This window comes from Lygodium microphyllum, chromosome 23 (assembly GCF_053477565.2).
Source record: "Lygodium microphyllum isolate KBCC chromosome 23, Lygodium_microphyllum_v1.1.10, whole genome shotgun sequence".
Classification (NCBI taxonomy): Eukaryota; Viridiplantae; Streptophyta; class Polypodiopsida; order Schizaeales; family Lygodiaceae; genus Lygodium; species Lygodium microphyllum.
The window spans coordinates 107,018,722-107,090,810 of NC_141157.1; the positions used below are offsets into that span (position 1 = coordinate 107,018,722).

General features: G+C 40.8%; 1 protein-coding gene across 3 annotated transcripts; it reads left to right on the plus strand.

Annotated features, from left to right (window-relative positions):
* Positions 1–716: 716 nt before the first annotated feature.
* On the plus strand, positions 717–57,825 carry LOC148016594 (NEDD8-activating enzyme E1 regulatory subunit AXL-like). 3 transcript variants are annotated; one of them, XM_087664727.1, is made up of 15 exons: positions 717–1,116; positions 1,750–1,922; positions 2,010–2,173; positions 2,281–2,391; positions 2,510–2,589; positions 31,451–31,601; positions 31,729–31,822; positions 32,068–32,156; positions 32,231–32,304; positions 32,396–32,558; positions 32,674–32,759; positions 55,308–55,415; positions 55,758–55,838; positions 56,846–57,026; positions 57,119–57,825. In XM_087664727.1, the coding sequence occupies exons 1-15, from the start codon at positions 1,079–1,081 to the stop codon at positions 57,200–57,202; spliced, it is 1,677 nt and encodes a 558-aa protein (XP_087520853.1). In that variant the 5' UTR covers positions 717–1,078; the 3' UTR covers positions 57,203–57,825. The 3 variants fall into 3 exon arrangements, with proteins under 3 accessions (XP_087520853.1, XP_087520854.1, XP_087520855.1); XM_087664728.1 differs by having other exon boundaries at positions 720–1,116; positions 55,308–55,391; XM_087664729.1 differs by lacking the exon at positions 55,308–55,415 and having other exon boundaries at positions 724–1,116.
* Positions 57,826–72,089: the final 14,264 nt, after the last annotated feature.

Sequence of the window (72,089 nt, forward strand, 5' to 3'; positions counted from 1 at the left end):
CGGTTGTGGGCTGGAAAGCAAGTTCCCATCTATAGCCATGTACTATAAGGAAATAGCTCTTTGCACATTCATATGTTTCTATATAAAAAGTGGTGTCTTTTGGCCTTAAAGGTATCCTCAAAATAGCTTGCATCTAAGAGCACACATCATAGGCCATGCATTGTCCAAGCAAGCTTGTGCTCCATAACAATCGCCCTTCCATCCCTATAGATTGTCCATTTCCCATCCTTTCATGCTTTAAGCACTCTAGCCATATGTTCCTTGTTGCAATATGCTACTTGGATGGATGTGAGATCCTCATCAAGGTATATTTTCAAGCCTTCAAGAGCCCCTAATCAAGATCTTTCCCTACTCTCCAAGTACCCATTGCAGGTGTCTCAAATTCACAGACTCTCATGCTTCTACTTCACACTTCACACATAGTTTAGAACCAACTCAACTAAACTATCTCCCCTCGCCCTCCCCCCCCCCCCCGGCCCCTTGCCCCTTGCGTTGGAAAAAAAAGAAGAAAAAAAAAAACCTAATTGAAGGAAGTTAATTGGAAACTATTTTAGAATGTGGAGAGGAGATAGTGCAAAGAGAGAGGATCTCCTTCACTGGCACCCATTGAAGCCGATTTCTTGATGATTTCTTTGTGAACTTAATAATGACACATGAGTAAAGCACACCTGCTTTTGTTTGCAAGGTAGCTATACTATTTCAGACCGATCAAATAGTGCACGAAATATGCCTACCTTCGTTTTATGAGCAGAGGGCTCATCAAAGATGTCTGAGAGATGCGCAATAATGCACGAAGCATGGCTAATGTTAATGTGTTAGTAATAGATAGATAACACATCAAATTTATCGTCTTTGTCACATCGAAATTTTAAGCATTTATTTTTTGAAGTTTGGAGGTTTTCATATACAAAGTTATTGGCATAAACCTTGGTTTTGCGAGAACCCCGGTACTGTATCCAGAGGAAAAGGGCCCCAAGAGCAGGGGGCTCGTCAGGGTGGGCATAATGTGCAGTACTCAATCACTCACAGAATTCGGACAATTATAGCAAGCTGGTCTGCAGAGGGTTTGCTTTTGGCGATGGCTGCTCGCAACCACAAATACGATCGCCAGCTCAGGTGCTCTTCTTCTTCTTTTCCTTCTTCTTCTTCTCGTCTTCCTGTCAAACCAAATCGATTATGATGGTAACATTGCCAGGGCTCTAGAGTACTGCCTCGCTTGGATTCAGGAATCCCCTTCTATTTGTATCAGTTTTGTTTTTTCAAATGGAAGTCTCTATGTCATGTGGGAACTCTCTGATTGTATCTTTGGAGCTAATATTGGCTAAGTCAATTCGGACAAGAGGCCGATGAAACTATGCTACGAAAGGATCTTGAAAGCGTCAATTGGTTTGATCTGACATAACAAACATTTGCATTTTGCTGCCTGCTCTGCACCTTGAAGAGCCAATTGTTTTAGGGGATGAAAAATGCAGGAATATATGAAATTTCATTCAAGGACATAGCTGGGTTAGTGGCAAATAGAAAGTTTAAAAATTTGATTTCATTTCAAGCGATCCATATGGAGAATTGGGTGGCTGGTTAGCATGACTTTCTATTGTTCTAACCACCGGTTGCATTGGCATAATTTCACACACTATGCATAAACAGCATTGCTGATCAAGGTCTGATATCAATCAACTCGTTGATGCTGAATATGTGGTGATGGCATTTTCTTGGTTTAATTTTGGAATGGGCTTCTATTCTGTGTAGGATTTGGGGTGACCAGGGCCAGTCAGCACTAGAACAAGCCAATGTGTGTCTGCTCAACTGTGGACCAACAGGAGCTGAAGCTTTGAAAAATCTTGTGTTAGGTGGCATTGGAAGGTTCACAATAGTTGACGCTTCTGAAGTCCAAGCGAACGATCTTGGGAATAACTTTTTCGGCATGTTATTTTGGTTCTCTCTTCCAAAACATAACATTTCTAAGATTGTGCAGAAATTGATAACCTATTGTATGCTTGGTTGTGCAGTTGACTGGGAAAGCAAAGGGCTGTCAAAAGCAAGGACTGTCTCTGCATTACTACAAGAACTCAACGATACTGTGCAGGCAGAGTTTCTTGAGGTCACAGCAGAATCATTGCTGGAAACAAATCCTTCCTTTTTCTCTCAATTCACTCTTGTCATAGCTACTCAGGTATGCAGAGTGTCCCTTAATGCTGTGCTAATCCAATAAATTGGCATTCCTGAATACCTGCTACTTAGATGTAGATGAAGCTTTTCTAATGGAACTTTTCTTCACAGATGAATGAATCCTCCTTGTTGAAGCTTGATGCAATTTGTAGGCAACAAAATGTGATGCTGTTGATCGCACGATCGTATGGTCTCACAGGCCTTGTACGAATTAGTGTGAAGGTATAGTAATTATACAACTCCACATTACATTTGCATCTGTTTTAAGTTGCTAACAACCATGTTCCCATTTGTTTTTTTGTGTTTTGTCTTCTTTCCCTTTGAATTTCCTATGTTGCAGGAACATTGTGTCATTGAATCAAAGCCAGATAATGTTTTAGATGATCTAAGGTTGCATAAACCATGGGAGGAGCTTAAAAGGTACTGTTTCTTTTCTGTTATCCAGGTTATAATATTGACAGATCTTCTTTAAGAAGGGGTGACTTTTGGAGTTTTTGTAAAGAGAACATGCACACTTTAACACCATGACTGAAGCTTTTGTATTATCATGTGGCCACATAGCTTTAGCATCAATGCGAAATTTTTTACATCAACATAATTGTTAAGTGGCATAAGTTTAAATTTCGTCCCAGAAGTTCGAGTTAAAAGACCTAAGGGCCAAATTAAGATACTTGAAACCTTTCACCTTTGAAACTTAGATGCTTGTTTTGGCTCTGTTTTTTTGGCTGAATTTTTTTTGTTTTTGCCCGGGGGGGGGGGGGGGGTGTGGGGGAGAGGAGGGAATGTTGGGTCAAGATATTGACTGCATTACCTATGCCATGGTATGGTTAATTTTGTTTTTTCTGTGCTGTTAGTTCTTTGGACTCTTAATTTTGAGACATATTGTGGCTATAAATTAAGCCAAGTTGACGGTTAATGTCTTTTTCCTATCAATTGTGGCAACGATTTCTTCATTGGAGAGCAATTTGGACAGCTTGCCTTGTGGCCAAGCTCATATTTTCACTTGGAATTTCAAGCTTGGTTGGTATTGTCAAATGTGCAATGATGCCTAAATAAAAATTTGTCTTTAGGCATAGTCGTTTATATAGTGACGTTATTGAAGTAGATACACAACTTCTTAGTGACGACAATACCTCATTGACTTCATGTCAATCTGATTTATAAGGTTTCTTCTTTTGAGAGCCTCATTCAATATTTCTTGGTGAAAAAGCTCAAGCTCAATATGACTTGGGTCAATAGATCCGTTGTAATCAATCAAGCTTCCAAGACAAATCAAACAAAGATTGACTTTAAATGATCTATGCTAGGAGGTGGATAGGATTGATATCTCCTTTGTGTGGGGACATTTTCTTGGGCAGCTTATAGGCTAGATTGGGCCACAGAATGCCTAGGAGTGAGTTGAAATTTGCTTATCTATGGTTTTTGAAATTCACTCATATAGTGACTCCAGGAACTTGATTGTTTGGACATCATTTTCCAAGAGGTACAACTTCTTGTTGACTTTTGACATGTAGGGGGAATCCTTCTCCTTCTTATCATACCTTGATGATTTTTCATAGAGCTTCCTCTGTCTAGAGTGAAGATTTCTATTGACCTTATTCTTAGAGACGAGTTGTCTTCTAGAGCTTTGTGCAAGATGAGCAAGAAATACCTCAAACAAAGGGGCGATTGGAGAGAGCCCTTCTTCCTTTATACATTGGTATTTTTCGTGAGGAAGAAGGATGACAACTTGCATATGTGCGTGGATTGCCAGGCACATAAGGAGTCAATGATCAAGAGTTGGGATTCTTCGCCTTGGAGCAACTTGGATATACGAGTTATTGATACATGTGACCATTTTCTTAAGGTTGACTCAAAGTTAGGTTATCGAAAAATCCATAGTTCTTTGAGGCATAACAAGGGGTTTTGGGCATTGTTTGGCTTGTTAAGTTTTCGTCTTTGTGATAATTCAATGGAAAAAGTGCTTTCCATTTATACTCTTCATATTGCAAAGGATAGCAATTTATATGTGTGTGAGTATATGCGCATTTATAGGTCTTTCGTGATCTATTACAATGACTTTTCAAACTTTCTTTGCTCAACTCTAAGGGATTCTTATTGGAGCAAAATGTTAGAGATTAGTCATCCCCTGGACTAGCATTCTCAGGCTGCTACAGTTGGTGCAGTCAGTTCTCTCGAGTGGAGGTATGCATTTTTCGTGTCAGTTTTGGGCACTTTCAGTAGTCACTAGATGGAGTCACCATTTTCCGGGCAGGTTGGACATTTGTCAGCAGGCAGGTGATTATCTCAGATGGCAGCTAGGATGAGTATTGCTGATTACTTTAGTGTTTCATGATCAGTCGGCAACATTTATGATCAGATCGGGGCCAGTTTGCTGGCTGCCTGCATTATTTTATTGCTTTGTTTCATGCTATTTATGCCCACCAGGCAGCTTGCCTTTCTCACTTGTCTTTTCAGGTGTTGGAGAGAGAGATTGGCTCGAGGAGATACTTTGACAGCCCCTTGTATATATGCCCTCTTCATTTCAGCATTCAATGACTGCTGATTATTGACAAATCCATAGTTCTTCGAGGCATAACATGACGTTTTGGACGTTGTTAGGCTTGTTAAGTTTTGGTCTTTGTGATAATTTAATGGAAAAAGTACTTTCCATTCATACTCTTTATATTGCAAAGCATAGTAATTTATATGCATGTGAGTATATGTGCATTAATACATCTTTCATGATCTATTACAGTGACTTTTTAAACTTTCTTTGCTCAACCCTAAGGGATTCTTATTGGAGTAAAATGTTAGAGATTAGTCATCTAATGGACTAGCATTCTCTAGCTACTACAGTTGGTGCAGTCAATTCTCTTGGGTGGAGTTACACACATTTTTCGTGTCAATTTTGGGTGCTTTTGTCACAAGACTGTGACAACTAGTACCTTTTTGTTGATTTCTTTATTACATATTTTATTTGGTTTTTCTTTTTGGAATGATCCCTCTTGAAATCTAAATGCCTGAGTTGCATGGCCAGTTTGTGAAACGGACAGGAATGTCTAGTGAGTCAAGACTGGATAGTTAAGGTCCAGTATAAGTCTGGAAGAGACTGATGGCAATGTAGATTGACAAGCCTGGAAGAGACTTGTGAAAGTGTATATGGACAGTGTGTTGAAGAACTAGCCTGGAAGAGACTAGTTCAAAGTGAAGATGGACAAATCTTCAAGAGATTAGTCCATATGGGGTCATCAGTGGAAATTCACTTTCAGTTGAGTTACATTACAGATTTGGATGTAGCCATAGTCTGCAAAGATGGTCAGAAGACTAGTGGGATGCAATGGAAGCAACTCCTAAAATTTAGGGAGTTACTATTTTTGGACCCCAGAATCTGTTCGCGTCATTATCTTCGTTTTTGTAAAAGGATTAATCCTCTGGTCTGTGCCAAGGTCAAATTTTGTACCGAGGATGGAGAATTTTAGACCGAAAGGTTTAAACAGGAAAATTGTTACATGTATGCCATGTGTCACAATTTGGGCATAAATTCCCAAAAGAGAGAGAGAGGGCAGCACAAAAAAACGAGTTTCAATGCATGGGGGGCTCATTTTGTGAAAGGGAGATGGATTGCTGCAGATGGAGAGCTCTTGAGAGCTGGTCTACCTTGTCTATGATGCACAAGAGGGCTGGGCTTGCTTTCTACTCTCTCTCTTTCTCTCCCTGACAGTACGGTTATGCTGCAGAATCAAGGGCTTTTCTTCTGATTCAGGTACAGCTGTGTGGAATATGCTATTTTTGCATGAGGCAAGAGCCTCCTTTCTTTAGGAACAGGAGCAGTTGTATGCTGTCCCAGCAGGGACAGGTGAGGGTGGTAACCTCACCAAGCAAGTGCCTGAAACAACACTAAACCAGAACTGATTCTGGACTGTTCAGAGGGTATTTCAGAACCCAACTGATGTCAGAATCAAGGGGCACTTGGCCCAGATGATGCAGGACAGTGTAGGGAACAATATGTGCTGAAAACAGGTGTCAGAACAGGTCTGAACCAGTAATTACAGTGGGCTGAACAGTACAGGGAACAGTATGAGTTGTAAACAGGTGTCAGAAAAGGTCTGAACCAGTAAATACAGCAGGCTGAAATGGTCAATTCTGCACTCCAACCAGAAGATTCAGACTTGGGCAGAGTTTCTCCTCCTGGTCAACTTGATTTGGGTCAGTAATTGTATTGTTATGCTGTCAAATTTCACCTAGAATAGGTGAAAGACAGTCCATTGTACTTTCTCTTTTTAAAAATAAAGAAATACTGCAAGGGGCGCCTAACTTAGGGGCCAACAGGGTGTATGTGTTGCAACAGGAGCATTCTAGCTTCCTGTATGTCTTCTTGATTCTGTGTCTTTAAGTTCAGGTAAAGTGGGCGACTGTGAATTGGGTGAAAGCATTTATTTATTTTGGTTGTACACTACCGCCCTTCCCAGTGAACAGGCTGGTTTCAGCTTTCAATAGTCACCAGATGGAGTCATCATTTTTCGAGTAGGTAGTGTGAAGAAATACCCTAACACAGAACCACAAATTAACACCGTACGACAAAGCTCAGATTAATAGAAGAACACAGTTAGGGTTAGGTTAACTTAGAGACAATGAACACAGAGAATGAATAAAATGATATGACTATTGAATATACAATCCTCATGTAGCAAACACACTATGTAGTGAACGAATACTGTACTTCGAAACTCCTGTATCTCAAGGATCAGGGTAGGTCTAATGAGTTAGAGAGTGTGTCGTACTTTGAACGGATCCCGAATCGTAGCAAGGCAGCCTCCAGATGTCAAACACCAGCAAATGCAGCCAAGGAAGGTTGGATCTGATGCAGACGGCAGTGCAGGAGAGAGAAAAAAATGCAGACTGCAAGAGAGAAAGACTAAAAACATAGGAAAAACTAGCAACATTAGTCAACATGCTGAAATCAGCTTCGAACAGTGTGTGGTAGGTTGGAAACGGGCGCTAGACTGTTGTAGATAGTGATGGCCAGCTTGGACCACGATGTCCTTTGTGCCCAGGGTGTGGGCAATAAGCTGAAATACTTGAAGTGTGCAAAACCGAGAGTAAGGTTGAATGGAGGGTAGCATAACCAAGTGGGTTTGTGCTTATGGGATACAGATACTCTCCAGGAACGCATTTCTTTTTAAATAAACAAGGTTTCTTCCTTAATTAAGCTGTTTTGGAGTTGTTTAAGAGAAGCTAATGCATTTTTAGTGCAACACCCCCTCTCAGGCCCAACAATGGTGCCATGAGAAGTAGGCTAGCCAAGCCTTTTTTTTCCCCTTTATTGTTTACCCTAAGGCATCCCGCCCTAATGCAGTCAGAGCATCGGACAAAGGGTGCATGTTGGCTGCCTAGTGGCCTACGAAGACTACAAAGGCAATGGCTATTTTACCAAGGGAGCCCAAGTGATCACCCCAAAGAGATCAGGGCATTGAACAAAGGGTGCACGTCAGCTGCCTAGTGGCCTACCAAGTCCTGCACAGGGGGATGAAATTAGCTATGGACTTTTTTTTTTTGTTGGTGGAGGGCTTTGTAGTTTTGATAGATTTAACATTGAGTGAGGGTTTCAAATCAGTTTTCGTCCTATTGAGTATATGTGTCCCAAGCGGGAGAGTGATAAGGGTTGGTCAGACCCAAGACTTTCACAAAATAGGCATATTTCCCTACCAGTACTGGGTGTCGGTGAAGAAGGAAAATGACTAAGGTATGGGTGACACAAATATAGCAAAGATATGAAGCAAGCAAGACAAGCGAAGTAAGCAAGCAAGCTAGGGAGAACTGCCTTGGAAATTGCTATGTGCAATGCCACGAATATGGTGGATCCAGAGTCGACTACTCTAAAAGATCGAAAAGGGATAAATGCGCACAGATGCATGTTTACATGAACAAAATGCTAATGTATGGGGTAATGCAAAGGGAGATGCAACATGTCATGCTTACGCAAAATGCAATGCAAGGGTGCTACTTGGACAGTGCTTTTGCAGAGGAATTGTTCACTTGCCCAAGTGCCCTTTTATAATCATATCATCTTGACAGTGCGGATGAAGTTACAAATGTCCATAAGTACAATACAAAAGAATAAATGAATGAATGAATGTCTAAAAATTGTAAGCATTATCATTATCACTATTAAGAGAAGTAGCTTTTTCCTCTTAAACTGGAAGGGAAAGCAAGAGGGAAGCATCCTCTTCTTGTTAATTTGAAGAACTAGGGGAGGGTGTGTCCAAGCCGACGATCTTGGGTCAAAGGTACCGAAGAACCGGCCAATTGTCCGCTTTGGCCAAAATGTCTGCAAAATTGTTTGATGAAGGCACAAACTCTAGGTGGATAGTGCCTAGCTCAACTTGCCCTATAGAAAAGTGGAAGTGGACTCCCACATGCTGCGTCCGTGGTGCAATGATCAGATTGCCCGCAAGGGAAATGACACTCTGGTTGTCGCAATAGACAATGGTGGGAGAGTCACAAGGGAAGTGAAGTGTCGACAGTAAGCTCCTTAGATAGATGGCCAGCCCTATTCTCAGCCTCGGCGGTGGAAGCCACCACTCTCTTGCTTACGGCGGGACCAAGAAATGGGAGCTGTGCCTAAGGTGAAGAGGTAGCTGCCATGGAAACACCAGGTATAAGGATCTCCTGTCCAATTAGAATTAGTGTACCCCTGTAAAAATAAACTAGAACCATAAGTGAGACCATAAGAATAAGTAAACCATAAATAACGCAACACATGAAGTCATACAAGCCAATGTGACATCCTAGGTGTTGTGAAATACTGATTGAGAATGTTGATTGAGTAAGCTAAGTCTGGCCTAGTATGAATTAACCAAAGAAGTTTCCCTACAATAGACCTATAGGCATGTGCATCGAAGGGCTAACCTAGGGTATCCTTTGACAAGTGGATAGTAGGATTGAGAGGTGTGGCCACTGGGCGTGTTTGATCTGTAGTGAACTGTTCCACGAGCTGAAGTACGTACTTTTGTTGCAACACAAAAATACAACTCCTAGATTGAACTATTGCCATCCCCAAGAAGTAAGACAACAAACTGAGGTCTGTCATCTCAAATGTAGCACTAAGCTTTGCCTTGACTTCCGCTATGGCAGTAGAATCTGAGCGTGTGATGAGTAAGTCATCAACGCACCGCAGGATGTAGTTGATCCCGTTTGCAGTAGATCGAACATATAAGTTCAGGTCGTAAGAGGTAGAATGGTATCGGTGAGTCTGTAAGAACTCGTCTATCCTATTGAACCAAGACCGCAATGCTTGCTTCAGCCCATAAAGAGCTTTCTGCAAGTGGAATACCTTATTCCTCAGGTTCGCAAAAGGGAATCCTGGTGGCCGCGCAGTAGGTGCGAAGGTCTCTTTATAATCAATATCATGCTTCTGTCGAAACCCTTGCATGAGAAGGTGAGTCTTATACTTGTCTAAAGTTCCATCAGCCTTTAGCTTGGTTCTAAAAATCCACTTCGTCCCGATGACTTTCTTGTGGCTTGGACGATTCACCAATGTCAAAGTCTCATTTCGGTCAATACTCTCTAGCTTTTTCTCCATTGCATCTCGCCATTGAGGGTGTTGAAGAGCCTCCTGCCATGTAGCTGGCTTAGAATGCGCTATGTAGTTAGCTTTAAATAGCGGCGCAAATGATGCCTAAGGTGCAAGCCGGGTAGATATTCTAGGTCCCTCCGGAGTGGAATGTGGTAGTAAGATCCCTGAATCTTGCATGGTCTGTTGGTACCAGCGAGGTAACGGGTCTCGTGGAGGGAGGCTTGGGAGCTGAAGAATCCGTAGGGGGTCAAGAGCGGGTAGTAGACCAGGCTTAGTAGACATGATCTCCAATGATGTGGAAGAAGGAATCGAATTGGAATCCGGTGTAGAGGACTGTACGATATCTCTCTTGTCAAAAATGACGTCTCTCCTAAACACCTTGTTCGTCTGAGGATCAAACAAACGGTAGGCTTTCGCTTTGGAGGAATATCCAACAAAGATAAGGAGATCAGCTTGGGGAGTGAGCTTTCCTATTTTATCATCAGGTGTGTGTGTGTGTATTCACGACACCCGAAGACTCTGAAGTGAGATATGAGAGGCCGAGAGCCAAATAATGCCTCGTATGGGGTCTTCTGAGGAAGAGCCGTAGTCAGGCATTGGTTGAGGGTGTACATTGCAATGTTAGCAGTCTCAACCCAAAGGCACTTAGAGAGCTCTGCTGCGAACAGCATAGAGTGTGCCATTTTCATGATTGCCGGGTTCCTATGCTCTAAAGACTCCATTCTGAGAGGAGGAGTTGGCAGAGGTGAGTTGGCGAAGATGCCATGCTGTTGTAGAAACTTAGAAAACTTGTGGGAGATGAACTCACCACAAGTTATGAGACAATACAAATCCAATGTGAGTCATTGGCTGTCAAAGCACTAGCACCGACTCCCTGACAATGATTGAGGAGGAGGAGCCCCAATATATAGACATAAAATATGCCTCAAATAAAGGCTGGTCAGCCAGCATTAATGCTGGTCAATTGACATCATTAATGCCAAATTGCTTGAAATGTCCACAAAAAAAAAAGCCTAAAATAACTACAATGTGCCCAGCCCTAGATGGCATGCACAGACTCACACATGAATTCACATATCCGCTAACAAGTTCTTCTAGACATGCATACCATAGTGCTTATCCACAAGTGTGGAGATCCTTCAGATCTAGGGAATTATAGGATCATCATGGTGGGCCCCAAGTTGGCCAAGTCATATGGAGTAGTGCTGGAGGGAGAGCTTAATGCCTATGTTGAGAGAGGGACTTTGAGAGCAATATGACATTTTGGATTTTGATGAGGGTTCTCCACACTTGATCACATCTTCACCTTGAGAGCCATGATTGAGGAGACAAAGGCTACGAAGAAAAGACTACTACTGCTTTGTGGATTTTTGCAAAGCCTTTGATATAGTCCCATGAGATAGATTACTAGAGAGGTTGTAGATGTTGGGGATCCCATTGGACATGAGTTGGGGTATCTATGCACTATATGAGAGTGGTGGGTTGAGTTAGATGTCGAGGAGGATTCTCAAATAGGATCTCTAGCACCATTGGAGTGAACCAGGGATACCCCCTCTCCCTACACTCTTCAGATTCTACATTGATGAGATAGAGGACCACATCACATGGGGAGGAGGAGATGGGGTGGACATTGTAGGTACATCAGTCTGTATTATGCTTTGCGTTGGTGATATTGTCTTGGTCTTTGAGTCATTGGAGGGTCTACAATGATATCTCCATGCCCTTTGTACACAACGTGGATTGACAATTAATCTTGGGATAACCAAGATCCTCATTTTCCACACATCAGCCCTAGTGAGAAGGAGATCAATCTTCTAGCTAGGAACTAGATAGGTGGAGGTCGAGGTCGTGGACTCAAATATATCTACCTAGGGGTCACTTTCATTGCATCTGTCAAGAGATTTACCATAGCATAGGCAGCAAGAGACCGACTTGCATGAGGATATGTAGCATTGGCCATGCTAGACAGACAGTGCCATTAGGCATACTTCCATGAGCCCTGACACATTGGTTACATCAGCCTTGATGCGGGACACCCATTTGGACCCCAAGTTTGGCTACATATCTATGGACACATTTTTGGACCCCAAGCTTGGCTACGTATCTATGGACATAGATCATCATGCTCTCATAGATAATATGCGACAAACCATTAGTACCCAGTGAGATTATTGAAGTAGAGTCCATTGCACCTCCCATGATGGTAGAGAGCCTCTTTCATAGGAAGCAGGACACAATACCTCATGGTATGCATAGGTCGAGTAGTGGCTCACAGGATATGGGATTGACATGGATCACCTCTACCCCCTTTTAGTATAATCTAGATTTCCCTCTATACACACCTCTCACACGGAGAGGAACCTACTCATGTGATAGGATCTATGCTAGCTACACATATAGCATACATGGATCTCACCCCAACAACCCCTTTCCTTGAAGATGTGGCCCACTTTATGAGGACTACAACATATAGCTTCATTGTAAGACCTATATACTTAGACATATACATGTCAACGAGATACGTGTAGCCATTGGCCAGCTTAGAGTCTCCTCTTACGAGCTTGAGATTGAGATTGGGAGAGCAGCCTACATCCCTAGAGATGAGTAGATCTGCAGACTATGCTAGGAGGAGATACAAAGTGAGGAGCACAAAATTTGCAGATGTAGGGCATATAGTCCCGAGCCAAATACCCCACATTATTTAGAGGGGATGCCTTTGTTAGAGTTTGGACTAGTAGACAGACACTCTCAGGGAGGGGGGGAGAGAAGAGTCATAGCTCATTGACTTCTTCTAGATGGTCACCACACACACAACACCTACATAGAGATAGGTGACAGTCTAGAGAGCTGAGGAAATCAAAGCTGCATGCCAACCTCGAGTGCAGGGGTTTGAGACATCAAGGCTACACAATATACTAGAGAAAGATGAGGGAGATCAGTCAATGACATGAGCAATTCTTGATAGAGCTGAGGGATCAGTCTAGATGCTATCCTTATACTCTCTCATCAAGGATGTTTAATATACTCCACTCAATGATACTGATTGGATGGAACTATGTATTAGTGTATTAGCTAGCCATGTATTGTCCCACATGTATGCTTCACCATCTTTTTATTGTATCCCCATGTGGACTTTGCATTGTATATCTCTTTAGCTTCTTTGTGCAGCATATTTGCACCATCCTTTTATTGTACCCCTACATACACATTGCACTATATATCACTTTAGCTTCTTTGCAGGACACTGTTTATTAGCTTTAGTATACCACATTTCAATATCCATTGATAGTTATCTTTGTATATAGTTCTTTCTCATAGGTTGTTTTCAGTCTCAAAATATGTCAACCTCTCTCTCACACACACCCCCACTCACCCATCCACACACCCCCCACCCACACCACCAACCAACGACACCCACTCCACACACAACCCACCCCCACCACTACCTACACACCACCCAGCCACCCGTACATACCTTCTCTCCCTCTCCCCCTCATTTTCCATTGTCATGAGGATGCGGAATTTTGAGATGCTTTAATCTTATTGATAACATTTGATTAAGTTATTAATTAAATGTTCAAGGTTGCTTAGCACATGGCAGTTATTTCATGGTAACAGGCCAAGGACCTCGGGGATGGAGTGGGTGTCAAAGGCAAAAGTTGTGATAAGTTATGATAGTTGGGCTTTGGGGGTTAGTTGGTGTCAGTTTGGACCCTAGGATAGTTTTTGGCCAATAAGTGTCGGTGATGACACTAGGGACTAGCATTAATTAATTAATTAATGCCAGTCTAAGGGTCAAGAGAGGTTGGGGACCACTCTAGGTTGCAAATGTTGTAGCTAATTTTATTATGGATGGATACATTTAATTCTGAGCACTTTGTTAGGATATGCATAGCAAAAGATGCTGGGTTTGTTGTAGCCCTTGTTTGTTCCAGATAAGCTTTGGCAGAGCATTGCAATGGACTTTATTTTTGAGCTTCCTAGAACACCTACAGGGAATGATGGGATATGGACTATCATTTGTAGGCTTAGCAAATACGCCCATTTCGTTTCGGTGAGGAAGAAAATAAAGGCTGATCATATGACACACTTGTTTTTGTAGCATATCTTTAAGTATCATGGTATGCTAGAGTCAATCATCAATGATTAAGACCCTTAGATAACCAATTTATTTTGGAAGGGATTTTTTGAGAGCACGTATACCACGTTGAAATTGTCATCATCCTTCCATCCGCAAATAGATGATGAGTTCGAGGAAGCAAATTCCATAGCGTTAGATCTTTTGAGGTGCTATGTCTTAGACCACAAGACACAGTGGGAGCAGTATTTGCCCTTGGTTGACTTTCCTTACAACAACACAATACATAGTTTCAAGTTTCATTGGTAAAGCTCCATTTGAGGCGGTTGAGGGTGACAAGAAGATATCACCTATCTCGCAGATTAAGGACAAGATCTTTGAGACTGACGTTTGTGTGAAAAATTTGGATGCAGCTTATGCAAAGATAAAGTATGCACTTCAGAGATCATAGGAAAAGCAAAAGAGGGTAGCTGATCATCATAGACGTGGTTTGTAGTTTGTAGAGGGCAATTATGTATTGCTATGTTTTGAAAAGGCAAGGTTGAAAAAGATGAAAGTAAGAGAGAGATCGTATCCGAAGTTGAGTATGAGATACTATGGGCCCTCTAGGTATTGGAAAAGATCAATGATGTGGCATGTGGGCTGAAATTACCTCCACATTGGTGGAAACACAATGCCTTTCATGTCATTTTGTTGAGGTCTTTTCGAGCCAGAATATATGTTTGCTGAAATTCAGCCTGAGATTAAGGAGTTGGATGAGATTTTGGTACTTGAGTAGATTTTGGCACATAATGAAAGAAAGGCTAGAGATAAAGTTTCGAGGAGATATTTGGTGAAGTTTCATAATTATTCGCCAATGGATGCAAAATGAATGGAAGAGGATGACTTGGCAGACCATTCCCAATTGTTGCAGCTTTACCTAGATACCTTTCAGTTAGAGCAACCTTTAGTTCGGGCTCACTCAGGTTTAGTAGAGCAGGGGTCTGGAGTATTGCCTGATGCTCAAGGGGAAGGTAGCACTTCCACTCTGCTAGCTGTGGACACCTCTCGTATGTAGTGGATCGTGGATGTATTTAGCATGCATCCAAGGTACTGTGCTGATAGTATGTTCACCATATGGTCTCTACTTAGTGTACTAGTCATTGTGAGATGTATACAAATGAGTATGAGTTTCACTTGGGCATTGGAACTATACTTTTGCATTAGCTTATGATTAGTTTGGCATGAATTTTGCCCCAATTTTGAGATAAAAATTTTGATAAGTTTCAGTTTAGTTTTTGCTTAGTTTGAGAATTATTTATGGTCACTTTTGGGATCAGTTTTGCATCAGTTTTTGCATTGATTGCTGATCAGTTTTTGCATAGAGTTTGTGATCTGTTTGGGGTCACATTTGCAGTAGTTTGTGATTAGTTCTCAGATCAGCAAGTGATCAGTTTATGATCAAACTATGCTCAGATTTCAATGGTTTAGAGCTGGTTCCATGGACAGCAGCATGTTAGTAAATGACGTTGATGGTTTCAGCCATGCTTTATGCTGAATTAATGCTTTTCTTTGGTTGATAGTCTCATCAGTTGAGAAACATGAGTTATGGGTGCATCCAATGAGTTTCTAGTAACAATTCTGGATTGATTCAGTTTTATGTTATGCATATGTTGGCTGGAAATTTTCTATAGGTTTGGGGCATGTAGCATGGTTGGACAACAATGGCCAATGTTGTGATTGTTGGCCAATAAGTGTCAGTGGTGACACTAGGGACTAGCATTAATTACTTAATTAATGTCAGCCTAAGGGTCAATAGAGGTTGGGGACCACTCTAGGTTGCAAATGGCGTAGCTAGTTTAATTATGGATAGACACTTTTGACTTTGGGTAGGTCCAAAAGGGCTGAAATTAATTTTTAGGATAATTTAATTTTGAAAATGTGAAATACGCGGGATCTAGAGCATGGCAGATGCGGAAGCTATGGAGGTTGAAAGAGGAAAAAAAAACTCATGAAGACATTGACCCTGACTAGGACAAATTGTTACACAAGTGAATTAGGTTCCAAGATTGAGACTTGGACTCATAAACACAATCTTGTGTATTGACAATGACATGATACTTTACTGGAAAGAAAAGAGTACTATCATTGCATTAGAAAAAGAGTGCAAGTACAATGCTTTATAGGAATTGAGTGGTGGTACTTTCTCCTACTGTGCATATGGGATTCTGGTCCTGAGCCCTCACTACTTCTCACAAAGGGACTAAAGTAGGTGTGATTGCAAATATCTCAACACCCCTCCTCAATCACAACCAAAAGTACAAAGTATGTAGATGCTTTAGTGAAAGCAACACTTGCAAAGTGTGGGCACACCATAAACATGGCAAAAACACCAGAGACTGTCGCAGAAAAGGCTAAGTGTGGATACCACAAACATGATGGACATTCAGAGGCTGTAGCAGGGACCTCACAAAGTGTACAGAGGCTGTAGTACAAGGATAACTGAGGAGTTTATAAGTTTATGTTTGAGGCATTAGGGCTAAGAAATACAAAACTAAAAAAGTCTATCTGAATAGAATGACTGATGAGGTTTATCCTTCCCCTGGTGGTCTTCTTCTTCTTCTTCTTCTTCCTTTGCTCCATTTTCTTCTTCTTCTTTGGCTGCAACTAGATAGGCCTTTTGGGACCTCTTTCTGGCGTGGCAGAACTTCTCGGTGTGTCCGGTCCTTTTGCAGAAGTCACAGAAGAGTTGATCCTTCTTGCCTTTGTACCTGTTGCCAACATATAATGCATGCTCATCTTTAGAGGTACTTGGTTCTTCTTTAGTTTTTAGCTTCTTTTCCTCCTCTAACAGTGATGCTTGGATATCAACAAGTTCAGGATTTGGCATGTTGATTAAAGTTGTTGATACATTATTATCTTCAGGAGGCAAACTCTTAAGTAGAACACCGATGCAAACATCTTCTTCCATTTTAATGTTGATTCCTGCAAGTTGGGCTAGAAGTCCTTCCATGTAATTTAGATGTGTGGCAAGTGATGTGCTGGACTTTATTTCAAGCTTGAAAAACTCAATTAGGAGACCATACTTTGATGATTTAGACTGTGTACCGAACAAGGTGTCAAGTCTCTTCCATGTATCCTGTGAGGTCTCACAGTTATCCACATGGTGGATATAGCTGTCATCTAGCTCCAGTTTGATAATGGCCTGAGCCTTATCATCGTTCTTTTGCCAAGTGATAGCAAGATCCACATCAGGAGGCTTCTTTTCTTTTCCAGTGGTAATGGCCTAGAGGCCCTTCTTCATCAGGATCAATTTGATGCTGGTCTGCCACGTATGAAACCCGACTCCTTTGAAATGGGCAGCTGGAGAATCTTTGCCCATGTTTGACTTGAGAGACCAGCAGCAAATTAGCTTCAAATGACTGAGAATAACCAGGAATGAGTTGATCTTTGTATGTGTCAAAAGACACAAGCAATGGCAGTGAAGTATCAAAAGATACTAGTTTGAAATTTGATGTTTGTTGCTTGAGTTTGACTTGATGATCTTCAAAAACTCTTCATAGCTTTCCCTCTTTGCTGATTTGATGGTTGAATACTTGCTGAAAACTTCAGATTAGAGTGGCCTTGGCTTGGTTTAAGTGGCAGGAGAGAGAAAAGGAAGGAAAAATGAGCTTAAAAGTAAGTGGCTATGGCTGTCCTGTCAAAACAGGGACCAACAACTGGTAAATGAGCTCCCACGCGCTCCACAGGTTGAATCTGCTCAAACCGTTTGAGATGGAGGACCCTCACTAATGGGTCTAACTCCCCCTAAGAGGGTTTGTACTCATTATGCTCTAGCTGAGAGATCTAAGCCTTCAAAGTGATTGCTGTAAAAACTGCGCCCAGATTTGGGAAAATGCAAATGCCGGGCATGGTGTGCATCAATCTCCTTGATTTTTGTGCCAAGAAGTTGCACCTTGACCTGAAGAACAACTCTCGAGAAGAAAGCTCGAAGAGATATGGCCTGGTTGATGAGATATGGCTGCTCCAACAGAGGTAGATAGGTGCTGTCCACAGACACAATTATGGCAGCAACTCTGAAAAGAGGCAATGCTGAAGCTATAGTTGCCCAATCTCAATGATTGAGGTGCCAAGAAGGAGCTTTGGAAGTAGAGAAACACTTCTCCAGAAGGAAGTTCGGAGAGATTTGGCCTGTGGAGAGAGAGATGAAAGCTTCAAACTGATAGGGTGTTGCTGTCTATGGCTGCCATGGAAGCTTCATTGAAGGTAGGAATGCAAATGAAGTTGGAGATAGGGTTCAGTACTCAAACTGAGCTGAGAAGAGATGGAAAGGAGCTGAGAGGAGTGAAAGGAGAGTTGGGCCATGCTCAACTGAGCTCTGATACCATGTGAAATACGCGGGATCTAGAGCATGGCAGATGCGGAAGCTATGGAGGTTGAAAGAGGAAAAAGAAACTCATGAAGACATTGACCCTGACTAGGACAAATTGTTACACAAATGAATTAGGTTCCAAGATTGAGACTTGGACTCATAAACACAATCTTGTGTATTGACAGTGACATGGCACTTTACTGGAAAGAAAAGAGTACTATCATTGCGTTAAAAAAAGAGTGCAAGTACAATGCTTTATAGGAATTGAGTGGTGGTACTTTCTCCTACTGTGCATATGGGATTCTGGTCCTGAGCCCTCATTGCTTCTCACCAAAGGGACTAAAGTAGGTGTGATTGCAAATATCTCAACAGAAAATTAATTAAATGCCTAGATAATGCTAAAAAATGGGTTTAGAAGGTTGTCACTTGGCAAAAATGCCCATGCAAATTGAGAAAACGCTTTTGGGGATTGGATCTAAGCCATTCAGTTAGTTCACAGCCTGGGAGAGAGAGAGAGAGAGAAAGAGAGTTGTTAGTTTATTTTTTGATTAGAGAACAACAATTTGTTGCAGAAGACGGCCATCTGGGGCCCTCAACAACATGTAGGAGGCAGCAGGGAGTTACCTTCTAGGGGCTAGTAACAACATTGGTGATCAAGTGACAACATTTTGGAGGTGCTTGGTAGTAGATGACTGCATGAAATGCATGTTGAAGCAGGCAGCAGGCGGAATTCAGGGTTTTCTCACAAAGAAAATCAATTTTCTCTCTCATCTTGGCTTTCTCTCACCTTCTTTAACCCATTCTTAGGAGATCTCAGTATTTCTTAGCCATTTTGAGTAGATCTTAGTCGAACTTGGTGGATAGTAGAGAGATCTTAGCTGTAAACCCTAGGTTTTTGCAAAAATTAGGGTTTTACTAGCCACCTTGGGGCATATGCCAACAAGGAAACGCATCGTACACTAAAATCAACACTCAAAATTCGTGGAATTGATAGGCATTTCAGATGCCGGGCCTTCCATTGTGAATTGAGGCTACATTTGGCCAGTTGGTGGTTCCATTTGTGCAATTCTTGGGTAAAAATCAAGGGGCAATGGGCCCAAATTACTTGTTGATTGTATGTACAACAAGGGGCTTTTGGAATAGCAAAGGAGATTGTGGAATCTCAGCTTGTACTCATTCCATTAGCAATCAAAGTTAAAGAAATACCGAAAGGGGTTCTAGTTTTGGAGCCAATAGGGTGTCCAATGTCCAATATTATTAAGGCGAATTGTGCATTTCAAAGTATGTTTATTTGTTGATTGTTGTAATCAAGTGCTTAATCATAGAGTTACCATCCTCTCCAAGAAGGAAGGCGGGTTTCACATATCATCATCTTGCTTTTTCCCTGGCAAGTGCACACTCCGACTCTATCGTCTTGCTCCGTCTCCAGTGCTGCCATTGTCATCAGCCTGATCTGGTGCCATCACTGATGCTTTGGGCCGCATGCAAGGACTGATCTTTCTATCATCATTGTATCAATATTCTTCTTTAGTCAGTGCAATATTCTTCCCTCATCTTCTACTTTCTCTCTTTCTGCTTCTCTTTGTGTTTATGTTTCTCTTCCATTGTACACTCTCACGTGGTATCTTTGCCTAAGTGAGGACACAGTCTGGAGATTTCTTGGAGAAAAGTAGGTTTTCATTGTAGAGGAGTAGCCTAGATTTCCAAAACACAGACTTTCAGCTTGCATTTATTGCGTTTATAGCCCAAACAAGTGGTCCACTTCCCATTTTCACCCCCAGGTAGCTAGGCGATAGTCTCCAAGGACTAGGTGGCAACTTTTTTGCATGAGGTGGGATAAAATTTTGTGTTTTGATTGAAACACAAATTTGCATTTTTGTTGGTGTTTACTCCTTGCTGCAGGCGTCAACATATTTTTGTAGGCGACAACTTTCTCATCCTTGGCAACAACTTTTCATTGTGGGCGATAGTTTTTTATGCAGGTGCTGGCCTTCTAGTTGCAGGTGATAGTTGTTTCTCTGTCAAATGCAACTTTCTGGGAGATTGCAGGTTTGAAGTTGTCTTATTACCAGTTTTTTGTTGACTCAGAGGTTGAGGTCTCTATTTCTTCCTTTGAGAGATGGAGAAAATTTCATGCTAGGTCACATGACGAACGGAGGTTTCCTAGCCCGTTTGTATGGAATCCCTCTGCTCATTCTCTCCATGTTTCACAGAAGGCCTATTCTGCTAGCCTTCATATGCCATTCATGGCACCCTCGATATAGGTGTTCATACTCCCTTCTTTGTGCAAAGAAGACCGGCTTGATGGTTCCAACTACTTGCCTTGGTCATGTAAAGTGGAGTGTATCATTGGTACCTTCGATCTTTGGGAGTTTGTTATCGACCCCATTTCCCGTCCAATGGAGGATCCCACCATTGGATCATCAATGCATCGTGTGGTTATGGGATCGGCTCAACTCTAAAGCTCAATCTCTCCTCTTTACGAGCTTATAGGGTTATGTCCTTGTGCATGTGCATAGGTTGCGGAAAGTATCAGAAGTGTGGACAAAGCTTGCTTGTTTGTATCAACAGAAGACATTTGCTCACCAGATTACTTTCGAGAAGAAATTACGGATGCTCATTGTTGATGATTCTCCTTCCATGAAGGATCATATCAATAGGTTGGAGGACACGAGGGATGAGCTTGTGTTCCTGTCTTTAGAGGATGTAGCTATGATTCTTTTGACTTAGCTACTATCTCCTCGGTTTGATGTCTTCTACACCAGCCTTCTTACATCAAGGACCTGTGAGAAGCTTCTACAAGAGTCCTAGTGCCCTACAAGTAACGAAAAACACGCTTCATAGCTTGCCAATGTGACATGCATGGTTTGTGCATATATCTGCTCAGGGTTGAAAGTGCAAATTGGATATCTGGCCTTGTGTTGCATAAATAAAAGAGACATCCAAGTGTAGAGCATATGTATGAATGTCAAACATGACACTGCCATCATACAAAGACATCTTAAGTCCAATCTCTGTCGGTATAGTAACTGGCTTGCAATCTTGGAAGCCAAATCTCTCAAGGAGTTTACCAATATATTTGGATTGTGACAATCGAATGTCTCTAGTATCATGAATAAGCTAAATGCCCAAATAGTAATGCAAAGGCCCCAAATCTGACATTTCAAAAGTTTGCTGTAAATTTTTCTTAAATGCTGAAATTTGACGAGTATGTGTCTCTTGCCGGTTATGACACATATGAGGCTGCGAATGATGTGTTTGAAGGGCTATTTCCAATTTCTTTTGGTGATATAGCTAGAGCTTCATTAAATGAACAAAATGTTCAGCCAACTAACCCATTAAATAATGCAGAAATTCAGCCAATGGTTGATTTGAATATTCGGCAAGATGTTGAACATGAGGTTCATCAAGAGCATTCACATAATTAGGAGGCTAGACATATACCTAGATGGTACTTGCGGACTTTATAATATAGTCATTTGGATGCTCCTTGTTGTACTCGAAGATAAACACGTCTACATGATCATGCTAATGCTATAGAGTTTGTTATGGCAGCAAATATACTTAATGATGATGAGTTTGATTCTTTTGAGGATGCACAACACACAGTGTGCATTGGATGGCAGCAATGCAAGCTGAATATGATTCTATCATGAAGAATCAAACATGGGATTTAGTTACAGCGCCTATTGGAAAGAAAGCCATTGGTACTAAATGGGTCTATAAGCTGAAACAAAAAGTGGATGGATCCATTGATAAGTACAAGGCCAGGCTTGTAGCAAATGGCTATGTACAAAAGAACGCCATTGATTATGAGGAGACATTTGCTCCTATATCCTGTATGACCACTCTCAAGTGTATGGTTGCATTGGCTGCCAATTATGGTTGGATTGTGCACCAACTTGACATTAAAAGTGCATTCGTACATGGGGAACTTCAGGAAGAAGGTATGTTCAACAACCCATGGGTTTTGTAGTTGAAGGGTTCGAATACTTGGTATGCACGTTGAAAAAGGCTTTGTGTGTTTTGAAGCAAGCTCCACCAGCTTGGTATGCCAAAATTGATGCCTTCTTACTCAGCCAAGGGTTCATTAATAGCCCATCAGAGTCTACTCTTTATGTTGCAAAGAGGGGAGATCCTTTCTGGTCATTTATCTTTATGTGGATGATCTTCTGCTCATAGGGATACATGCTGGTCAAATTTCAGCATTTAAGAAAAAATTGCAGCAAACTTTTGAAATGTCGGATTTGGGGCCTTTGCATTACTATTTGGGTATTCAGCTTATTCATGATACTAGAGGCATTGGATTGTCACAGTCGAGATATATTGGTAAACTCTTTGAGAGATTTGGCTTCCAGGATTGCAAGCCAGTAAGTATACCAATAGAGACTGGACTTAAGCTGTCTTTGTATGATGATAGTGACATGTTTGACATTCATACATATGCTCTAATTAGTAGTTGGATGTCTCTTTTATTTATGCAACACAAGGCCAGATATTCAGTTTGTAGTTTCAGCCTTGAGCAGATATATGCAGAGTCCATGCATGTCACATTGGCAAGCTGTGAAGCGTGTTTTCCATTACTTGCAGGGCACTAGGACTCTTGGATTGCTTTATGCCAAGGGCGGGTCACTGCAATTACATGCTTACGGTGATTATGATTGGACTTGAGATTTTGATTCTTGTTACTCTACAAGTGGAAATTGTTTCTTTCTTGGCTCTTCTTGTATTTCTTGGCTTAGCAAGAAACAATCCACTGTTGCCACATCATCTTGTGAAGCTAAATACAAGGCATCTTTCACTACTATAGTTGGATGTGTATGACAGATGTTTGTTGGTTGATCTTGATGTATCTGTCGTGGAGCCTACTCCTTTGTTTACTGATAGTTAGAGTGCCATTGCAAACATCTTCACAAAAGCTCTTCCTTGTGACAAATTTGAAGCATTTTGCAATGCTTTAAATTTGATCTCTGTTAGTGGATGATCCTTGTTTGTTAATCACTTTTCACTCCAGCGGGGTTTGTTGGGTTTTACTTATGCCTACGCTCACACAGGAGTGTCAGTGATCTGCATGTAGGACATTGGGGCACTTTTACTCTTTGTAAGAGAGGTTCCACAACAACCCCCCCCCCCCCCCCCCCCTCCCCAAGTCACATTATCCCTTATTTGTGTATTTATGTTACACAGTTCAGTCACTTACCGCACATTACACACTTTCATGTACGTACACCTGCTAGCTGCTGCAGCAGTCACCTATCCCTGCCAACTCAATGCCTGTCCAGCCAGCAGCCGCCTCCCTGCAGGCCTCCTTGCAGCTCCATTGCGCAGCCAGCCTGCCTACAGCAGCGGCCACCATCCTGTCCAATAGGTTGCGTGGTCTGGGCCCTGTCCAGTCTGCTCTGCCTGCAGTCAGACTGCGCTGCCCGCCAGCCTGGGCAGTTTTGCCAGTCCCGCCTGCAGCTCGTTTGCCCCCGGCAGCTCCGCCCGCCCGCCTGCATTGGCCACCCTCCACCTGTAGGCAGCTCTGCTAGTCATGTGATAGCTCCACTAGATGTCTCGATAGCTCCAACTGCCACGTCAGTCTTTGTTCGGCTTGTCCTCGGATACCAAACGCATATCTTACTATTTTATTTAGAATATCAGAGCCAAAGCAAAGGGCTTTTGTAGGGAAGGTCAATTTTTGCTACAGCAAGTGCTTTAGTGCACAAATTGCAAAAATTTGTTGGCATTAGGAAATTCGGAGGTTTATGTGCTTCCTTGTTCATCATCTTCTTAGCTAAGGGCATCCTTAATCATGAGTGCCCTATTTGGATGGAGTTCATTGACATGCCTCCTTGGTTGGTTGAAGAAGTGCTGGCCATTACTACAACAATGGGAAAGCTCCTATATGTGCCTTGTGTCTTGTGGGATAGGAGGAATGAGCCGTTGGAATACTTGCATCTTCCAGACTCTAATGGTATGGTCATTGTCACTATTAAAATTTACAGCTTTTTTTGATTGATGCTATCTGTGCAAGTCAAGTAGGCACTTTGCAAGGAATTGCCCTAGTAAGGAAGTTGGGAATCCCAACACGGTTCTAGTGGAAGTTGAGAAGAAGGAGAAAGGCGAAAAACTCAAAGTGACTTTGAGATCAGACATGCTAGCACAGGAGGAAGTGCATCATAAGTTTGATGCAAAAGAATGGAAAGAAGTGTCAAGGGCAGATAATTAGATAAATGAAGGCTCTACCACGAAGAACCAAGCTGCATCCACGAAGGAGGGCTTTTGTATTTTTGATAGACATTGGCATATGTACCGAAGTTTCAATCTGAAATTGACTGAAATCTTGCACATTGGACTATCAAATTTTGGGGCTTTTGTGTTTTTAGTGTTGCTAAGCACTTTTCTTGCATTGGGTAGTGTGTTGCTCATTGAAATCTGAAAAATTTCAGCACATTGCGATAGTAGTGGTCAAGTATGGCACAATTTACTTGATTACAACTTGGCATTTGTTGTAATATCTAGAAATTTACAGATTTCCAGGTCAGGGCAGCTTTTGTTATCGCTCTTGTGCATTTGGAAGAGTGACATTTTGTTAGCAGAGTATTTGTCAGCTCATGTGTGAGTCTGAGCTTGATCTGGGCTGGGCATTTTTATTAGGTATTTTAGGTATTTTTCTGGTGTGGCATTTTATGCCAGTGGAGCATTTTATGCACCAGTCGGCCAACATTAAATGCTGTCCGACCAGCATTATTGCTCCCCACTTTTTCAGCCTATTTATACTCAGTGGCTCCTCCTCAGTCAGTCACATCATCTTCACCATCTGCAGACTCTGTGGAGAGAGGAGCCAGTGCCAGTGCCCATGCAGCCAGTGACTCACTGTTGTATGCGACTGTCTCGTGTTCAGATATATGGATTCCATTTCCTGTGCATACATCTGAGTTCTCATCTGTATCGTGTTCTTTCTTTTCTCTTTTTGTCTTGTGTTTCAGCAGTTTATTTCAGCACATGTTTATGCTTCCACCGCTGCTCCACTTCTGACATGGTATCAGTTTTCAGGATTTGTGTTTCTGCTGTGTTTTCTTGCTGATTTCAGGACTGTTTTGTACCCCTGCTGATCAGACGACTGCTGTCGCAGCCAGGCGACCTGTTTTGGGGCTGTTTTCAGCCTGCGTTTTTTGCAGTTTTGCCATTGCCTGCTGCCTCCGCACCCTTTGCTGCCTACGCACCCTCTGCTGCCTGCGTTTTTCATCTGCAGTTGCTGGCGACAGTTTTCTACCTGTTTTTTTTCCAGTTTACAGCCTGCATTTTGCTGATTTAGCATCTCTCGTGGCTGGGTGACTGTTACTTCAGGTCGTTTTCTCTGTTTTTGGCAGTTTTTGACTGATTTTTTGACTTTCTGCAGCAGATTTTGTCTTCTATTGATCAGATTTTGGGTTCTATTGCATGTGAACTCTCGTTTTCTGTAGTCTGTGCTTGTGTTTTGGCTGTGTTTCCTCTCTAAATTCCATCTCTTCTCTACTTCTCTTCTTATCCTCTCCATATGGCTCCTCCGTGCACTTCCACTGATGATAAGTTACATGGACTTGATTATCTCACATGGAGTGCTGTCATGAAAGCTTGGTTTGTGCAGAAGCGGCTATGGTACATCGTCTGTGGAGCTATTGCTCGACCTCTCCGTCCTTTTCCTCTTCCTGAAGACTTTGATGAGGACAACCATGATGCATCCTTGAGATTACAGGGGCGGCTTCCGGCACATTATGGAGGTGAGGCTTATGTAGCTTCAGAGAGGGGTGACGGGAAGAAGAAGTCGAAGGCCCAGTGTTACCACTGTGGCAAGAAGGGACATTTGCGGAAGGACTGCAAGAAGTTAGCGGCTTCCAAGAAGAAGGAACAAAAGACGAAGCGGGATGCTGACTCTACCGATGAGTCCTCTCCTTCATCAGACTCCGACTCCGATCCTCCGACCAAGGTGAAGTCCAAGGCGCGGAAGGGATCCTCTTCTTTGGATCGCAGGAAGGGCTTGGTGGCCCCTTCCTCGACTGCTTTCTAGTGGTGGTGATGAGGTCATCCCTCACGACTCTCTTGTGCCAGAGAGGGAGTGTGAGCGGGTGTTCAGATGGGGCAGCCGCGCCTCATCTATATTTTTATACAGGTGCACAGGTTCCAAAGAGGGACGTCCCTGACGCATCGACTTCAGTCTGGCGGAATCAAATCCTGGAGCTGGGATTGACATCCAGGTTCATGATGAGCTGGTTATCTGACAGAGAGCGGGAGGCTTTCGTCTGGAGCTCACATGAGGGGACACTTTGGCGGTCTGGCCAAAGGCGGGAATCCATGGTCACCTATGTTCAGAGGCATTTTTGACAGGATGGTCTTGTATGCTCCTGCGAGATATTGGTGATGGACACAGAGACATGCTATGATCTTCTCTATTTTCAGGTGTTTGGTACGATCGACATCGACATTAGGTTTTCTCCGAGGCACCTTGGTGGTGGCTTGATCACCCATTGCTTGGGTATCCATGGTTCTACTCGGTGGTTCTATGTTGTATAGTTTCTGATCCCTTTTCATTGTACTATTGTATTGTATCAGATCACCCATGATCTGAGAGAGGGTGTTAGCAGAGTATTTGTCAGCTCATGTGTGAGTCTGAGCTTGATCTGGGCTGGGCATTTTTATTAGGTATTTTAGGTATTTTTCTGGTGTGGCATTTTATGCCAGTGGAGCATTTTATGCACCAGTCGGCCAACATTAAATGCTGTCCGACCAGCATTATTGCTCCCCACTTTTTCAGCCTATTTATACTCAGTGGCTCCTCCTCAGTCAGTCACATCATCTTCACCATCTGCAGACTCTGTGGAGAGAGGAGCCAGTGCCAGTGCCCACGCAGCTAGTGACTCACTGTTGTATGCGATTGTCTCGTGTTCAGATATATGGATTCCATTTCCCGTGCATACATCTGAGTTCTCATCTGTATCGTGTTCTTTCTTTTCTCTTTTTGTCTTGTGTTTCAGCAGTTTATTTCAGCACATGTTTATGCTTCCACCGCTGCTCCACTTCTGACACATTTATCATGACAAATCAAGGATAGAGTGATGTCTTTACTTATGTATCGAAAGAGGATAGATTGGATGGCAACAACTATTCTTTGTGGTCCTTCATGATGAAGAATGTGCTTGTTGCAAAAAATCTTTGGGATTATGTCAGTGGGAAAGAAGTCCGTCCTGATGATATGGCTCTTGCAACTCCTCCACAAGGAGGGCGTTGTCAAAGGCAAGCTCCCATTCAGCCACCACCCTAAAGAATAGCTCCAGAGAAGGCTTGGGACACTAGGGATACCTAAGCATTGTCACTTATTGCATTGGTAGTTCAACGATTTATAATCCTGCATATCCATTCTATTGCTACTTCACGAGTAGCATGGCTTACATGTGGGCATATATTTGTTGGAAAAAATGATACTCGCATTTCTTTTTTGAAGTAGCTTGAAAATATGAAGAGTGAAGAAGGTGATACTATGCAAGATCACCTTAATAAAATTCAGGATTTTTGTGAGTAGTTAATGAATGCAGATGAGTATTACTCTGATGCTCAGATGATCTCTACGATTTTGAATTCTTCGCCACCTTCTTATTTGGCCTTTAACATGGCCTTGAATCTCACAATGAGAATTTCTTTGCAGCTACTTATTTTTCTTTAGTTGGTTAGTGTGCTACTGAAAGAAGAGCAAACAAGGAAGAATAGTGGGGTGAACATTGTGGCCTCTGAACAGGCTTTTATAGCAAGCTAGAAGGGCAAGGGTAGTCAGTCTAGGAATGCTTTGCAGAGTTTTGAAAGTTCAAGCACTTCATAGAGCAACAAAAAGCAAGGGGCACGCAAGCCAAGACGGGCAAGTGCCATTATTGTAGAAAGCCAGGCCACTATACCACAAAATGTAAGAAACACATTGCCAAGGAGAAGGACTCCGGCATGTTTGTTTTTGATGCACCTTCTACTACTATTGCTACAAGATCCGCGTCGTTTATTGTTGAGTGTGACTAGTGTTTGTATACTTGCAGTTATAATTGTTCTTGGGCAGATAGAGCATTTAGCTCTATAGAGGACGCTAGTACATGGTTCTTTAATAGTAGTGCTTCTAAGCATGTTACATCTCGTAGCAATTTGTTTACTTGTGTTGTTGCAACTCTTGTTGGCAAATTAGTGCAATGTGCCGACAATGTATCTTATCTTGCTAGAGGTATTAGAGAGATTGTCTTGAAAGCCATTGATGGCTCTACTCTCTATTTGTAGGATGCTTCGTATGTTCCAGGGATAAAGAAGAATTTGTTGTCCATTTCTTCTTTAGTAAAATGTGGAATGCAAGTCGCATTTGATGATGATAAATACATGGTCAAGGATAAGGAATTATTGGCTTTTGTACTTATTGGCACATTATGTTATGGACTTTATGAGTTAGATGCTCATTCGCTTGATCAATCAATTTATTTGCAATCTACTATTACTCCTGCTATGGCACAGGCAAAGTTATGGCATGCTGGCATGGGGCATGTGAATTATGGTAGTTTGATGCTTATCTAGCGTACTTAGATGTTGGAAGGCTTACCTCTCTTGGAAAGACCTCCTAAGTACATTTGTGAGGGATGCATTTTGGGAAAAATGCATCGGTTCTCTTTTCCTTGCGATGTTGCTTTTAAAACTATGGCCATGTTGCAGATTGTGCATTCAGATATATGTGGACCCATGCAGACAAAGTCATTGGGTGGGTGTTATAACTTTGTTACCTTCATTGATGACTTTACATGTTTTTATTGGGTTTATCCATTGGTGAAAAAGTTAGAAGTGTATGATGCGTTTTTGGCTTTTATTGCACCTGTGGAAAATCAACCTAGCTGTTAGATTAAGACTCTTCATTCGGACTGAAGGGGGGACCGTTGTTGTAGGTGGGTTGACTGGGTGGTGGAGCTGCAGGGGGTGTGCAAGGAGGTGACCACTAGCGAGTGGCTAGGGTGACCCTCGCTCTGATACCACTTGTTGGTGGAGATGGCAGCAAGTAGCTCAGCTCAGCTTGAGAGTGCACACACACACACACACACACACACACACACACAGAGTGGTGACTGATCGACACTTGATTAATTAAAAAGTGTGTATACAAAGTACAACCCTTAGACTTTAGGGTTGTGTAAGTGGCTTAGGGTGTGTTCACACATGAAAGTGTGTAATGTGTGGTAAGTGACGGATTTGTGTAACATAAATGCACAAATAAAAGATAATGTGATTGGGAAAAAAACCTCTCTTACGAAGAGTAAAATGTGTCCTAGTGTCCTATGTGCAAACCACTAACACTCCTGTGTGAGCGTAGGCATGAGTAAAACCTAATAGTTGGCATTCCTTTTGCCACCCTAGGATCCGTTGCCTCCTTGGCCTTCTGCCACATCTAGGATTTGGGAGGGTGTGTTAGCAGTTATGTTTGTCATGCCATGTCAGCTCCTACTTGTGAGCCTCATTCTGAGTCAGACGAGGACTTTTGGAGCTCTGATAGGTCTGTCGTGTTTTGATGGCGGAGGCTACTCACTCTAGAGTGGCTAACTGGGTGCATTTCTTTTGTTTGTTGGGTTCCAATGTGTTTTCCATGAGCAGTTTTTGCATTTCCAAGGCTGTCCACATTTGCCAAACATTGTCCTTGTTAGTCGGATTTTTTGGTGTCCATTTGGCATTTTCTAGGCATTTATTATGCCACAACCAGCATTTATGGCATTTCCAGATTTGAGTAGGCCAGTTTAGGGGTTTTGTGGCTATTATTAGTCATTCCCTACTTGGTAGTCATTCATATCATCATCTTCCTTCTTCCCGGATAGGTGCACACTGCGACTCTGTCATCTTCCTTTGTCTCTGGTGCTGCCATTGTCATCAGCCTGATTTGGTGCTGTCACTGATGCTTTGGTCTGTGTGCAGGGACTGATTAGTCCATCATCATTGTATCAGCATTCTTCTTCAGTCAGTGTAGTATTCTTCCCTCATCTTTTGCTTCCTCTGTGTGTGTGTGTGTGTGTGTTCACGTTTCTCTTTCGTTGGGCACTCTCACAACTTTGAGTGAGTAAACATGTATTTTCTTTTGGCAGAGGAGTATTCACAGATGATATCATACTGCCATTCAAAGTTGTCCTCCTCATTTTCTTCCACCTCTTAATCAACAAATCCCTTAATTCTTCTCCTTTATTAGTTTTACTTGTCATGGCAACAGTTACTTTTCATGGCAGCAGGCTTGTAAGCTAAACAATGAGCCCTTTTTTGAACCACCCACTTTGGGATCGTAAAGAGTAATACTAATGTACAACTCTACAACTGTGAAGAATGACAACCACCAAATTGTAGGTACCTAGTAATCGCTTGTTTGCTCCATAATTCTGGTATGCATGTGAGCACATATGTACTTGTTGCATGGTCCATGAGAGTGAGTTGAACTGTCTCTGAATCTCAGGTTGATTGTAACTGAGCTCAGTCCTAACTGATTTGAGTGAGGAGAAATGTATTTACTTTTGGCAGAGGAGTGTTAGAGATGATGCCACACCAGAATTCATGAAAATATGTTGTCCTGTTTGCTATTATGTGTGCTATCGTACTAGTTTCTCAGAACAAATTTTTGTCATTCTAGATTCTAACTGACCCAGTCTGTCTAGCCATTTATTAACAGGAGACTGCTTGCTGTTCAAAATTTTTCCCTCTCTCTGGTGGCTGCTGGCCTCCATGGTTGCACATGTTTGACGCTTTGTCTTATTCAGAAGAGAGTGAACTTTTATACCCCATTATCTTTAGGCCTCTGAAACTGACCTTTGTGTCCTGCAACCTGAGGTCCACTTCTCTCCAGTTCAGTTTCTAGATTGGCTGGACAAGGGGTGTAGGTGGGCAGGGCCCAAGTGCACTCTAAGGGTTTACTTCTGCTTCTACTGCCCATTATCATATCAGTTTAAGCCCATTTACTTCACTTTTAGATAAATTTCCTTTCATTTGCTAGCCAATTCTCCAGGTGAGTCTTATAAGTTTGGGATTTTGTTCTAACTGTAAATTATTGCCCATTTGAAAATTAGAAGTATTCTGAGGCTTTTTCCAATGTGATTCTTTTATCGGGATTTATTTTCATCCTATCTAGTTCTGCCCTAGATTCGGTCTTGCAGACATGCAAATCACAATGGCTTGACGTTTTTAAGTGTGATAGAGACAAAATGAAAAGTTTATGTGGCTGGCAATATGTCAAAGATAGAGACAATAAGTGTTGATTCTATGGTTCAAATTCATGGAAAAAATTGTACAGGTTTGTAACTGATTTCAATGTGGACATCGATGATTCTGTCCTGCACAAGCATATACCTTTTGCAGTTCTGTTGATTAAGGCAACTGAGCACTGGCGCAAAAGTCACAATGGCTCTTTGCCTTCAACTAGCAAGGAAAAGGCTGAGTTTAAGGTAAACATGCATCCAAATTTGGTTGTACTTGTTTGGATATTGATTGGGAAGAAGGCAGCTTTGTGATGAAAACACAGGCTTAATCTCTATGAAGCCTTTTTAAGCATTCATTTTCTGGTTTGGCTAGGCTATTCTTTCTTCAGGTAGACGCTCAGAAGATGAGGATAACTACAAGGAGGCTCTATCTTCAGCTTATAAAGTTTGGTCTCCACCAACAATAAGTATGGAAATATTTTGCCAAAAACTGAATCAATAACAAAACATTTGCATTTATGGATTTTATCACCAATTTAGTGGATTTAAAGGTTCATTCATTGATCAACCCATCTGGGTTCACCACCAATCATGACATTGTTTAGTGCATCTATATGTAATGATTGTGAATACTTGTTTTTCAGAAATAACTTTGTAAAGAAGGCTTCCAAAACCTTTGCGAGTTTATGTTGCCATGGTTATTTTTCTGCAGGTGCAGAACTTCGGAAAATCTTCAACGACACTGCAGCAGAAGTTAGTACCAGTTCCTCGGACTTTTGGGTGATGGTAGCAGCACTAAAGGTGAGGTAGTTTTTCTGTGAGTGTTGTTTTAGTATTTTATATCAAAGCTCAACTATTGGGTTTCCTTGTTCCAGGAATTTGTGGATAATGAAGGTGAAGGGGATCTCCCATTGGATGGTTCAATTCCGGATATGACTTCATTGACTGAGTGAGTGACTGATTTCTTGTTCTCATAAATTGATACAGAAATTTCCGAGCACACAGCTAGAATTCTGAGAACTGTTACTTTTTGTTGGCAGCTATTATGTGGCGTTACAGAAAATTTATCAAGATAAAGCTGAGTTAGATATATCTGCTGTAGAGGCCAGAGTTAGGAGTATTTTGAAACGAATTGGAAAGGATCCACAGTCTATTGGCAGGGCCACTATAAAACAGTTTTGCAAAAATTCACGAAACATCCGAGTGAGTCTCTTTGCAGGTGGAGGCTTTTGATGCTTACCAAATAAATCCTTTCTCAGAGTGCCAAATCTGAAACATTGGAAGGTTATTTGTTGGACTCTACCTGTTGCCTATCCAGGTGTGCAGATATCCAACTCTGGAGGATGAAGTCAGCTATTTAGCAGGACGGGAGCTCCAAAATCTGCTACGAATTGAGGAGAACAGGTATATCACTATTCTATTGTTGCAAGCTTATGGTGTTATTGGTTTTCCCCTAGTTATGTTTGTTTTCATTAGCAATTACATGCATAATTCTGCTTTGATGTTTGTTTGAACTTTGAGGGAATTACTTAGCTTTAATCAGCTGGAAGCAAAATCTCAACTGTTCAAAGAGAGTGCCTTCTTCTGCAGAATCATCGAGTGCCTTCTTCTGCAGAATCACCTCTTCGTCCCATACATAATCCCCCACTCCCAAATAAGGCCCGAGCTGCCAAAGACAAACAGCCTATCTTTTGTCTCCTCTCCTCTCCATGCCACTGCTTCCATCTCTTTTGTCCATGATCAGACAAATTGATCAAAGCATCTGTGCTTTTTCAATCCATCAGCCCAAGCTTTCCAAATACCAGAAATGCACCAAGTGCGCTGCAGAGCTTGTGTTTCTTAGTTGCACAAGTCCTTGTGTGCTTAGAGGGTGCTGACAGCCAATTGGTGCATTTATCGCAAGTCTTCAGTTGGCAATACTTATGACCTATGGATTATACTAGCTTCGTGCATGTTATTATTTTGCCTTTTCAAGGTACTTGGGTTAATTCCGAGCTGAGAGTCACATGTGTTGAGCAACCAATTTAAAGGCCTCAGCCCAAAAATAATTATTTATTAAAAATGTATTTTATTTTGGTAGTAGGACAAATGCCCAAAAATCCCCTCTATAAGCACTTGATTGTGGGCATCCTATCCTCCCCAATTCTCACTTTCAATGCCAGCCTTTTGTAGGCATAGGCATCATCATCATCATCATCATTCTTCTCCATTGTCTACTGCTTTACCTTGTAGGCTGCTGCCCCACATCCTGGAGCTGTCACCTGCCTTGGAAGCTGTATTTTCACCCTCCTCTGTTGGGTTTTCCCACTTACGCCTACGCTCACATAGGAGTGTTGGTGATCAGTAGGACACTGGGGCACTTTTTACTCTCGGTACGAGAGGTTTTTTCCCCCGGACTTATTGTCTTATTTCGCATGTGCTTATGTCACACACTTACGGGCACTTATCGTGTTCGGGTGTGAACACCCCCTACAACCCTAAGGTTTAAGGGTTGTACTTTGTACTTTCAGATTACACTCTTTCAGTCTATTGCATTGGGAGTCGTGCTTCACTCTCACATTGTCTACTGCATTTTGAGCTGAGCTTCGATCCTCTCTTCATCTCACATTTGGTATCAGAGCCGAGGCTCAGTTCAACTCAACTTTGCTCAGCATCAGAGCAGAGTTCTTGCTCAGTCCAGGTTTGCCCCCTGTCGCCACTGCCCCCGCCAGGTTCACTAGAGCAGCGCCTTGTCTAGCCCACAGGTCTTGCCAACTGCGCCACCCAACGCCACCTCCAGCGACCTGCAACTTGTACCAGTGCTAGCTGCCCCGCCAATCGCGCTTGATGTCCGCCTGTACCACAGTCTGCACCCTGCCTGCGACGCCCTTGGTTTGTGCCGCCAGTCCCATCTGAAGCGCCACCAGCTCCCGCCACTCCTGTTTGTGTGCAATACATCGCCTTTGTGGCCCCGTCTTAACTGCGTCGCCCGCCAGCTGCAGTGTCAGCTTTGCCTCCAGCGCCGCTGAGTTTGTGGCCATGAGCTTGTCTGGCCAACTACTTTCAGAGGTAAATTTATTTAAATTTTATATTTTTTATTCGAGAATTCATCTCTGGACAAGAGGGCTTCAGGTAGCACAGAATTCTGAGTACGTGTCTGGGATACGGTTGATGCAAATTTCTAGGCAAATTTATCAGAAATTTTGGGACTTTTGAGTTTTTTGAGGACATTGGCACATGTATTGCAATCTCAGTCAGTGATAGACTATTTTGGACAAATTTGGGGCAAGAAATTTTGGGGATTTTGCTCATACTGTGTTGCTGAACACTGAATGCACCTTGGACTGTGTGCATTACATACAGTTTTGACAGAGTGCACTTGAGTGTACTAATTGTAGCAAGTTATTTGCTGTAATTTTTGGAAATTTTGAGATTTCTAGTTTGGTCCAGCTTGGACATTGCTCTTTTGCTTCTTTTGGTAATTGATTATCATGGCAAATCAGGGAGATATCTTTACCTATGTATCCAAGGAGGACAGATTGGATGGTAACAACTACTCACTTTGGTTCTTCATAATGAAAAATGTGCTTGTGATGAAAAATCTTTGGGATTATGTCAGTGGAGAAGAAGTTAGGCCCGGAGTTGTGGCTCTAGCTACTCCTTCTCTAGGAGGACGTGGACAAGGGGCACCTTAGCCTACTCCACTTCAGCCACTTCCCCAAAGATCAGCAGCTCAAAAAGCATGGGATACACGGGATGCACAAGCTTTGCCGCTGATTGCATTGGTAGTTTAGTGGTCCATCATCCCCCACATTTGTTCAGCAGCTTCTTCACGAGAAGCTTGGCTAACTTTGGAGTAGATGTTTGCAGGTAAAAATGAGACTCGCATCTCTTTCTTAAAGAAAGAGCTAGAGACATTGAAAATTGATGAGGGTGATTCTATTCAGGATCACTTGAACAAAATTCAGGACTTGCGTGAGCAACCTATGAATGTTGATGAGTACTATTCAGATGCATAGATGATATCTACTACATTGAACTCATTATCTCCTTCATACTTGGCTTTTCATACAGCCTTAAACCTCACCATGAGGATTGCCGCACAGCCGATCTCTTTTATTCAATTAGTCAGTTTGCTTCTAGAAGAGGAGCAAACAAGAAGAAATAGTGGTGTGGATGCCATAGCCTCTGAGCAGGCTTTTATGGGTAGACAGAAGGGTAAAGGCAGCCAAGTAAAGAATGCTCCGCAAAGCTCTGGGACTTCAGGCACCTCACAGAGAAGTAAAAAACAAGGAGGCACCCAAGCCAAAAAGGGCAAATGCCATTATGGCAAGAAGCTAGGCCACTACATCACTGAGTGTAGAAAACACATCGCTAACAAGAAGAAAAAGGAGTTAGGAATGTCAGTTTCTGATGCTTCTTCCACTGCTACTGAGTCCGCGTCCTTTGTTGCAGACAGGGACTATTGCTTTTACACATGCAGTTATGACACTTCTTGGGCTGATCGAGCATTTAGCTCTACTGAGGATGTAGGCATGTGGTTTTTTGACAGTGGTGCTTCTAGACACATCACATCTCGCAGAGATTTATTTGCTTTTGCTAATGCAGCTCCAGTTGGTAAGTCTGTACAGTGTGCCAACAATGCATCATACCTTGTTAGAGGTATTGGGGAGATTGTGCTCACAGCCATTGATGGCTCTATTCTCCGCTTACAGGATGCTTTGTTTGTGCTAGGCATAAAGAAAAATCTGCTCTCTATTTCTTCTTTGGCACGTTGTGGATTGTAGGTCACATTTGATGATAACAGATGCATGGTGAGAGACAAAGAACATATGACTTTGGTCTTGATTGGCACTTTATGTCATGGGTTATATGAGTTGGATGCTCTTTCAGTTGATCAGTCAGCGTACTTGGCATCCACTCTTACTCCTACTATGATGCGTACAGAGTTATAGTATGCTTGGATGGGGCATGTGAACTTTGGTAGCTTGATGCTCTTACAACGCACGCAGATGCTAGATGGATTACCTCTTCTCTAGAGAGACCTCTTGAGCACTTGTGCGAAGGATGTATTTTGGAAAAAATGCATCGGTTTTCGTTTCCCTGTGATGTTGCTTTTAGAGCCATAGCCATGTTACAGTTAGTGCATTTAGATGTATGTGGGCCTATGCAAACAAAGTCATTGGGAGGATGTTACTATTTTGTGACTTTTATTGATGACTTACATCAAATTGGCTGTAAAATAATGACTCTCCGTTCGGACCGAGGGGGGGAATATATGTCCTCTATGCTGAATTTTTTTTTGAAGCAGAAGGGCATTGTCCATCAGTTCACTACTACTTATACTTCACAACAGAATGGGGTTGCAGAGAGGAAGAATCGGTCATTCATGGAGATGGCCAGATGTATGCTGAAAGCAAAGAGCTTGCCACACAGTTTTTGGATGGAAGCTGTTATGTGTGCTTGCCATGTTTTGAATAGATGCCCCACCAAAGCATTAAAGAAAATTACACCTTTTGAGGCTTGGAACAGCCAGAAACCTTCTGTTGGACACTTTCGTACCTTTGGGTGTCTTGCATATGCACACATTTCCCAAGTACTTAGGAAAAAGTTGGATAACAAAGTTGTCAAATGCGTTTTTGTGGGATATAGTAGTGAGGGCAAAGGCTATAGTATAGACTCTATGATCTTGTCTCTAAAAAGGTGTTTGTCAGTAGGGATGTACTATTTGATGAAAAATTAGAATTGTTCCTTGCTGGTTTAGACACATATCAGGCTACCCCTGATGTGTTTGAAGGGCTACTCCCCATTACGTTTGGTGATTCAGCTGGAGTTTCAACAAATGAACTCAATGTTTAGCCAGCTGGTCCATTGGAAAATGCAGAAAATCAGCCATTGGCTGATCTGAATAATCAGCGAAGTGCTGAAACTGAAATTCAGCAAGAGCTTATGCATAGTTAGGAGGCATGACAAATGTCTAGATGGTATTTACAGACTATGAAAGATAGTCATCTGGATGCACCCATGCTTGGTCGTACTAGAAGGCAAACTCGTATGCATGATACTGCACATACCATGGAGTTTGTTATGGCAACAAGCACAATTGATGATGAGGAGCCTGAATGTTTTGAGGATGCACAACAGAGTGTGCATTGGATGGCAGCAATGCAAGCTGAATTGGATTCTATCACTAAGAATCAAACATGGGATTTAGTGTCTTTGCCCTTTGGAAAGAAAGCCATTGGAACAAAATGGGTCTATAAGCTGAAACAGAATGCAAATGGATCCATTGACAAATATAAGGCAAGGCTTGTCGCTAAAGGCTATGCACAGAAGAAAGGCATTGACTATGAGGAGACATTTGCTCCTACTTCCTGAATGATGACCATTAGGTATATGGTTGCTTTGGCTGTCCATTATGGATGGATTGTGCATCGGTTGGATATTAAAATCGCATTTTTACATGGGGAACTTCATGAAGAAGTATATGTACAGCAGCCCATTGGTTTTGTAGTTAAGGGATCTGAACACTTGGATTGCAAGCTGAAAAAGGCTTTATATGGTTTGAAACAAGCTCCTAAAGCTTGGTATACAAAGATAGATGCTTTTTTGCTTAGCCAAGGGTTCATAAACAGCTCATTTGAGTCTACCCTTTACTTATGTAAAGAGGGGGGATCCATGCTGATCATTTGTCTATATGTTGATGATCTCTTGTTTACAGGGACACATGTTGATCAGATTTCAGCATTCAAACATAGGGTCAGGTACATGCCATGATCAATCCCATAATACCGTGGGCATAAGAAATCAATGCCATATTGCTGACAAGAGGTCCGAAAGGTAGGAGAGAGAGCATGACTCTCATAATCCGTCTACAAGCACCTAGGTCTGCTACCAGTAGAATCCATAAACCTGTCAAGCATAACTGCAGCATCCTCAATTTGCACCAAGGGAAAAGCCCAAACACAGTGGGTAGCATGATCAACAAAGGTCAGAAAGTACAATGCTCCACCAAGTGACTGGGAAGGCATAGGTCCATATATTGCACAATGGACACGATCTAGAGGAGCATGCCTCGTACGATTGCCATAAGCCAAGGGGGCTTTGCAAGGATCAAGAGTATAATCAGGGCAAGCATCAAGATCTGTAAGTGACATAGGAGGTTGCAATTAGTCTGAACGAGACAAGATCTCCATCTCTCTGTGGTGCATATGGCCTAGGCGATAATGCCATAACAACGCATGTGGTATCTGGATAACTGCAACCATAGAATTTCCCACATGAAAGACATGCACTGGGTAATGAGAACCAACTCTAGAACCTCTGGCCAAAACCAAGCAACCAGGACAGATCTTTCATGACCTATCTTGAAGAGAAATAGTATATCCTGCATTATCCAATTGACTGACAGAAATCAAGCTCTTACTGAGCATGGGAACATGTAAAACATCCCTGAGTATAAGAGAAGTCCCATTAGGCAAAGCTAGGTGTATATCCCTTGTACCAACAATAGCATAAGACTGCTCAAGGCCCAAATCAATACATCTGTCAACCTCTGTGTAAGAAGAGAACCATGCTCTATGAGGGGTAACATGACAAGATACCATAGAGTCCAAAAGCCAATCAAACGCATAGGCCTGATCACTGAGCAAGTAAGGTGACAGGAGTACATGCTCAATTGTATCATCATGGGTAACTGCATGTACCTCACCACTAGTAAGAGTGGTAACACGCTTAAAACCAAAGGTTCAAGATGATAATGGCAGGATCGCCAAAGTGTTGCAACCTTTAATCTATGCAGAATGCATAATAAGACTGTAGTGCCTCATACATGAATACAACACACTACTATAGGCAACATAGAAAATACATAATAATGTATCAAGCAACTCATAGAAAACTCAAAGATAATGACATAGGAACATGAAAATACATCATCAACACTAATAACAGCAAATCAAAGACAAAAATTTAGAGAAGATATTGGAAATAGATTAGAAATACAGAGAAAACCATGGCACCAACTGTCAAATCTCATGTAATATTAGGAAAATTATAATAAAATAGTTTTTGTACCCTTTAGCTTAGGGAAAAATATCTTAATTGGGGCTGAAGTATAAAATGCAAGAGTGTGTCATTGTAAGGATCTTTTTAACACATTTGTAAACTTCTCCATTTCTTGGAGCTTGAGGGTTCTTGCCTTTCCCATCCACATTGAGGGAAAACTCAATGTCTACTATATCTCTGACTCTCTGCTCATGTCGAGTCCGTCTCTGTCTTTGCTGCTCTCTATTTCGTCTAAAGCATTTTCTTTGAACATGTCCAAGCTTCCCACAATGGAAGCAAACAACATCTGAAGTAGAAGGACCTATAGAAGACAACAAGGAATCCAAGTCATCATGAATAGGGCTATCTACATTAAAGGAACTCAAAGAGTCTAGGGCTGTCCCAACATAGAGAACCTGCTCATCAAGACAATCATTTGCAAGTACATCAGTGGTAGAAGCATGCTGCAAAGGCTCATGAAACCTCAACGGATTAGAGGACATAAAGGCATCAACCAAGGATGCAAAAGCTCCTACATGAAGAAGAGTTGTAGCCAAGTGCATGACATAACCAACCACAGTACGGTAAAGCATAAGACATTTGTCATAAGAGCATATGGTATTCAGCGCTGAAATCAGCCCATAACCATATGCATACACATAGCTTTGCAGTACATCATGCCACCTAGGAATATCCAAGTCAAGTAAAGACTGACAAGTGGCAAAGCATCCTGCAAGAGTCAAGCTCTAGGAGAAACCCAAACATCTATGCAACAACATCCAAATAAGTGGCTCTGTAAGGTATACAATAGTAGACCATGTGCATAGACGGTAAGCATACATAGCATCTGCTCTCTAACATGGACGGGCAACAGTAGCCCAACTAGCATAGAAGCTAGACAATAGAGGAGTAGGAAAGCCATAATTGCAGCCCAAGCACTGAAAGTTCACTAATCGACCAAAATAACCCGCAATAAATCCAAGCACCAATGAGCGTACAAAGCTCAATAAAACTCTGCCAAGACAATGAAGCAACTTTGCTTAATACATGTCTGCATTAACCAAATATCCAGGGATCCATAACGTTGGAGCATAAGGCCAAGTAGCATCCAAGGTTGTAACGAAAAAAACCAAATCAATGTCGAACTGCTCCACAAAAGTCCTCAAATGCAAGTCTTGTCAAGCCCAAACACCTACCATATTGCAGCCGAACCCAGAAGCATCCACCAAGACATAAATCCACATGGGTAGCCTAGACATAAGCAGTCATAAGTGGAATGCCAGCTGCAAACAAAAAATTGATAGTGAACCATATAATTGAGCTTTACTTCTTGCTCAAAAGCATTTCGGGAGTTTCACCCGTAGACCATAGGCATAACCAAACTGGAGGTAAAATAACCTGTCAACCAAGGTAGTATAAATCCCAACCAACAACAAAGTGTCCACATCCAAATCAAGGCTTAATAGCTCTCAAATAGCATATCCGGGCATAAACCATGATGACTAAGCATCAATACACCCAACAAAACACCCGAATGTCAATAAAGAGCATTATGCATAAGCCGTCCCTGATAAAACCTTGTTGCCTAAATAATGTACAGTAGTAAATCCTTGCATAAATCGAGCTATGGAAGCTCAAACTAAGTTCCAAAGCATTTAGGCCTAGAGCATTTGATGCCTAAAGCATTTAGGCATCAAATATCAACCCTCAGGAGCATCACGTAAGCTAAGAGCATGACATTTTCTTGCTGTAAATCAACTCAGATCTGTTACAAAAGATTTTGTGATCAGAATTTGACAGATCTGATATCACCATTGCGTTCGGAGCATGCAAAACCCTAAGTTAGACTCTTACCTTGCCTAAATCGGGTTCCGGATGCCCGAGATATGAGAAAAAATGGAATTTTTGAACCACATTTTTTAAAAGGTGCAAAAAAAAACGTGAGCTGCTACTGTGGGGTATGCTGGTGAAAGATGACTTAGCAAAAGATAGAAAACGATGAAGCCTGAAGAAGAATAGTTCTCCTCTGTGAGCACGAGTCCGTTTCTCCTCCCAACCTCGCCTAGATAAGTGCTCGCTCCTCTCTCCCCGTTTCCTGTGCCAGCCGTCCCCTTTTGGTGAGTCCTACTATTCTTGGACTCTTTTACTCTCTAGACTCCCCTTAAACCCGTTTGGGCGCCCAAGAGCTCGGATGGTCATTCTCGTGCATGTTCCCCTAGATTTACCTTAACATTACATTAAATGTCACTTTAATGTCACATTCAATATTTGTGACCTTAATGTCACATTAAATATCACTTTAATGTCACATTTCCTTCCCCTTAAGAATCAGTTTTGTCCTCGAAAACGATACTTGGAAGGTCTAACTGTAAATCGGGAAACCTTTTCTTTAAAGTACTTACTCGCTCCCATGTTGAGCTTTCTTCTGAACAATCTTTTCACTTAACCAAACATTCTTGATAAATAGTATTCCTCGTTCGTCTATTACGAACATTTAATATTCTTTCTGGTTCATGTGGATTAGATTGGTCATTGAATAGCTCCTCAATATCATCATTTAAGATTAGATTATCCAAATCACCCAGCTTCTTCCTTAATTTACTTACATGAAAAACTGGATGTATTTTACTACCAGCAGGTAGTTGGAGCTTGTAAGCCAATTCTCCCACCTTTTTAAGTATTATGAAAGGACCACAATACCTTGGTGAAAGCTTTGGACATTGTCCCTTTTTCATAGTTTTAGTTTGTTCAGGCACCTTAAGATAGACCAATTCTCCTTTTTCAAAGGAGATGTCTCTTCGGTGAGGATCTGCATATGCTCTAGCGCGATTTTGAGCTTTTTTAATATTTTCTTGAGCAAATTTTAACATACTATTCATATCCTCCAAAAAATCTTTAGCTGCCTGAACCTTTTCCTTATGCAGTCCTATTGCAAAAGGAGCTCTGGGCTGAAACCCATACATTAACATAAATGGACTATATCCAGTGGAAGAGTGCTTGGCACTGTTATATGCAAACTCTGCTATCGGTAAATACTCTTCCCAATTAGTTTGCCTTTTACTTACATATGCCCTAAGCATATCTTCAAGAATTTGGTTAACCCTTTCAGTTTGTCCATCTGTTTGCGGATGATCCGCCGTACTCATGCTAAGTTTAGTATCCAATTTCCTAAATACCGCACGCCAAAAATGGCTATCAAATTTTCTATCCCGATCAGAAACTATATTTGCCGGAAGGCCATACAATCGGTATATGTTCTCTACGAACAATCTAGCCAATTCTGGTGTTTTAACATCAGTTGAAGTTGGAATGAACCTAGCCATTTTGGTTAACCTATCCACAATCACCCACACAGAGTCGTGCCCCCTCTGTGTTCTAGGTAAAGCAACAATAAAGTCCATGGAGATACTCTCCAATTTCCCGAAGGAATTTCTAATGGATGGAGAAGTCCTCCCATTTTTAATCTTTCAGCTTTATTAACCTGGCATTTATTACATTTGACCACATAGTCAAGGACGTCCTTATTCATTCCAGGCCAATAAAACTGCCTTTTAATAAGACTATAAGTCTTATTAACTCCTGGATGTCCCGCACTAGGGGTATCATGACACTCAAAGAGTATCTGGCGCCTTATTTCTGTATTTTTCGGGACACATACCCTACCCTTGTAGAGTAAATAACCATTATCAATGGTAAAATTCTTCCACTTGAATCCAGTTTGAGCAACCCCTGATGCTCCATTTCCTTGTTGAACATCCTCAGATATTCCTTCCTCAGTAGAAGCACTTTCATTTGGATCCCCATTTTTTATTGCTTCCCATATATTGGAATATGCTGGATCAACCTGGCATTTCCCTTTTAAAGATTCAAGCAAATTGAAAGTGAACTGAGTAAAACTCAATTCATTAATGATGGGCATTCTGTTGAGTGCATCAGCTACTATATTATACTTTCCTTTTCTATATCTTATCTCATAGTCGAACTCTTGGAGGAGTTCGGCCCATCTGGCTTTACGCCCGTGTAAATCTGGTTGATCATTAAGCCACTTAATGCTTTCATGATCCGATAAAATCAAAAGTTTGGCACCATACATATAGTGCCTCCATTTCTTCATTGCATGTACTATTGCATACACCTCCCTCTCATAAACAGAATAATTCTGTTTTGCACGATCGAATTTCTTGGTTTCAAAAGCAATTGGTTGACCTTCTTGTAATAAGACCGCGCCTATCGCCTTATCACTGGCATCAACTTCAACCACAAATGGTTTATTGGGATCCACTATTAATAATACTGGAGCTGTAGCAATAGCTACCTTAAGTTTTTGAAAACTTTCATTTTGGTCTGTTCCCCAATTAAAACTTTTTCCTTTCCCTTTAAGTTGGTCTGTCATTGGAATAGCTATTTTGGCATAATCTCGAATGGATCTACGATAAAATCCAGATAAACCTAGGAAGATCTGCAGCTCTTCCAGGTTCCTTGGAGGTGGCCATTCAATAATTGCCCTTACTTTTTCTGGATCCATGTTGATTCCCTCTTTCGAGATAATATGCCCCAAATATTTGATCTCTTGTGCAAAGAATTCACATTTAGTTTTCTTCGCATAAAGGGAATGCGTTCTTAACAGTTGGAATACTAATTGTAAGTGTTCCAAATGTTCTTCTCTTGATTTACTAAAGATCAAAATATCATCCAAGAAGACTACTACAAAATGTCCTAGATAGGGCCATAAAACACTATTCATCAGCTTCATAAAGGTAGCTGGTGCATTAGTGAGGCCAAAAGGCATCACCAAAAAATCATAATGCTCGTATCTAGTACGAAATGCTGTCTTGGAAACATCTTGTGCCTTAATTCTTACTTGGTGATAACCTGATCTTAAATCTATCTTTGTGAAAAATTTTGCCCCTTGTAATTGATCAAAAAGATCTTCCATTCTGGGCATAAGAAATTTATTCTTCACCGTTATTTTATTAAGTGCTCTATAGTCAACACAAAGTCGCATAGAACCATCTTTTTTCTTTACCAATAAAATTGGTGAAGCCCAAGGTGAATTACTGGGTTGAATAAACCCTTTATTCAAGTAATCCTTAATTTGTCTTTCAACTTTTTGATGCTGTGTTTCACTTAACCTATACGGTGGTTTAGAAATAGGGTGTGTATCTTTATTTATATCAATTGGGTGATTTATATCACCCCTATCTGGTGGAAGGCCACTTGGTAAATCAGAAGGAAACACATCTTTAAAATCATCTAACAAACTACTTAATTCATTATTAACATTCAACTCACAAACATAAGAAAATTGTTGCTTTATATTACAGAAAGTAAAAGTGTTCTGTACAGGAAGAGACCATAACATATATACCTCACAAACTTCCTTTTTTATCAGCTTTTGAACTTTAGTAGAACACAGCAAAGGATTATCAGATACTTCATGTTCACCTTGAATGACAAAAGTCTTACCATCCCTTTCAAATTCCAGTGTATTATGGTGATAACTACGTTTTAAGGATGGTTCCAATCCCCATAGCCACTCCCTCCCTAGAGCAATATCAGCTCTTTCCATGTTCATTATTTGGAAATCGAGTTTGTCTTTATATTCTTGAATCTCAATTTCCAAATTGGATACCATTGTATCCCATATTTTATTGTCTTGGCCTTGCATCATACGAACAACATATTGATGTCCACTCTTTTGTTGGGGAAGTTTCAATTTTTTGACAAGTGCATAATTTATAAAATTATGTGTGGCAGAGTCATCAATCATGACTCTAACCCTTTTTCCAGCTATTGATCCATGTACTCTAAGTAAATCATGTGGCCCAAAAGTAGGCTACCACATAGAAGTTGACATACAACACTTATGTTGTACATCCATGTGCAAGACCTCTAAAGATTTGTACTTTTCATGCCCCTTTCACCAAAAGGAGACGGCTGGCAAAGGAAACGGGGAGAGAGGAGCCAGCACTTATCTAGGCGAGGTTGGGAGGAGAAACGGACTCGTGCTCACAGAGGAGAACTATTCTTGGACTCTTTTACTCTCTAGGCTCCCCTTAACCCCGTTCGGACGCCCAAGAGCCCGGACGGTCATTCTCGTGCATGTTCCCCTAGATTTACCTTAACATTACATTAAATGTCACTTTAATGTCACATTCAATATTTGTGACCTTAATGTCACATTAAATATCACTTTAATGTCACATTAATGTCACAGCTGGTTATGCTGAGGATAAGGGGGCAAATGGGGGCATACAAGGTGCCCAAAGAAGCCAAGGAACACCTGGAAAGAGCCTATGAGGTCCGGGGAGAGGCGGGAGATGAAATTTTACCTCGGGGGGAAGAAGCCATGGATGGCATTGAAGCTCCAAGCTCTAGCTTTTTAATCCGGGCTGAAGTAATGCTGGGTCAAGCTCCATGATCAAGCTTTGATCCAAAGCTCTGATATTAGTTGAAGGGGATGCAATGGTAGTGGAGAAGGAGAAGAGGAAGATGCGGGAGAGAAGAGTACACACAATATAGGTGCTGTCCAACTGAACTGACATCCTTATTGCACTATCATATTATATATGAATAAAGAATGGGCGGTCACAGAGTACACGGGCATGCCCAGAGGCCTTTTACCCCAACATCTATCACATTCCCTCTTTGGTACTGGAGAGTCGTGGGGCATGACCGCATCATGTGCACTAGAAAGTAGGAGGAGGGGCTGCCAGGCCCTTCCCTTAATTTGAAGAAGATGATTCTATTCGTACCTTGGTCTTGGCCTTGTTCGGAGGATTTGAGTCGGAGTCAGAGGAGGTGAATAACTCAACAGAGGAGTTTGTATCTTGTTGCTGCTTCTTCTCCTTCTTTGTTCTCAAAGCTGCTAATTGTTTGCAATCCTTGTGCAAATATCCCTTCTTATCACGGTGATAGCACTATGTCTTCAACTTCTTTTTCTTGTCACCCCTCTTTGAAGTTGCAAAGGCCTCACTAGAGCCACCATATTGGGATGAAAGCCTCCCTTGTAACCTCAAAGATGCCTCATGCTCAAGTAGCATTGAGGACATATGTGTAAAACTCACTAGCATCGATGACGTTTGGGCCCACAAAGCACTAGCTAGTCTATTAAACTTCAGAAGGAGCTTGTAGAGTACAGTCCCCACAAGATGAGCCTCTTGAAGGGTGGATTGCATGTGTCGAAGTTGATCTTGTACTTGTATAACACGAAGCAAGAATGACTGAATGGTGTCCTTTGACTCAAACTTCATTTGTTGGAGTTGTCCATAAAGGGTAAGTGCATGTATAGTCGAAGAAGCCTTGCATAACATTTGAAGCTTTGCCCATATCGCAAAAGACGTCCTATAGGAGGTTACCGTTGGAAGAACTTCTTTAGAGATACATTAAGTGCGTGCAGAATAAGCACAAGCATCATCATTATGCCATGTGAGTAGAGCTTCTTCATAGTTGTCCTCATTGAAATCAATTGGAAGAGGAATAGGATGCTTAGGACACTCAAAAGCTCCAGACACAATGTACCATAACCACTTTTGCACAAACCACGCTTTCATAATGGCACTCCATGTTAGATAATCAGGGCCATGTAATTTTTTATCAGTAGAACTTTAGGGGGGAGCCATGGGGAAAGGATAGGAAGAGAAAATAAAGGAAAAGAAGAGGAGAGAGAGAGAGGATAGTCAAAGCACATCATAGACCATTGATCAGAGCTCACATGTAGTGTAAGATAAGCTAATCACAAAGACAACTACAAAGATAGGGAAAAGAGATGGATTACAGCAAAGAACCTCTGTCAAAAGCCAGATAATACTGTTGCCTAGCTTGCAAACACAGTAAATACAGTAAATGCAGCAGCTTTACAACAAAACACAGACCTGTACGACATGAAGTGCAGTGAATCAACAAGAAATGACAGCAGGAAATGAAGATGTAGACAGCTGAACCATAAATGCAGCCTGCAAAAGGCTGGAAACAGGCGAGTGGCAGTAGACAGCTGTCGATAGGCTGAGAGAAGGGGACAGCAGGCAGAGAACAATCAAAAAGAGTAGTTTGCGGACCTATAATCAATAGAAAAGAGCACTTGAAACGGAGATCCTAAAATTTGATACCATGTGAGAAGTGGATGTAACAATGGAAGTGTGAAAGAATGTTGAAATAGACTACTGAACACATGACAAAAGAGAGAGAAGAGAAAACACAAGAAGACTGCAAAAGAAGAGAACTCAAAGAGGTGCTCGGAAAATGGAAACCATATACCAAACATGAGACAATTGTGTACAACGTGTTATTAGCTGCGTGGACATTGGCACCAGCTTCCTCTCTCAACAAGGCATGCACTGGATCTGCAAGTGATGAATGAATGTGGAGGTAGGCCTGAATAAATAGGCCAAAAGAATGCCATGAATGGTAGCATGTTGGCCAGCATAAAATACCTAATAATGCCACGTATAACCTAGACTCACACATGAGCTGACTAGATTGCTAACAGCCTGTTGGGGCTGATCGTTGCAGCCTTGCACCTTTCAACTATTGCTGTCAGATGGTTCCTTTTCTTACCTGCATTCTCTTCTTGTCTCCTCCTCCTCTGTGTTTGCTTTCCTTTCTGTTGTGCACTCTCACAAGGCCTTAAAGGCTAGGTTGAAGAGTTTTCCTAAGGGAAGGAACCAAAACATCAAGTGTGGGGGTGGCTACCTTGGGGGCAATGAGATTGTCATGAGTAGTATGGTTGTGGTTGGGATTGACAAAAAGGTTGGAATTGGGATTGGCAATGAGGCTATAGTTGGGATTTGGAGGATTGAGATGTTACATCCTCCATATCATGCCACAAAGCTTCCAAACTTGGCTACCCCTCTCCACCCTGTGGCTTGCTATCCACTAGTTGTAACCCACTCTCCAAGGCCACACTTGATTGAATCCATTCTTTCACATTTGTCATATCAACTTCAAATTTCCATATAGTTTGATATTAGAGCCACATGCGAGAGTCAGAGATATGTGAGGAGTAGTTTGTCGATCATTCCAATCAACAGACATCTTCTATACGTGGGATTTTCTTGCTTTTATTGATCAACTGAGTAGGGCAAGCCGCCTTCTCCAATGACATATTGTGTCTGGTGTTATTTACCTTCTCTACAAGCTGCATTTTATATAGATCTGCTTCCCATTTGCTTCGTTTTGTGTTTGGACTCTATAGGTCTCCATCTACCCTAGGTGGCACATTCTTTGCAAGAACAACCATTGTCTCACCTATGTTTAGACCAACACCTTGCATTTTGATGAGGGTAGGATCATACCTGACTATGTCGGCATGTTTATAGCCCATTTTAGTTTGCATTTTACAGGGACAGACCATATTCAGGCTGCATTTTGTACAAATCTCTCCTGCATTTGTTGCGTTTTCACGTTGGTGTAACAAACCTTTTGTATGTCAATTGTTACCAAGACATATCGGCTCAATGATTCCAAATTAATGTGATAGTCATGTACTTTGAAAGGTGATTTGTATTATTTAGGTGTCTCAAAATATGATTAAATATTAATCTTTCTATTCAAGGGTGGTTAATGATCAGAATGCCCTATAATTATACTTGGGTTGTCATTGATGCCTAACAGAAATTAAAAGTTTAGTTGGGCGGTTAGATTGACTAGAAAGCTTAAATGACTAAGACTTTTACACTAAAATAGTCACATTGACTAGAAGCCCATGTAATGAGTAGATTCAGAAAGTGAAACCAAATGCTCGTGATCAAAGAAACAAACTATGAATTGGTGAATCTATATAATGATGCTCTCCAGAAGCTATATTTGGCGACTCATAAAATTTAGGAGGTTACTATTTTTGAAAGTTGCTCATATGAAAATTTTGTTCGTTTCAAAGGCTTTGAGATTTTGCAAAGAACAATTGTGTCTTCAATAGCTATCTCAAAATTTTAACCATTTGAGAGATTTTTAGAGTAGAAGGTTTAGAAGCTTCTTTCTTTAGAAAAGTGACATGTGGTATCTAGAATAGGACATGTGTCATTTTGAAGAGACAAGTGTCCCTACACTTGTTATTTTTAGCAAATACTAGTCATTTGTAGCATCTACTTTTCACTTTTGAGCACCCAAGCACCATACCTATATATTGGAGGTCTCTCTCTTCATTTAAAATAAGCTCTCATGTTGAAATTTCAGCCACATGCTTTGTACTCTCCTATCTAGCTTTGACCCAAGAAGTACTTTCTACTTAGCTTGTTCTAATTCAAGTACGAAAGAAGAAAATCAGCTTGCTGCTCGGAGTTTGCAAAAATTAGGGTTTCAAAACTCTACTTTTCAGAATTGTAGCAAATCAGTCAATTGTGTATGGTTTAAGCATTTGGTGCTTGTGGTTTGTTTCAATAAATTTCTATAAAGGAGGGAGGGGCTGATTTTCGTCTTAGTGTGGTGTCGACTCTTTTGTGCGCGTGCGCGTGGACGTGGGCGTGTCTCTCTCTCTCTTTAATATGCAGGGTGATAATTAATCAAGTTGGTTAAGTTCAAAGTATTTTCATTCTCACGTTTTTTCGCGCACTTACATTGGATAGATGTTGTAGCACTCAGGTGGCTTTATTCTTGAGTTGAAGGGTAGTTTACATTTGCTGGCATCATCAAACGGCCCGTGAATTTTGCATTTTTATGCAACTTGCTTTTCCAACATCAAGATCCCTTTCTTGCCTCGGATATTGCGTGTCTGCATTACTATACATCAGGCCTTTTTCGATCAACAGATTGATGGACCCGGAATAGGTGGATCACACCCAGCTGCAACATCTTTTCTTGTTTACTTGGAAGTATTTTTTTTTGGAAGGACATCTATGGCTAATGTGTATGCTTTGGGGGATCGTGTCGATGATTGTGTAGGTTGACCGCCATCTTATCGTTCTCCCTTTGTATTCTTTCGGGGCTTCGAGCTTCCAATTGGTAGTGACGGGACCCATTGAGAAGGTGCCTATCCCTCTCTCTCTATCTGCCTCCGAGAAGCTGGATGGAACGAACTATCCTCTAAGGTCGTGTGAAATCGAGTGCCTCCTTGATACTAATGACCTTTGGGGTTTTGTTATTGTACCTATATCCCAACCTTCTGTGGATCCTCGTGATTGTGTGACTCTGGACTCTAGAGCTTTATGGGATTGACTAAATGCGAGAGCTCGATCTTTTGTCGTTTTAAGTTGTACACATTTTGTACTTATGCATGTAAGATGTATCTGCACTGTTGTAGAGGTTTGGAAGAGATTGACATCTCTCTATCGGATCCAGACATTTGGGCATCAACTCTTTCTTTAGTTGAAGCTATGAAAACTCTTTATCGCAGATTCCCCTATGATGAGGGATCACATTCGCAGGATGAAGGAGATTCGGGATGAGCTTGGATCCCTTGCTACAAACATTTCTTTGAAGGACCTAGCTATAACATTTCTCTTACATCTTCCGTCACCAACATATGATGTGTTCTACACTGGTTTTCTCCCTTCTCATAGCCTCTGTCTACCCTACTTTGACTCTAGCTATTACCATTTGAGTATGTGTCTCTACACATTCATGAAGTGGAGAAGCTTTTTTGGCTATTTGGATTTTTGAGTGACCTTGGCTCATTGATAGTGCATCAAGTCCTACATAGTAGCTAGAAATGTTAGAAATGCTTAGAAATGAAACGCCAGAAATATATTTTGTAAGCTTCTTTCAAGAGGTGGTACAATAAGAAACATGGGTTTTTAGAATAGGGATTTTCTATAATTTTAACTAGGAAAAGAGGTTTTAAACCTCTATGGAACTCTCTTTTAAACAAAAAAAAGGGCCAATTGAGCTTTAAGTGATAATGCATGAGAGCTAATTGAGAATGATACGTTAAACATCCATGATCCATTATTGACTTATGTCAAAGTTGAAACTAAAGTCATATAATAGTCAACTCTCTAGACAAGAATAGATACTACAGTGACAGAGTCCAATAACAAAACAAAATCTCAAAAAAGTAAGTCTCTCATTCATAATATTGAGGCCTTGCCCATCATTACTCATCATCATCATCATATTTAACATTGCCCAACACTTTTTGTCAAAAAAGCCATGTTTTTTGTCCCAATTCACCAAAAAATAAAAATAAAAATATTATCTTTTTTTTACTATTAGAAATATTTATTACTTGAAGAAACATTTTGTAAGTTTCAAACTCAAAGAAACACGTTTCTTTGTTGCTATGGAGTCCTAGGCCTCCATGAAGTGATTTATTATAGGATCTTCGTTCGTCCAAGGGTTTTGTCACTATTGGTGACATCTCTTCAGTGCCTATTAGTGGTGTTGGCACTTTGCCTCTCTTGTCTGGCCATCCATCAAGCTTCATTTTTGAGGCCCTACATGTTTCAGACTTGGGCTTCCCTCTTCTCTCAGTTTATGGCCCTACTAGACTTAGTACCCACATTGTGTTTCCCGATTTGGCTGTCTTTGTTGAGGATTTTTATTTAGGAGCCACTCTAGTCATAGGTTGGTAGGAGTGGGGTGTATATATGCTCTATCCTCCTTCGACTGTGTAGAATCCTCTCAGAGGCAAATTTCTATCACCGTCCATGTTTGTGATTGTGCACCATCTATCCCACAGGTTCCGCTCCATCCCCCATTGTCTCCTCTTGTGGTTCCCTTGTACCCTCCATTGCTTTCAGCAAAGGACGATATTAGTGAGGCGGCTGTGGATTTTCAATTTCCTTGGCCCTTTGTCTTTTCGAGGGGTTTCCCAGGATCTTGAGGAGCTTCTTCAAGGATTACAGTTTACTTTGGGCCTTTCTTTCATGTGGCAACCTCTTTCTTTCGTCATTGAGCCACCATTCCTTGTTGCTTGGCCCTTGGTCCTTGTTCGTGATTAGCCATCCCTCATTCTATCGTCCCCTTGCTATTATCTGGCACCCACATTGACGTGTAGAGCTGTGTGTTGGGGCTGACCATTGCAACCTTGTACCATTCAGCCTTTGCTGTCAAATTGTTCCTTTTCTCACCTGCATTCTCTCCCGATCTCCTCCTCTCCATGTTCACTTTCCTTTCTGCCGTGCACTCTTACAGCTGAATGCAACTGTCAAACTCCTGTGAAGCTCTGAAGGAGATTAGACATGTGTAAGAATCTTTACTCTTTAGGGAATATAGACATAAAAATGAAGACCTATAGTTTATTAGTGAAAGGAGAACCTTGTGGCAAGACTTCAATGTCGCAACTTGAAGTTAAAAGAGAATCAGAACACCACCACCACCATTATATTAGTTAGATTACAATGCTATTTTCATTGAGTACCAACTCATAAACATAAGCAGAAAATTAGAAACAAGCACAAGCAAAAAGCAAAAGCAAGACGGCAAGTGCATGATTGTTATTCAAGGAGTTCATTTTTTGTGTACTTGATTAGCACCCCACGCAAAACATTGCACACCGGAAGTATATGTGTGTATTGATATTCATCTGTTCACGAGCCTTAGTGCTTTTCATGTCTTCCATCATTCTAGAATCTAGGCTAAGGTATCAATCTCCACCACTTAAGGCTTAGACCTAGTCTACCTCCACTCGAGGCTCAGAACTGGATCCATCTATCTACCACCTCTTTCAAGGTTTAGACTTTAGTCTTCATTGTATATGTTAAGCTTTTAGGCCTTTCACCCATTGGTCAGGGCTTTTACCATCCAAACAAAGGGTTAGGAAGAATCCCAATATATCGAATAAAAATGTTATCCTTAAATTTAAGTAATACTATTGATTGAATTATCTGTTATTATTCCATAAGACGTTGAGTATTGTATAGAGGGGCTTGGAAGGACAAAAAGAATATTTCTAGAAGTATAATAGCGATATATAAGTGTATATTTGCAATTCACCATGTATACAAGTGAGACTCTTTGCTTTTATTTAATCAACTTTTCAATTATTCATTGAGGAGACAAAATATGAATCGCCTAGTAAATATGGAGCTCACTTACATGAGGAAAGTTGTCAAGAAAGGTTGAATCTGTGTGCGCTCGCATGTGTAAACACACATAGATACATAGTTAGTGGGAATGAGGAATGGGGAATAGGGAACGTGAATGTGAAAGGACATAAGAATGGGGGTCGCATTTTGGGAATTTGGGGTTAGGAAGACAATGCATAAGAATAGGTAAAATTAATAATTTCTCACTAAGTATACAAAGACACTTTCAAAGGATCACTTTAAAGACCATATTACACTGGTAATGGAACCATGAGTGATGCCCTATTTTGTTTTTTTTTTTTTTGGTATGCGCATGTGCGAGAGAGAGGGCATGTGTGGCATTTGGCAGCAAACAATGAGGAAACATAAGTGAAAATTGACAATAAAGGGGTGGAAAACAAGGTGGAAACAATTGTTAAACAAAAGAAGGGTAAAAAAATATCAAGAATTTTTATGTTTGATGAAGGACAGACAGGAATGTTCTTAACAAGGAATGCCTGTTGGGAATGTTAGCAGGAACGTTCCAAACATTAGGAATGCATTCCCTGCTTGTATGTGTTTTGAATGGTGTTTCCCCAAACTGCCAAACAGGAATGTTCTTAACAAGGAATGCCTGTCAGGAATGTTAGCAGGAACGTTCCACCCATTAGGAATGTATTCCCTGCTCCTTTGTGTTTTTAAATGGTGTTTCCCCAAGCTGCTGATCTCATCATTTCATGTTGGTATGATTGGTGGGTGAGTTGGTGGGCATGTTTGCGTTTTGGTGTGATAAGACCATTCTTTATCTGTTTACACATGGCCTTTTCAATAGAGATTTTATGGATAGACTTTCTTGGCAATTTGGTGCCAGATTCCTCACACAAAGATTTGGGAAATTCTTTTGGTAATCTGGCAGGTTTTAAGCTCGATTATCTGAACATTCACTGTTCTTTAACTAGATTTTGGTCTTTGTGAACTTTTTGGACTTGAAGGAATCAGCATTCATGGGTGTCCTTTCATATCAGATTTACAGCTAGTTTCATGGCTTGCTGCAACAATCTTTATATGATTGCTGCATGTGGTTTAGATCTCTCTGTAACTTTTGGGAAAGACATTGTCATGAAGTCTTTTCTGTTTGTACATTTTATATCACTGCTGCTATGTGGATGATTTAGATCTCTCTTATATGGATGTGTTTAGCCACAGTTTTAAATTTAGTGGGAAATACTTTGTCATGAAGGCCTTTCTGTTTTTGAGATAATAAACAGCAGTTTCACAAAAAAAGAGTGAATGTTTCTATGTTTGTGTGCGTGTCTCCCTCAAACACGATACTTGTCATGTGCCCAAATTTGATTAACATACATACAATAATCAATTAGATCTAAGTTAGGCTCCTACTTGGCTCCCACAGCATCAGCTTTTGAGAATCTTTCTTTCTCGAGGGTTTTCAGTACCAAGTAGGTTGCAGAACACATATTAGTGCAAGTCTGCAACTGCGGCATATTTGGATTGAAAGCTTGTCAACTGCTTACCTTATTATTAAGTAGTACTAGTTTCTCTGGAGACAGTATGTTCTCGGTAAAATGTGAACGCACGTTTAGAATTAGAAGACAACGTTACTTCTCATGTCTCAATCAGGGCCTAGTTTACTGACAATTGTGGGTTCGGTCCTCATCCCAGTCTAAAATTTCTATATTCTGCTGAAGCTCAGAATGCAAACCTTTACTTGTGGGTCCCGGATCCAGTATGGAATTTTTTGTGCGTTGCTTTAAGCAGTCATAAAACTCAGTTTCCCAGGGCCTTAGAGTCTCTTAATCATCTGGTTTTTGACTTCCTGCTTCACTCTTATTTTTTTCTGTTAAGCTTCAGGAAAGTTGATGACTGACTCTTTATTTTCATTACAAATTGCTGGTTGGGTGATGCAAAACCTCAAGCAAATAACTGTTTATATTAATTTTCAAGTTTGTATTTTCTCTGAATTTATAAGAGACATTTCTTCTGCGGAAAATGGAGCTGAACTTATTGGTGGTGAAGCGAAGGAAAAAAGCAGCCTTCTCCACTCCATGGACATGTATGATTGCCCATTGCTTCTGTGGTGAGATCTGTTTAACAAGATATATTGTAGATAACTACTTTTCATAATTGTCTAGTAACAAGTCTGGACTGCCTATAACAAGCATTTTCATCTTAGAATCCTTAAAAGTCAAAAAATTATTGTAAAGAACACATTTTCACTTTACAAAGGTAGATGTTCAGTGGATACAATGGAATTTTACTGATCATGGTTTTTGCTATCAAATTGCTTTCTCTCTATCTGCAAAATGAACTGCTTTACCATAGCTTGGATTGTTTTCTATCCTTTTTGTGTGTTAAATTGCACATTTTGAGTGTTATCCATGTATTTGGGGTACTGACACATTCAGTTATCTGCTTGCAGTAATACAATGATCTATTTACTTCTTCGAGGGGTTGATCGATTTGCAAATATTTACAATCGATATCCAGGTGCTTTTGAGGAGTAAGTCTTCTGAGCTTCAGAGCTATTCTTGTAATATGGTCATATCAAGTGTTTTAATGCTTGGATATCCATACGTCAGTATGTGAAAAATGGTATGCAGAATAAGTCCTCTCAACAATACCTCATACCCACATCATTCCAGATTCTGGGAATTGATTCAGGAGACAATGGTTATTTTGTTCATGCTATAGCAAATGCCTCGCATACTGAAAACTATCTTAGTAAAAAATGAAAGCCTGGTTCTATTCCTCACATCTTGGTGATGAGAAATTTCTTACCTCAAAACATGTAAACAGGATGGTTTCTAATCAATATGGTGTAGCCTGGACATATATGGGTTCGGGTCACGTGTATTCGACAATATCAAGCAGAGTATTTCAAATTAATATCTTCATCCAAAACCTCTGTCTAGATCTACTGAGCCTGTTTAACCAGGGTAAGATAAGAACTACAACTGTTGGTCAAAGTTTTCTTCCTGCTGAGAGGGGAACATGAGCCAGCTAAAATGTACACTCATTACATTGAGGGTGAACATGGATATCTGCAACTAGGGATATATGGTGCTATGGAAACCACACATAAGAATGTTCACTCTTCAGAACAACATGCATCACAGCCAATCTTCCACTAATGCATTCTTGATCCTCTGGTAAGAGCCATACCAGAACAACTGAGGATGGAGACCCATGATCTTCAGAATGGTTTACAATGAATCTTTTCTGGTCAGATTATTACGCTTTTCTTTGTTGAAAATTGGTAGTTTCCTCCATCTTTATACACAGCAAAACAGGTCCGTTACAAGAGTTTTGGAAATAGCATGCATGTCAAAATGTTTTGGTATATTTGCTCGATATTCCTACAGGAAGTTATTAAAATACAACAAGAAAACCTACAAATATAGCCATGCTTTAGTCTCTGTGCTTCCAATCATGAATACATATTTTCTAGTAAGATGATTTTGTGTCCACTATATGGATGATTCTTAAGCGTCTATTTAATGTTTTTAGGGACCTGGGAGAAGATGTCGTGAAGTTGAAGACTATATCAAATACACTTCTAAACAACATGGGGATTACCAGTGCTAGCATATCTGAGGACCTTGTTGTTGAAATTTGCCGTTTTGGAGCAGCAGAAATCCACAATGTAGCCTCGATTATTGGAGGCATAGCATCTCAAGAGGCTATCAAGGTAATTTCCAAAGTCAAGTGTCAATGCCATTTTACTTTCTTACCATGATTTACAGTCTAACTGGGTGGTAATTTGTCTGTGTTCTATTGCAGCTTATCACAAAACAGTTCACGCCTCTTTCTTGTACACTCATTTACAATGGCATTGACTCGACTACCTCAGTTTTGTGTTTTTGAAACATTCTGTTTAAATGTCTGAGCATCCTGAAAGCTGGAAAGAGTTCGAACATTTTTGCAGGCAACTAATACAAGTGTCTATTAGTACAGAGAATGTATAGTGCCACTTTTAGGGCATTTAGATTCTTGTTGACTGTGTGACCTTTCAACTTGGCACTGTAAATTAATTCTTGATGGGAATTTCCAAGTGCTGAAATAAAGAACCAATCTTCAAGCTGGTGGCCAGTCATTGCAGTGTTGAGTAAGCTGTCGAAGAGCTTTTGTTCAATTGCTCTCAAGTAACTTGTTAAAGTTGCATTGAGTTTTTGAAGCCCAATTGCCCTTTTTAACTAACTGGAGGATAGAAAATGAAACCCTCTTATTTTGAAGAGCAAAGTGCAGCTTTCCACTCTTGATTCCCACTAATCAAATGGTGTGGGTTGTCTTTGATCAAAGGAGAGAGATGTGCCTCTATAACTTAACACTGCTGTTGCTTGAAACTGTCGCATATTGGTTGATATAGGTTATTCAGACTGTCCAACTCTCATCCTGCAGATATATTAGTTGCCTGTGTACCGAAATCTATGGAGTCATACGTGCAGCTTTGCTTTGATGTTGCACTATGTTTTGGGGTTTTATGATTAGCTTGTCTACAGAATGTCTAGTGTATACATTAACACAAGCACTTCTTACTGAAATTGAAATATACAGCTGAACTGGAATCCTCATATTCATCCAATGTTAGTAATATTTGATGATTTTCAGACAAACTAGCACTCCAATGAACCTTGGAAAAGCCATTTTAGCGGCTAATTTAGCTGAATTAAGCATTCCCGGTATTTGCTGTATGGCCAAACTTGGCACTATCAAGGAGGATATTTGGTAGGAGGTAAGGAAAACTGACAAGAACACTTCACAATTGAAAATGGCAGGATAAAGAGCATCAGTTTTCATAGTTTACCTTGCTTTTCAAAGAAGGGAAGATTCTATCAATAACACCTCCGAAAGAATCCATGTTCAGTCTACCATCTCGTGGCCGGACCTGTTTGACTTGGTGGTGAAGAACCTATGAGACTTCTCCATCTATCCTACCCTATACTATTAATGGGCCTCAGATTATGTTTAATGAAGGCATTTTCTGTCATTACTTCTATCACATTGCTGATGGGATATTTTGCTTTGATTGGGTTTCTTTTTCTCCAAAAGAATATATCACTTCGATTTCAAGGATTGTGAAACATTTATCACATCTTAGCAAAGCTGAAGTTTCCCAAGCAATGTTATAACCCTTTCTTCAAACATGCAAGTCCATCAACTCGTGAAATGCATACTTGCGTGCAACATTTTGCTTCTATTTCTCTAATCTCACTTGTAGGTCTGTGCTAGTTGTTGCCAAGGTACATTGGCAAAGCAGGAATTATTGCACAGAGATGGGAAGAAAATTGGGTGATGTATTACATGCTACTTCCAAGGTTGCTCCTATCGATCCAGGTGATTGAAGAACATGGAGTACGCATGATTACCCCCATGCCAACTTTGCATCTTGCTGGATTTGCTGACATAAGTATAAACATAGCAATGAAGACATCTCCCTTTTTGCATGCTTGATTCTATGATATAGTCATGAAGTTTTAACCAAAATGCCATGTGTGAAATGTGCATGCTTTGTGTGTTGAGGTTGTACAGGGAGTCACAAGATGTTGTGTTGACTCCATGTTTGCATGCATGCCATTTTTTGTGTGTTCCTGTCCACATTTTTGGGTGCTGTAAGGATATCAGTTTGCTAAGCTAAGGATGTTGCTAAGACATGGGCACTTGCATTCAGGTTTAATGCTAAATTATACGGTGAGAAGAGTTGTTTCAATTGTACTTGACTTAAATAACTGCTAGTAACCAGTGTTTTTGTTATGCTAAACTGTACTCCACTAGTATTGTGTTAGAACTATTTGGTGTTAAAACATTGGCTGTATTGTCATAGTATCAAGGATGTTATGGACAACATTAAGTGTAAGTGCTATTGCATTATAACTCTTAAGTAGTTACCTTAACCAAGCCTTGGTAGTTATATTAGTGCTAAGTGTTGCTGATATCCACCTTGTAATACATTGGGAGTATTTTCTTGGTATGAATTGATGTGATTAGTAGTATTGTGTGTTACCAAGCCTTAGTAGTACCTTGACATATTTTTAGTGCCAAGTCTTGCAATGTACAGATTGTTTAGTTAAGATGAGTGCTTGCGATTTTTACTAAGGAAGTACTATATTAGTAGTGCTTGTGATTGATATTAAGGTTGGACCATTTTAGTAAGTATTGTTTAGATTTAGTGCTGTGATAGTTCCATTTGTAGTACTAATAAAACTATTAACTATATGTAGTACGTTAGTAGTGTTAATCTAAGCATCCATATACATTCTTTATATTACCATTTATGTTTATAATATAGTAAAGAAATTTTGCTTGTGAGCTCAATACTAAGATAGCACATTGGTATTGTTTGACTTTAATATCGTGATACTTTTAGTAGCTGTACATCTTAGTACTTATATAAGTATTAAATGTATCTTGGTACATTAATCTTGTGCTAATTTTGCCATAATATATTAAGTGGTATTATTCTTGAGTTCAATATTAATGTAGTATTATATTGAAATTGTTTGACTCAATACTTAGGCTCTTCTAATAATTGTACATCTCAATATCAAATGACTTGTTAACTATATTTTACTACATTTATATTGCGTTGACTTTGCCAAAAACTATGATAGTATCTAATTACAAGTGTGTAATATTGGATATTATGATTCACTATTTTGCATAATAAATGTTTGTGCAGGTGTACTTGCCTTTAAATTGCACATGTAAGAATGGTGGGAAAGCTACGTGTTGATAATTTTGAGGGATTTCTATCTCCTACCAATTTAAGTCATGCTAGTGAATACAAGATAGATGGGAAAAGGATCATCCAAAAATTGAGAAGAGCTTTTGAAGTTGAAGTATGTGGTGTGATACATGATATTTAAGTAAGGATTTTCTTTTTTCTTTCCAACAATGCTCACTACATGAATGATCATGATAATGAAGACAATAGAGATAATAAAGACAATGAAAAAAATACAAAGTATAGAGACAATAGAGATCACAAAAATGACAACGTTGAAGAAGTAACACTGGGTTTGATGAGGATTTATATTGGAAAGTGTAAGGAAGTGCCGGGAAATTCTTAAAAAGAATGTTTCAACATCTACTACTCGGTAGGGATCATAAAGGGTCCAACATCCTATGTGGTTCAAGAATGTAAGGAAAACATTTGCAAAGTTTTGCAAAACCAAAAATGATGGTTAAATATGAGTTCTTGCTTTACTTGATTCATTCCCAATCAAGTAAATATGTGGAAAGATGGGGTTTTTGGGTCAATACAAGGGAAGTAGTAGCTCGAAGAGAGCATTGTTGGGTCTTTATATAAAAGCAAGGCAAAGAAAAAGAAGAATGTAAACATAGACATAGAGTATTTGGAAGCCATTTTTACACACATTGACATTTAGGGTGCATAGGCTTTTGAATAGGAGCAAAGCAATAAGGATGTTGCAACTTGATGATATTCAAAGGTGCAACGATCTGCTGGAATTGAACCAAAGGATAAAGGATTGCAATGAAATTGAGAGCACTCTTTATGTTTTGATTAGAGGATAATGAGGCTAGCATGAATTCCATCGATGTCTTCTTCAATTCATGTTACTTTTGGTATGAGTTTACAATTTTATATATCCATTTATACATTTCTGTTATGTAGATGATTTCCACGATGCCAACAATGAGATTGATGAAGTTGCTATAGCACAAAGAGATTGCACTAAAGTAGATAACTAAGTTGTGGATCAAATAATATGTGACGAACTTGCTAGATGATTTGATATTCTAGTGCTTGCTACTATTGATATACATCATGGAGATCCTAATGGTCAAGCTAAGGATGATTCATGAACACATATAGATAGATTCCATGGTATAGACAAAGAAAATGTCTCCATTATGTCATTCTTCCAAAGGTTAGAGGATGAAGTGACTGATTGTCTATAACTAGGACTTTACTAAGGCTCCCTCTAGCACCCTTGTGCTTGAACCTAGTACTTGCTTGATTCTTTTTTCACAAAACAAGATCACATGCAAAATGAATTGCTGTATATTTCAACTACCACTTGATTCAAAACATTGTTGGCCATAATATAAGGTTCTCTTTTTTAGCCTCCATAAACATGTATAGGTTTTCATCATAAACGTATAATTTGGCTAGAGAAGAATATGCTTTAAAAAGTTTTTATATCTATATGTACTTTACCAATCAAAAGGTTGCTAAGAATGAGATCTTGCCATGGAAGAGTGCTACTTGAGCATAGCACGGCCAACAACATAGAGTGGAAAGCCATGTAACTTTAATTTGTCACATTGTCATATGGTGGAAAATATACCCCCACCCCTCTTATGAAGGGGACCTAGTGTTATAGAGGCCATTTGATGTATTGTTGGGTAATGATTTTGTTCCTCTTCAAACATATCTCCTAGCTGATACTCCCTAGAAGACAGCTTTGAATGCACTAGCAACTTGGATTACATATTTTATAAAGTGAAGTATACAAGATTAAGAGTTGCTATATTGTCTGCTACCATACTTGACAAAGATAGCACATTAAAATGATTTTTTTTTGGGTTCACCATAGAGTACTCCTAAAGAGGGCAAATATATGAATTGGAAGTAAAGGATATAAGTATGGGTACAATATAGTTTTTACATCAATAGGATGCTAGGTACGTGGACTCCATGATTTCTATTGATAATATTTTTATAGCTATTCTCCATACCATGAACTATTGCACATAAAGATGAAACTAATGGAGGATTATACTTGTAACAAATTGTTGCTTTCTATAAATGTCGTTGGACCTATGTCTCTTAAGATTTGTGAGATCTTCCTTGCCATCTTGATTGAATTCAAGGAATATATCACATGGAATCCTATGTTAGATCTATATTCAAGTGTTATTAAGTAAGTGTAGTACCTTGAAGAAGTATAATGGTGTGATCAATATTAGGATGGGTGACCTCCTGGGAAGGGGAGGTGTAAGGGCCCACCCAGTTTCTAAATGTTGATACAATTTATAATATTAAATAACATATTGTTTAGTTCTAAACTCTATTATTTAGTACTTTTAAACACATTGAGATTAAAAGTAAGATTGGTATGGCTTGTTGATTATTATGATGGGTTTTATGAATCACTACACTTATGTGCTTTGCAGTTGCTATGATGCTTTTTATAAGGAGATTAGTGTTTAGTACTAAAGTATACTTTTGATCACATTGAGATTAGAAGTAAGACTGATGTTTATTACTAAGTTGTATTAATGTGGACTAATGGGATTGAAAATAAGGTTGGTGTGTCTTATTGATTGTTATGATGGTTTTGCTTAATTGGTAATGATGTGGCTTTGGTAGGCTGATGTGGTGTGCTTTTAAAGAATACTAGTGTTTAGTATAGCAAGAGAAAGAAGCAAGAAGAGAACAAGTTTGGCCACACACAAGAATGAGCTTCTTTATTCATTTCTTGACTTTAATACGTGCCCTTATCCCCTCCTTGGGCGGCCATCCCATTTTTGGTCCGGTCTTTGTCCATTCCTCTACTCTCTTTTCTTCTACTTCCCATTAGTGTAAGCCTCAATCCGCTCTTCTCATTCTTTACAACTTGCACATGAGAAAGCTCAGTGCTCTTTTACAAAATGAATTGCAATGTGCCTGGTGCTTTTCTTGCTAACATATTAAGATGAGCTTATTATCCATTTTTGATTTTTTAACTTTTTCGTCTTGGTTTTCCGAGGGTGTAACATTACCCCCCTCCTAGTTGGGTGCCAATCACATGGCACCTAATGGTACATGCTACAATTGTTGAGAGTTGGTTAGGAATGGATCTTGGGGTCGTTGAAGAGATGGGTCACATTTGGAATGCTCTGTGAAGTGAGTTTGGGAGGTGGCCGATACATGATTGGTTGAAGAAGGCCTCCGTAGATGTTGATGTGCGCGTTGCTATACAATGTTCTTAAAAAGAAAAAGAGTGCACTTCCTAGGGGGTTATGTTTACCTTACCGTGCACTTCACTGTGCAAGTGATGGGAGAAATGGGAGATAGGTTGAGAACCATATGCAAGCCTAAGGTGTTGTCCCACACTTGACCCAATTTGTGTAAATGGAGGTGTTGTGGGTGACTTAGGGAGATAGGGTTATCAATCATGTCCTGCCCTTGATGTACCCTAAGTTGTGATGTGGGGGAGGACTAGGGTGGTCCCTTGGTGTAGTGATTGTGACACTTGTAGAGTACATATGGGCTGATTTCATTGTTGTGTTTCTTTTCTTTACACTTCTTTCTTTTCTTTTACTTTTTCTTTTCTTTTTCCTTCTTTTGTTTTTCCTATTTCTTTTCTTTTCTTTTCTTTTTCTTTCTTTACTTTTTTTTTTTGGATTTATAAAGGGAGCACATTAAGTGGCATCCCATTCATGAGTAGAAGCTAAGCTACATGGAGGCTTAAGGGCTTTGCTTAGGAAGGCCCTACTTAGCATATACCCCTTCAAGTTAGGTCTTACATTGAGTGGTGTAGATGAAAAAAATGGGTGGTTACACCCAATGAATCTATTGTCACTCATGTCTCCTAATAGGTTCATACAAAATGTTAGCAAGAGGGTGGCTCTCATCATGAGGCGGACCATTGCACAATTATCTATTCCAACATTGATATAAAAAAAGAGGAGCGGTAATTGCTCTTGCTTTGCGGTATGTTTTTGTTTTAATAGTACTCGCAATAGATGTGGTAATGAATGCAAGATCTGGGTATGAGGAGAAGTCTTTGAGAAAACTTGCCTATTGATGGGCGGAGGTCCCTCTCAGTGAAGTTTAGACTTTCTGTAAGGGTCGAGGCATTTACATTGTAGATCAGAGGAAAGTCATACCTACCATGCATCTCTTGGTTGACGTCAACTCCAATCCTCCTCGGATAGGGCATGTAGGTAGAATCATCCCTTTCATGCGGTAAGGTGCTACAAAAAGCCATCCATGCCTCTAAGTTAGAGTCCTAGATGTTTCTGCGCTGCTTAGGTTGAGTCTCATATCCTTCCACTCTCTGGGAAATCTCCACAGCCTTGTCTTCCCAATAATTTGCACGCTCCTACTGTCACCTCATGGGGTGTCCCATTCTTTTCTCTAGCCATCTCTTTCCTAGCCTTGTCGAGAGCTTTATTTCATCCTCCATCACCCTTGGAGACAACACCCTATCTGATGTACGAGGGAAAGTGAAGGAGAATTCAAATGGGTGGCTATGATTTTCCCATTGCTCCCATACTACAAGTTCCTAACCCCAATTTATAGGGTCATACTCCTCGCTTTGAGGGATGACCACTCGTGGATCTTGCACTAGCTTGGCTCAGAGCTTCCTACGGGCTAGTTCCATGTGTTCTCTACGTTTGTGCCTCATCTCCACCATTCTTTTAGGTGGTATGGCTTCCTCCCCTTGCTCTTCTGGTTGTGCTTGTGGCTACAAAGGGAGGATAGATTCATGTTCTTATTCTTCCTCTTCCAGGTCTTGTTCGAAATTGGGTCCTTCATCTTGGATAAGCTCCATTAGCTCTTGTCGAGGTGGCTGCGCTTGTTGCTCCGGCTTCCCAAACCCTAGCAAGTCGAGTTCTTACAAGGTTAAGCAAGCTGAGACTAGATGGGCTCCTTGCTTCTCTACTCTCAAGCTAGTGTTAGGCTTAGGTGCTTTGGTATAGAGTCCATGTTGCAATGCTCTCCTTGCTAGTTCTACTTCCTCTAGTATTCTTCTCTTGATTGTGTGATGTTTAGCACTGTGCTTAAAAAAGCTCGTTGTTACTCTAGCATTCCTGTCTCGACAGCTGTAGCTTTGCTCTCTGCTATACGACGTTCACTCTCTAAATGTGCCAGCTAGTAAGCTAAGTCTTTGACTCTATCCTCATTCTTGGCTGCCCATTCCTCTACTTTCTCTTTCATTTACTCGAGCCCTCGATTTTGGTACTAGGTGAGAGTGGCGATTACTTGCTCTTGTTCCTACCGCAATACATGCATTTATTGTTGCTCCTGGTTTTTGAGCTCTACTTGCTCCCTTAGTATAGCTTGTTCGTGGAGAGCCACTTGAAGTTGGTTGTGCAGCTCTACTAGCTTCTTCATGCTCTCCTCACCTCTTTGAGTCTTTGCTTCATGCAATAGCTCCTTCCTTGCCTTTACCTCTTTGCCTCTTCAACTCTTCCTTTTCCACCTCTCGAGGCGTTTGTTTTCCAGGGAGTTGAAGTCACACATAAGTTTAAGGGCTATATGGTTGTCTCGTTCTTCATTGTATAGATCTTTCAAGCTTTCTTCTCCTTGCCTTGCCTTTAAGGCCTCTTTCAATGCAATCATCTCCCTATTCATGATGGTCATCACCCTTGTTTTTTCTACCTTGTAGGTTGTAAATGTGATATTTGCTTCTTTCAACTCTACAAGAACAACCTTTTTCTTCCTATTTATCTTGCTGAGTTGGCTATGAAGTTCTTTTACCAACTCATCGTAATCTTCAGCGTTGTGCATGGCTGAAGACGCCAAAGTAGTTGACACTTCTAAACAGGGTACCTTCGGCCCTTGCACGATTCAACATCGGCTACTACTACTACTGGACTTTTTGTTCCTACAAAAGGGGGGCTCCTTTGCTAAGGGCATGCACAATTTCTTGCACTTTGCTCACTAAATACTGCACCCAAGCCATAGTATTGCTTTCATTGACCACTCCTTTAGTGGTTTCTTATGTGGGGGTGATTGTCAAGGTGGCGACGACTAGTGGAATTGTGTGTAGATGGGATTTAACCTTGCCTTCTACCACTAGTCTCGGTCTTGCTTCTTCTGTCCTACACTTGTGTTTGGCATGCCATCTCACACAACATGGCTTGACAGCTTTGAGCCTTACTGCTCACTAACCATTTTTTCACTCAAGGTTCCTTGCTGCTATTGTGTCAATCAGCCTCCTTCTCATTAGTAGCTCTTTCTATTTTGTCCTATTGATCCATGTTGAATTCATCCTCTCCTTGTTCTTTTGCTAAGAGTGAAATAGGCAGGCTCGCTGGAGTGGAAGAGCGATGCTCCTCTTGGATCAACAACCGTTCTGGGGTTTCCTCTACTACTTTTTCTCTTTCCACCTTCCCCAGGACCTCTTGGATTATGGCCGTTAGTACTCCTCCAAACCCTATGGTTGAAGCCTTGGAAGCAGTTTTTTTCCTCTCTGACTTTGTTGTGGTAACTAGAGACTCCCCCTTTGCTGCCCTTGACATTGTTGCTAGTACCTTTGCTAACTCTTGGATTGTTTTCCGGATGTAGGCATTCCAGTTTATCTCATCTAGTGCATTTGATATAAGGCTCTCCAACAATGGCACTCCTATTTTGTTCATGAGAGCATTGTATCTCTAACTTGAGAAGAGGGTATGGACCATTTTTGCTTGCAATCAGATGGTGGGGTTAGAAATGTCAGCCAAGTTGATTCCATCATTTGTGTAGAATTTCTTTTTGTGCATCCCTAGTATCTTCATAGACATCATTCTTTGGCCTCTTCTCCGGCTTGTCCACTAGTCTCAGGGCCTCCTTCACAATTTCTAGATCAAGTGTGACATCTACCCTTCTAGTCGTATCTCCTTGCTTGATGGTTATTGTGCCATTGTTCCTTTGGGCATCAAAGGTACTTAGTAACTCTGTGCATTTACTGTGCTCAATGTCCTGCCCCACCTTCTCCAAGCACTTGTCAAGATTATATCGTTCTATCGTCTGCTCAACGGCCTCTTCAGATGTCACCAATGCTTCTAGATTGTGGATATTGCGGTATTTTAGTTGGTTGAATGCACGTACCTCCATGGCTAAGCCATATCTTCTTTGTTCCTTCTTCGAGAAGGGGAGCCTGTTGGGTTTATACTGTTGACCTGCCATTTGGTTTCCCATCGCCACACAACAACCCACATTTAGTTTTCTTTAAAGGATACTTGTTGCACGAAAGGTAAAGTGACTAGAAAGATTAGTATCCAATGATGAAGGATATAAACCACAAAATGAGAACTCTCACATCAATCAATCCATACATTTTTACACATTTATTCTTTCCTTTAAAATTCAATTCCTATTTTGATTTTTCATGCATTTTCCACTTTTAACCCCCATTGGAAAGGATGAAAATCCTTCATAGGATTGTGGAAATCAAGGTGTATGGGCAATCACTACATCTATAGTGTGTCTTATTTTTTCAAGAGCAAGTCGTAAAACTTGAGGTTATACTCTAGGGTTGCATAACAATCCTTATCCTATGGACAAATGTCCACTTGCATGATGGGTGGAGCATGATGTGGTCTTCTAATGGCTAATTCCTTGTCATGGCTAACACCCTAAATGAAGTTGGGGCCACATATATCTAGTCCTACTCAGAAGTCTTGATGGCATGTCATTGCTCCGCATTGGTCATGATTTGACAACCCTCTTGAGTCATGAGATCTATAAAGTATACCACTTGTGCAAGAAATTGGACTCGAACTCGACTTATCATTGAAGTTTAGCAAGTTTTTGTGGTGGCATGGGAATTTTGATTTTCTTGAAGGATGTGATTAATATTTGACTCAAGACCTTTTCTCACAAAGTTTCATTGCCAATCATTTCATGTGTGATAGTGGGGGCTGTAGTGAAAATGAATTTGTATTCTTCCCAAGAACATGGCAAAGAACATACCTCGTTTGCTATGGATTCCTCAAGTAGGCCTAGGTCCAAACGTTTGTAACTTCTAGTAGACAACATGAAATTTGGGTCCAGTCGTTGAATGCACGTGACTAAGTCATCACTCCTATCCATAGTCATGTTGGAAGCCACCTCAAGAATGGGTCGACATTATTGTGACAACTTAAGGCCTGCTCGTGGCTTTGGTTTAGTTGGATTGGACAAGTTGGACCGTGGTATTTCCACCTTTGAATCACTGGGTGTGGAAAGCTTGGTTTGAGAAAGTTTGGAGTTTGGTTTGATGCTTGCCATCGGGTTTTGTATTGGTGATCACCTTATAGTCATTAGGTGGGAGCTTAGTCATGAGTGGTTTCCCATTGACTCTTTGTTGAGATTTGGGTTGATAGACCATTGGGGCACTCATGCATTGAGTACTCTTCCTTTTGGTCTTTCTCCTCCCCTATTTTGGTTGACTTTTTTGGGCCTTAGTTTCTGGGGTATGAGATTGAGGATCGTACATGGAGCTTACTTGTTTGCAGTATCTTTTGCCCCTTGACTATAAGTGTTTTGAGTCATGTGATCATTGTTTATATGGCAGGTAAACACGTAGTACACATAAGAAGTCTGGCACTCTGTACATGCGTGAGTCCTTGGCATTTTTTCAATTTGATTTTTGTGGACCTATGCCTTGCTAGTTGTTAAGAGGTGCGAAGTACTGTGTCACATTCATTGATGATTACTCACATAAAGTTTGGACATATCCCATAAAGATGAAATATGATGTTTTGGCTACCTTTCAACATTGATCTGCATTGGTTTTGATAACTAGTTTTGGTATAGGCTGAAATGTCTATGATCAAATAATGGGGGTGAGGCGGATTCGGGATACCCTAGGCAACAAGACTCAAAACATTCCATGGGAGTGCTGGGCAATGATGCTTAGACTCATTTCTTGATAGACCGCTAAAAGCGTGCATAGACATCTGATGGGCGGGCACGTTACACCTAATGGAGTCTGATTTTCTTGGCTATTTAACCATGGAAACTACCTTGAATCTGTATTTAGTCTTGGGGACCCTCTTCTAATGATAGTTCTCCCTTGATTTAGCCACTACACTTACCGGTGTGTCATGGTCTACTTATGCTTGGAGTAATTGATTGAGTAGGGTTTCAATCCTCCTTCTTAGAGATCGTAAATGGTTGTGTTTGACCATGTTGGTGCCATCACCTAATTCAAAGAGAAAAGTGCATGCTTGCTAAAAACCACAATGATTTTTACATTAGGAAGCTCTAGTTGTGTGTGTTGTACATCATAGTCAAGTACACACATAGCCTGTCATTTAAAGGGTTATATTAACAATGATATCTTGTTCAACTCCAGCAGTGTTAGGGAGCATGTAAAAGATGGTTCAATCTCAACAATTAATAAAAATTGGTACTTTCCCAACAAGGTGTAGGAGTACCCCCATATAGATTGACCTTTTCATAATTTGGGTGAGTTGAGGATCCCTAATACTAATATTGGTCCAACAATCATATATCACAACATTGCAGTTGTCTGTATTCTTTCTTTGTGGTAAGTTTGACCTTAAGCTAAGTAGGTGGTATAGTTTCCTCATTATCATGCTCAAGTACATTTATTTGTATAGCTTGTATAGCTATTGGTGGTAGCATGATTGATGTTTTGTGTAATGGGGGGTTGGTGGATAGTACTTCTTAATGTGGCTACCAGCCATTGCCCTCCCATTAAAAGTCTTGAGGTTCACATTGCTAATCTGATAATCTGGCATACACAAAAGGTTTGAGATCTCAACTTCATATTTTTTTTTCTAGCCTTTAATAGATAGAGCAATACCAGGTCACCCTTCTCAAAGTTTCTCTTTTTAACATGTTTGTGAAACCAAGCTTTCCATCTAACCTTTTTGTAAATTAACACATGTATCTCCAAGCCTTCTTTTTGACAAGCATTTGACTTCCAGTATGCACCTTATCCTCCAGTGGCCCATGACCATGATGTTAGACAAAATGTGCAAGCTCCTCAGCTTACCTTGAGATACTTTGCTAGAGCCAGACATCCTCCTCCATTGATTATGTGATGGTGAAAGATACATGCGAGTCTCTCACTTATGATAAGGGCATGTGCCGTGGTGATAATCACTCTTGGGAGAGGGCCATGCCGACTCTTTATAGAAAAATCATACGTGGGAGTTGGTTCCCATGTTGACTCTTTATAGAAAAATCATATGTGGGAGTCGATTCCTTTTCATAGTGGAAAGCATGCATTTCCATGCAAGTGGATGTACAAGTTGAAGAGCACCCCTAGACGCCCTAAGCCTACCTATAAGGCCATATTGGTTGCTAAGTTTTAAATAGGAGCATGGTGTTGACTTCAAGGAAGTGTTTTCTCTTGTAGCCAAGATGACCACCCTATGCCCGGTACTAGCATTAGTTGCTCAGTTAGATTTGGACCTTTATTAGATGGATGTTAAGATGGATTTCTTACATGGGGACTTGCATGATGCGGAGACTTATATGTAGCAGACTAATGGATTCAAGGAAAAAGGCAAGGATCACCTAGTGTGCATATTGAGAAAGAGTCTTTATGGCCTTAAGCAGGCACCTAGGGAATGGTACCACAAGTTTGATACTTTTATGCATTCACAAGGCTATACCTGCAGTGATATGAATTCGTGTTTATACATGAAGAAGGCTCATGATGGCAACCTTTTGATTTTGGCACTCTATGTGGATGACACGTTGATAGCTGGAAGAGCTCTTAATGAGCTAGATGCTCTCAAAGGTTAGCTCAATAAGAGCTTTGACATGAAGGACATGGGACATGTCTCACATATTCTTGGGATGTGCATTACACGTGACCACTCTCAAGGTCTCCTTCACTTGTCATAGAAGGAGTATATCTAGAAGGTCCTTGAGCCATTTTATATGCATGACGTTAAGCTTATTGGCTGTTCTTTGCCTTCTCATGTGAAGGTGAGCCAGGCCGATTGTCCGTAGTTTGATGAGAAGAAGATTGAGATGGCCAAGATCTCTTATGCATCTGGAATGGGTAGTTTGATGTATGCAATGATAGCCACTCATCCTGACATAGCTTTTGCAGTGGGAGTTGTGGCACACTATATGGCTACACTTGGCAGGGAACATTGGGATGCCATCAAGGGTATCATGAGGTACCTGAAGGGCAGAGTAGATATGTGCATATGTTAGGGTAGCCAAGATACAGGAGTCATAGGGTACATTAACTTTGATCACGTAGGACATGTAGATAGTAGGAAATCCACCTCTAGTTATGTGTTTATCTTTGTTGGGGGTGATGTTTCTTGGATGTTAAGTGTTAAAAAATGCACGACCCTCTCTACTACAGAGGTGGAGTATGTTGTAGCCATTGAGGCTTGCAAGGAGACTCTCTAGTTAGGTCATCTGGTGGAAGACCTTGGTTTGACTAACATGGTTTCTACATTGCATTCGGATTCTATGAGTGCTATCCAGTTAGCCAAGAATCCGGTCTTCCATGTGAAGATGAAGCACATTAACATGCAATATCACTTTATTAAAGAGGTTGTTGAGGACATGTTTATTGATCTTATCAAAATCCTACAGGTTTTCTTATGAAAAGTCTTTCAGCAGAGCATTTTTCCTTGCTTAGGAAGTTGATGGGCATTGGATGAGATGACCTCTATTCCTTACCCTATTGTACTCTATGTACACATTGGTTTATCATTTTTTTCTTGTTTCCTCTTCACTTGAGGCACATTCACCTTTAAGTTGGAGGTTGTTAGGGGGGAGGGGGGTAAAGGCACCTATGGCTAGTCACCCATGTATTATGACACTGATAGTACTTGCACCTGCACACTATAGGCAATGGCCACCCATCTCACTATCACTTCATTCTTTATTCTTTCAGTGACATTTGAATAAAGGGAAGGCCAATCAAACCTTGAGTTCCCACATCTTGAGTTTCTCTATCTTGCTCTCTTGCTCCATTTGCCATAGCTCACACCTCTCTTGGTTCTGCTTGTGTGTGCTTCCACTTGGGCTCCTCCCTTCACACTAGGGGTCATAGCGATGTTATGGGTCATGATACTTGGATCTATTCCTTTCAGCTCATCTAAGACCATG

Excerpts from the sequence above, each read along its gene's own strand:
- LOC148016594 (XM_087664727.1), top strand. The coding sequence starts at position 1,079 with ATGGCTGCTCGCAACCACAAATACGATCGCCAGCTCAG. Across the intron at positions 2,392-2,509 it reads TTGTACGAATTAGTGTGAAG|GAACATTGTGTCATTGAATC; the intron begins GTATAGTAATTA and ends CCTATGTTGCAG. Across the intron at positions 32,559-32,673 it reads AAAATTCACGAAACATCCGA|GTGTGCAGATATCCAACTCT; the intron begins GTGAGTCTCTTT and ends TTGCCTATCCAG.